This window comes from Limanda limanda, chromosome 23 (assembly GCF_963576545.1).
Source record: "Limanda limanda chromosome 23, fLimLim1.1, whole genome shotgun sequence".
Classification (NCBI taxonomy): domain Eukaryota; kingdom Metazoa; phylum Chordata; class Actinopteri; order Pleuronectiformes; family Pleuronectidae; genus Limanda; species Limanda limanda.
In genome coordinates, this window is record NC_083658.1 from 8,346,539 (window position 1) to 8,418,627 (window position 72,089).

Genomic DNA, 72,089 nt, shown 5'->3' on the forward strand with positions numbered 1-72,089 from the left:
AAAAAGGAAAACAGATGATTGATCAATGGACATATGAAACAATGGTTGACTCTGAGAATAAATGGATAGATGAACTTTTCCACATGTGGGATGTTGTTTTTTTATCAAATTAGGGATCGATGAATGGTAGACGGTCGGCTGAAATACAATTTAACAGCAAAAGGAATCAATTGAATGCAAATAGAGCTTGAAGAACGCATTGGCACAAAAGAGACGGAAGAATCGGAGGGAAAGAGAGGCATGACCTGACGGAGAAACAAAGATATGCAGCGCCTGCTGGGAGGAGGAAGTGGAAGCGCTGTCGGGGCAGCTGTTCTAAACAACAATTAGCTTCATCCACCTGGGTGCCATCTTAAAGAACTGATGCAAGTGAACATGCAGCGCTGGCTGATTAAAGTCTGTTCAACAAGCCAATAGTGACGGCTGCAGCGAGTCCCGGTCCAATTCAATCAGTCAATCTTTGAATTATATCTTGAAGTCACTGTGTCGAAATTAGTCTCAATTAAAACTGAGTTTAGTTTTCCTACAGGTCAGAATGAGGTCACACAGTGTGAGCCTCACAGAATAAATGCTCTATTGCGCAAATTTGCGGCAGTTGAGGCTATGTTGTTTAAAATTCCTCTTTGCTTAAAGGTTCAGTGTGTAGAATTTAGTCACATCTAGTGGTGAAGTTGCATGTTGCACCCGAGAGGACCCGCACCGGTGTAATTATATAGTATTTAAATATAAAGGGCCCATTCTAGGGTAAAGAGAACTACAACTTATACTATTAAGATGATCACACACTCGTGAAAAAATGACTAGGATTATTTTATATTCAATTTCTGTCAATAGATTCCTTTCACCTAATTCTTACACACTGAACCTTTAAACTACAATCTTTTTCAGAACCATGATCAGTGTTCCACAGATCCAAGTAGGGCGTTTTTTACATGGCCTCCTTCAAGTTTTAGCTCGTACATCTTATAAAAATGCACGTAGACGCAACGTTTGTAAAGTGAATGGAATGCAAAAGTGCCTGAAGCCTGTATTCTCTCAAATGAGCAACAGAGGGCGACTTTACTGGTCGCAGTTTTTACTATTTCTCACTTGATTTACATCTTTAAACCTTTTCCTATCGGCTGTATGGTGTCAATCTCTAGTTTCAAGTCTTCTTCAAGACAGCACTATGTTCATTGTCCGACACAAAACAGAATAGATGATGATATGCGTTGGGGCGTAGATAATGTGTGATTGACAGCTACTACTGTCCAATATGTGGAGGTAGTAGATGTAGGTGCGTCCTCAAAATCTCAGTCAGGCTCCTCCCCCTGGACAAAATGCCAAACAGAAAAAAACCGCAGTCCAAAAACCGATGACATCACGGTGGGTTGCCAACCAATGAGCTGAAGGCTTGACCAGTTGTGACATCACAACAATGCGGGTAATCCCTCTAAATGAATCATGCAACTTAAAATCAGGAAAAAACGCCTGATGGAAAAAGGGAGAAAGATTGAAACAGAATGTGCAACACCAACTGCTAACATTGTTAATTATATAGATCATTACAGTTGATATAATAGTAGGAATGCAAACCAATTGGCCGACAACTAAATCATACTCTAAAAACCTTATTGTTGGATATTAGATCGCAATTACTACAACCGTGATGTCTAGCCTATTTTCTTTTTTGTGATTATAGAAATTATAGTTGAAGTTGTTTTGTCGCTGCGTAAATCAACTGCTTCATCTAGGATCATCCACTAACTGCCAACATGACAGTGGAAGTGAATAAAGTAGGGATGCACCGATCCGCTTTTTTCACCTCCGATACCGATACCGATATCTGAGGTTTAGTATCGGCCGATACCGATCCGATACCGATACTAATTAAACAGTCGGATTCCCCTGGTCCGCACCAGTTCTAAGTCACCCGCGGGCGAGTTCACCAACTTTGCAGCTCCGCCGGTTCCGTTCAAACTGAGCAGGGCGGGAGATCCGGACCGGGACCCGTCCGGCACCGGCGGAGGGACCGGGAGCGGGACCGGGAGCGGGACCGGGAGCCGGACCCGGACCGGGTTCACAGACGCCCGGGGGAAGCTAGCGGCGGCGGCGTGCGGAGTGGGCAAAGTTCCGGGTCCCGGTCCGGCTCCCGGTCCGGTTCCCGGTACCGGGGCAGCAGCACCAGCAGCCGGCAGCCCGGCTCCGGGGAGCAGCGCGGCCCCGGTGGAGGCGGCTCGGCTCGCACCGGGAACCGGGGGAGAGGCGCCGGGCACTGTCGGCTCCGAACGGGGTGTTGCTTGCGTATGACGTCACTCACAGCGCACAGCATAGAATTACACTGAATAGATCAGCCGATATGGATCGGCCCATTGTCACCGATACCCGATCTAGAAATTTCTTCAATATCGGTACCGATACCGATACAAATATCGGATCGGTGCATCCCTAGAATAAAGCAGAGAAAAACTCACTCCACACACACACACACGCACACACACACACACACACCACATTCACTCTAGCAGCAGTTAACACAGAGGCGACAGTTAAAGCTATTAGAATGATGTTGTGGAGAGATTTTCTCCATAATAAACCCGCTCCCTCCTCCATAATAACGGCGGCTATTACCCAAGATGTATCACTGTCGTGCCATCTCCGCGGACAGTAAGTGTGTTTGTGTCTGCGCGAGTGCGTTTTGTGTGTGTACGACGGGCTGATTGAGAACGAAACAATCAGCAGGCCAACACAAACACAGCTGTTTTATTGTTGCGCTGCTCAGATGTGCTTTCACAGGCAGACGGCACGTGCGGGCGTGTGTGTGTGTGTGTGTGTGTGTGTGTGTGTGTCTGTGATCATATAGAGCAAAGAGTGACCCCACCTCCTGTTCAGCCCCTCCTGTTCTAATGAAAAGCTCTGGCAGTGGAAGCTAATGCACGAGATACTGCTCATCTCGGCCCGTCTGTATATCTGCGATTTATTTTTTTATATTCTTAAAGCTGAAATGTGCAACAGGTTTGTTTTTATGATGCGTCTTTATTACGTCCATCTGTGTTGGTTTAGTTCTGCATACGATTAACTACAAGATTAAGCAACACAACACCACCTTACTGTCCTCTGTAGTTTGGATTTGCTGAAAGTTAAATATTTGAGTTTTTATGTCCAATATCTAAATAAATCTGCAGACTCTGATTTCCATTTTCATTTTCAGCAGGGTTAGGTTTAGGAACCTGCCTGCAACAGCGTAGGTAACGCAGGCAATCGCCCCGAACTCTGAGGAGGCCCTTGAAAATCACTTAAGCTATTGGCTACATTACCCCCCCACCTGGTTTCCTGTGGTACTGCCCCTTTTCGTCCGTTTCATCCACATTCCATAAGCTTCCAGAAGACACGCACAAATATGGAGGAAAATGAGCAAATGTTGAGCATAAGGCCTTAAAATGTCTCAATGTGCATGTATGGGATGGTGGCAGCTGTGATTGGTTGACTCTTCCACCAACTACCGAAAAAAGTCGGCAGTGAATGTAACACCAGACCTTTATTGTCATAGAGGAATATTGTTATCATGGAAAAACAATCGGAGAAGTAGGTTGAAATCAGACGGCTAAAATCTGACTTTTAATAAGGGATAAATACTTTGTGTGTTATTCGTATTACAAGGGTAATCTCTAAAAGTTTACCTTATTGTAAATTATATATAATATACCTAGCAATAACACAATTAAAATATAACATCCTAGTATTTTGATTACTGTCCATACCTTTAAGGCCTCCCATGTCATGTATTTCATGCTTTTATTTTGTAAGGTGGTTAACTCCTTGCATCACCTTTTTCCCTTTAATCCCATCTGACTTCTCCGGAGTGGAAAATTATCTTCATAGCAACGGGATGATTACAGGAGGTGTTGCTTTACAGGGTTATAAACAGCTTTATTATGCAATTACCGCCTTTTTTTAATTATCTCTGGCAATATTTGCATTGCTACATGCAAGCGCTGCCACATCATCGACGCAATTCTATTTAAACTTGAGCACCGTTGAATTTCTCGCCATTGTTTTTTTACACACCTTGTTTTAAAGAGACAGGGGGGAGGGGGGGAGGAGAGAAAAAAAAGAGGAACATTGAGTGCTGGCAATTTGTCCCATGCTGGTGATGGTGGTTGGCATTGTGTGATGCCAGTTAGTGTTTGGCGCCAACACAGAGAGGGCACGGCGAGTGTTTGTGTGTGTTAGGGAGGTAAGTGGTGTGAGAGGAGGGTGGATGGAATAAAAGCGACGAGGAGGGAAGTGAAGAGGAGGCAGGAGTGATATCAGTGATGGAGGGCTGAGAGAGAACAGAGACGGGATAGAGGAGTGAGAAGGATGCTAGGGCAGCAAGGGCAGACGGGCCTCGTCCCTGTGCCTTTGTGTGTGTGTGAGTGCAAGTCTGTACCTATGTCTTTTTGTGTGTGTGTGTGTGTGTGTGCGTGTGTGTGTCTGTCCCTGTGTCTTTGTACTGGCTAATCTAGACGTCAGCAGCTTTTTGAGGCTTTTGTGCTGACAATAATCACACAGCGCTCCTCTTTTCAATTCATCAGCAACAACAACAAGGGATCACATGTCCCCTTTACAGAATCCAGAAAGAGAGAGAGGGAGAGAGGGAGAGAAAGGAGGGAGGGAGGGAGGGAGAGTGACGGAGGGAGGGAGGCCACGGACGGAGATAAAGTGGCCATCATGTTGCCTAGTTACTGCCTGGGTTGATTTGCTGTGTGTGGGCAGGCGCATGCAAACGGGTCAACGCCCTCTGCACCTCTGCTGAGTGCAAACACAAAGTACAGTCACACACTCCCCCCCCCCCGAAAAAACAAAAAAACATTCCTTTTTTTTCAAAGAATAATTTATTTCATGTTGCAGTGTGATGGATAAACAATGAGTAAACCACTGGTCAAATCTGTAGCAAGCATTAATCATCATCATCATCATCACCACCATCATCTTCATCATCATCATAATAACATTAATAGGAATAATTATTTCAATTATAAATAATAAAAGTATCAGGGTGACCAGAGTAATTATTACATCTATACAAGCTACAAATATCAGCATTTTGTTGTATGTCGTTTTTTTTCTTTTTTTTCTGCTGTTAAAACCTTTAAACACTTCACACACGACCCCCCCGGGCGCAGCTGCCCCTGCTGTTCGCCCAGAGCAGAGAGGAGTATCTGAAATAACAACCACGCTTCCATCCCGCGGCTTGTCGCTTTTGATGACGGGGGGAGGGGGTTAAAATATCATAATGTGGGAAATTCCAGTTTTTATTTAAAACACACCTGATTGAAGCACAGTCGGTCATCAGAGTTCAAACCTGTCTATGAAACTTTGTGGAAGAATGCGGTTTAGGTCAGGGAAGAAGATCTGGACCTGGGGGATGATCCAGGAATGTATCATCGTTTTTCCCAGGAAATAATTCTAATATTTAGAAGGCTGAAATCAATGAGATTTAAATTTGGTGCAACTTGATTAGGACTGTTGGGCCTTGGTGGAGACATGCGCTCGATCATATTCTTGTTTATCATGTGATTTTCACTCTGTGATCTGAGAACCAGTTGAAAATGGGATGACCGTTGAAATTAAGCAATCTGCCTGGCATGAATCCACATTTCTTTCAAAATGAAATTAAACAAAGATGTTAAAGATTCTGCAAAAACAAGACGCACAAATGAAATGAAATGAAAGGCAAACAATGACACCAAAATTGGTACAGCTCCAAACACGGCCTTAGTACCCCATCCTGCATTTATCCATTATCCAACAACAGAAGTAAATCTTATCATTTCGACATTTGTGTCTATGTAGCAACACAGAAATACCAAAAAAACATCAAAGTAAAGCACCGACGTATATTTCCCCAGCCCTCATCAGGCATTTCCTGTTTTCTATGTAGTATGTGACTAATGAGGGTTTAAAACGAGTGAGTCAATTCACTCGAGTGCCGAAAGTGTGTGGGAGCTGAGGTTTGTGTTTCTATATCAAAAAAAAGAAAAGAAAAAGGGTCACTTTTTAATGTCAATTCAGGAGCTTCAGTTCTGTAGTCGTGAGTAGAATCAGTCGTGTAAATGCAGAAAATGGAGATTAGGAGAACTGGTCGCTCTTTAATCTGGTTTATAAATTAGCTCACCATTAACACTACTGTCTCAGATATTTTTGACTTGGTCTTCTAAAATCGTAAAAGAAAAGTAGGATTGGTGTTGTATCAGTCATTTAATTCTTATTGAAAATGTTTGCCATTGATGCTCTGGGTACCTGAATGCAACATGAGCCAAAAGGGGCAGCCACAGGGGGGGGCCGGGGGGGGGGCACAGTCAAGACGAACACCCAGGAAGTCTCAGTACAGTAAGAAGAGGAAGAAGTAAAAAGAGGAGGGGAAATTAAGGGAAATAAACAACAACTAAGTTTGTTTTTTGGGGTTTGGAATTGCTACTGTGCTTTCCTCTGTGTGTGTGTGTGTGTATGTGAAAGAGTGTGTGCGTGTGTGTGTGTCTTTGTAAGTGACTGAGGAGGTGTAAGCTTATACAAAGGAGAAAAAAAATACAGAAACATCACTTTTGTTTTTCCAAAATGTCCATGTAACTTAAAAACATCCACAATAAAAAGATTTATATATATATATATATATATTATCATCTTCATTTTTAGTTCGCTCCCAATCCCAGGTCTGGGGGCTGAAGACCTCCTCTTCATCGGTGAGGCCGGACGAAGGGCGAGCTTGGACGAGGTGGAGGAGAAAGAGGGGATGGGGGGGTTTCAGGCCGGGAGGGGCTGTTCTGTAAGTGCAAGGATATTCAACTCTCACCGTTTTGCTTTCAAGTCATAAAAGTCTCTGCAGGATTTGTTAATCTGAGGATCGTCCGACTCACGAGTCTCGGCCCCCTGCGTTCGGTGAAGAGGGATTTTTTTCTTTTCTTTATAAAACATCTCGAGGGGGCGGGGTTTGTCTTTTTAAAAGATGGGCTGACCAAAAAACCAACCACCAACAAACGTTCCCCCGGAGCCTCCGAGAAGAAGAACTTCAAGTCTCTGCATCGTCAAACTCCTTCAAACGTATCTCACTGAAGACCTCAACCCGACGTGTGCGCCTCTAGAAACGTGTTCTCTCAGTCTTCTCACGGTCCGGGCGGGTTTGTCTCGCTTGCCGAGTTTCCTCCTCGCGACCTCCTCAGTCGTGGAGGAGCTCTTGTAGACAGTTGGGGGATTTGAAGACGTCCGGGACCTCGCCGTCCAGTTTGCAGATCACCTTGTAGATGGCCTTCTTCCAGGAGGGGTCGGCGTCCTTGCCCGCCACGATGGCGTTGAAGAACTCCCGGAGAGTCACCTGAGACACCTCCAGGAATCGCTCGGGGACCTGAGGGTGGAAGAAAAAGGAAATGATGAGTGATGTGACAGAAATCAATAAAAAGACATGTCTACATCTTTAGGAATACAAAACAAAAGAGCAAGAAAAGGAGAAAAAGTATTAATTTAATGTCGATCTCAATTATATTTGAAATGAACAAATACTTAAACTTAAAATTTAAGTCGCATTTTTTTCCTATACGATTTTTTTTGCTATATTCAAATATAAAAAAAGTTTGCTTTTGGAAAAGTAATTGTGTGACTGAACGTGATCACAGATTTGGGTTCAGAGTGTGTGTGTGTGTGTGTGTGTGTGTGTTTCAGGTGTGCACGTATTTCTATTCCTGTAGCAAGTTCTTCTTTAGTGGTGAACTTCCTCTAACCGTACTTCCCCTTTCTTAACAGACCCTGGTGAAGGTGTGTGTGTGTGTGGTCTGTGCACACACACACACACACACACACACACACACACACACACACACACACACACACACACACAATGACAGATGACACACTCAGTCCTTGACAATGGCAGGTGAACAGTTGTCTGGGATCTTTTACTGTGTGTGTGTGTGTGCGTGTGTGTGGAGAGGGCGGAGTTTAAACAGGATTGCAGGGTTCCAATTGTCCTTTACCCGTGCAGGCATAAATATACTGTCATCACAAGGCTGCATGTGTGTGTGTGTGTGTGTGTGTGTGTGTGTGTGTGTGTGTGTGTGTGTGTGTGTGTGTGTGTTTAACGCTGTGTATGTGCTCATAGCCGTGTTTGACAGCAAAACACGGACACACACATATTGTTCATTCTCTCTTCTACCCTTTCTCCCGGGGGCAAGATCGTACAAAGACACTAAACAACCTGACGACGACCCCCCCTTTTACTTCTTTGTCGCTGTTTCTTCATGCAGATACACAAAAACACACCCATACCAACACATAAGGCAGACTCCTTCAGATGAGTACACGCTCCCGAAACAAACCAACACTCGCACGTAGAGGACAGCACAGTGCTGGCTGGGTGTAACCCCGTCACGCGTGGCAGGACGCGCCAAGGTTAGCCGCCACCAGAACGGATGAATCACCCTCCACACACACACACACACTCGTAGTCAAACACACACACCCCCACCCTAAATGTTTCCCTGGACTCTCGTATACTCCGTCTCCCCTCACCTACCGTCTCTCTCTCTCATTTTAGCTGGCCCCTTGAGACCACAGTTATTTCAATGAGGCCCTCTGTCACTGTCTTTGGTATAGACACCACTGTGCAGGCACACACACACACACAGACACACACACACACGTTCACAAATTCAAGTTTAACCTTTCCAGGTGAGAACTTGTTGTGTTCATGCCAACAGGGTAGTCTCCTCACTCTTTGTACTTTGTCACAACTTAAGTCTTTGTATTGGATCCTCTGAACCGTTTTATTTGGAGGTGAAACCAAATAGGAAGTTGCGATGATACCTCACTGCTCAGGATGTGTGTGTGCGTGTGTGTGTGTGTGTCTGTGTGTGTGTGTGTGTGTGTGTGTCTGCACATTTACAACTAGTCATGAATCAAAGTTAAAGCTGGAAGTCACCCGCAAACACTTTCATTATCTTTTTTGACTCTTTCATTTCCTCCTTTCGAATGACCTGGCGGTTTAAAACCAATCAAATCATATTTAGTTTCTGTCTTGTCCTCACTTAATGAAAACGGTTGTATCATTAGAGACATGAATGAGATTTTCAACTCTGAAAATAGGAGCACGCCTGCAGTTTATGCCGTTTTGAAAGGGCTAAAAGTGTTTGTTTTACGTCTGCAAGAAAATAAAAGGAAGCCCCAAAGTCAAGCTGCTGTTTTTTAATAGCTGCAGTGAAAGTGTCCACTGGGAAAAATAAAAGTTGAAACCCGAGCTTGATCTTGAAGATGAATGTGCCTTTGAGGCGTCCTCTCCCTCTTGGATTACATCTACCCCCACCCCCCCTTCCCACCCATCTCTTAGTTGTTCAAATTTGCTCTCATCTTTAAAAAAAACCAACACATCCACAGTTTAATGTCATCCCAGGACAATTTTTCTTAAGTATTTCAAGATATTAGACCGTTTAGCTACTGTTTTGTTTTTTTCACATTCAAGGGTGTAGCTGTAAAAATCTAAGTGCTGTCTTTTCATTTGTCCATTGTTTGTGATTGATATCTCAAATTGCAGCGTGACCTTGACCTAGAAAGGTCCCCGGCCTTTTACAGGTCAAGGTCTAGGGAGGTCTTTGTGTTGCAGTGCTGCGTCCGCCTTGTTCCGCGCGTTGACTGACGTGTTTTTGTTTTTTTAAATGTTTCAGGACGGCGAGAGGACTCGAAGTGCTGAAACAAGACGACGGCGGCGGGAAGGGGGGGAAAAGAAGACTGCTGATTCACAGAGAGAGAGAGGTAGGGAAACACGAGCAGAAAGGATGAAATGATGCCGGGAGGATATTGTGTGTCCGGTTTGGGTATCAGCTCGACTGGACAACACACGCACACACTCGCGCACACAGGAAGACACACACTTGGGTCCAGATGCCCAGATTTGTCTGGCTGTCGTAAATCAGTCCAATAAAGAGATCTAAATTAGGCCATCATCAATACAGATGGGCCTGTTTCCCCTGTGTGTGTGTGTGTGTGTGTGTGTGCACGATTTACTCCTGGCTTGGATCTTGATATGATGTCTAGTTGCCAGGAGAGAGGGAGCGGGTGAGGAATGGGGGGAAAGTGGGAAAGAGAAAGAAAGATAAAGAGGAAGAAAGACACTTGGTTCCCAGTAAACAGAATTCGCATGGTTGCTCTGGTTTGGTGGGTAAATATTGGATGAAGGGAGGCTCAATTACTCTCTTCACGAACACGCGCACACACTCACACACACACTCACACACACACACACACACACGCGCAGAAGGACAAGAGCCTTTAAATCTCTAAATTGCTGCCCAACAAAGATGCCCACTGGGACAGCCTCCCCCTTTTTTCCTTATCTCCTTCCTCTCTCTCTCTCTCACTCGTCTTCCTCCTCCTCCTTGTTGGCTCCCCTGCCTCTCCTCTCCTCTCGGAAATGTATTCTTTATCTCATGACAGAGCTCGCTTAGCCATTTATCTGTCATCACACCTTTAAACCCGTGGTATATTTGGAGACGTTTGAAGTGAGCGGTGTTGACGGAAAACAGCCGCTGCCTTCAAGACGACGGGTCACCTGCATGAGGGCGACTTTAACCGCTTAGCGCTCGTCCTCAGTCATTTTCCACTCCTGTGCACGTGACTGTCCTTTGCATTTTCCTGTTTATCTGTTTTTTGTTTTGGCTTCATTTGTATCTCTGGCTGCATTTAAATGACATTTTTTAAATATCTTACGGTTATAGCAAATTTTAGACGTTTTAGAAACTTTGTATTTTCAACTTCCCAGGTAAAAAACAATAAAAAATCAACCTGGACTACTGCTCTGGTAACAACAACAGTAGAAGCTTGTTTGCAATAAACACAGGGAAAATGACATTGTTGGCGTGAGCAGTAAAAACACAAACAAGCGTCCACCTGCAGAAACTCAAACCTGAAGTGCAGCAATAAGCACCTAGCAACTGTGACGTCTATTCTGCTAATTTAGTCGTTTTCTTTCTTTCTTTCTTTTTTTACAGTGTTGCAGGCCACAAGCACAAATGAGCAGCCTTGTACTTCATAAATATATTTTTTAGAATAAAGTATGCTACTTCTTTATGGATACACTTGTCCCATTTTAACAGGTGGGGCCTTTTGAGAGTGAAGCGTATTTCTGAAAGACTTTTGAATTATTTTTCATTAACTTTGTGTTGGACTGGTGGTTGGATTCAATTATATCTCCAAGGAATCGATCAAAAATAGTTTTATTGAAACATTATTTGTTCCATCATTGAATACAATTATGAATTAAGGTTTAATAACTTAGTAAATGACTGACTAACACTGAAGCTGTTTTTTCACCTGTCTTCTCACTTCTTCTCTTTTTCTTTCACTTCCCTTTATCCTTTTCCACACTCAAACCCTTTTCTTATCTTCTATCAATCTATCCATCCTCTCCAGCTCTCGTCAGCTGATCACCATCTTCCCCTCTTTCTCAGTCTCTCTGAATTCATGCTGATTCTCTACTCGGTGTCACCAGGAGACCGATGCAGACGTCTTGCCTGGCTGCGTGTTTGCGTGACCTCAGCTGACTCGGCTCTCTCGCTCCTTTACCTTTCCATCCTCTCTCGCTGACATGCGCAAAAGAAAAACACACACACACACACCCACTGGGTTCTTAAGAAACGACTGCACAAACACCATATGCTTGATTCTCAAGGTGTACAAACTGAAATAAACTGTGTTTTTCCTTTTGTTCTACCTCAATGTGTCTTTCTAATCCCTCAACACAAGATACAATGACACTATTAACTTGTGTGTGTGCGCATGTGCATATCCGATTGGCCAATTATTGAGTGTTTCTTCATGTTCATTTGCGATATAATAATATAATAAGATGTTGCACACACACAAACCCTCCATTTTGTTGCCAATCATTCTCTCCGTGGCCTTGAGGTACACATGGTCAGTGGAGTATTTTTTTCGACCACTAACACAATACTGGAGCTCTCTCATCTGCTGCTCCTTCTGTGAACTGAGCAATGATGTGTGTGTGTGTGTGTGTGTGTGTGTGTGTGTGTGCACGTGTGTCTACATGTGTGTGTGCGTGTATGTGTGTGTGTGACTGAGTGGATGTATCATGTTTGTGCCAACACACGAGCATCTGCTTCCTTTTTCCTCCTCTTCTCGCTCACTCTCTCTCACTTTTTCCCGCTATCAGGCCTGGCTTTAGTCACACACACCCTGGCAGGAAAATACACACGCACACACACACACACACACACACACACACACACACACACACACACACACACACACACACACACACACACACACACACACACACACACACACACACACTGTGGAGTACCCTTTCACTCATCCTCTTCCCTGTGTTTTCCTTTCATCACGTCTCCTTCAGCAAATATAAATAACGAAACTTCACACGAATTAGATAATTTGTATTTGTGATTTCTGTATCTCAAATATAGATGGAACTGCGGCCTAAACATGTAAGATAAATAAATTGCATGGTGGTAGTGGAGAGAATGCTCTCTTTCACAATGAACAGAAACATTCAGAAAGGTAGGGAAATACTTATGGTTCATAAGACCCATGATTTTAGTTTTCACCTGTCTGTATCTCTATATCCTTCTCATCATTATTCTCCCAATTTTCTCCATCTATCTGAGGAGAGGAGACTGATCATGCTTTGGCTTTCTTTGCTACATCTAACTTCAGGAACACGGATGAATTCGGTCGAAGGACGCTGTGTGATTTCAAAGCATTTTGGTTTTGACCTTGAAGACATTTTGTCCTTTTTCTACCAGCAAAAGTCTGGTTCAACTTTTTTGGCAGACGACCCTGCATTTGGTTTTGTAAGAGGCTCCATTGAAATGAAAGGGGAGGGCTTCTTTTATCCAAGGGTTTGAACGAGTCTGTCTGGGTGCTGTGGACGTGGCCTTTTATAGCTTTTATTTATTGGCGTTAAAATGAATACAATTCTTGTGTCGTCGTCCAGAGTCTTGAAAGATTAAAACGCAAATAGCCTTCCCAGATTATTGCCTGGGACATTCCCTCCGGGGCTTAAGAAGACACTTGGACTTGTCTCAGTCAGTCTAAAAACAGCTCCTGTTGTTGGGTTTGATCCCTTCTTCAAGGTTCCTTGACCAGCTGTTTATTTAAGGAAGATGAGGCAATGCTCTGTTTTATTTTATGTCTGTTCCGTTCCCCTGTGTTCCCTCACGCAGCGCACACGCATAAATAGCACAGCCAGCAACCTGCGGCTAAGGTGCTCTCTGACACAGTCACCTATATTTGCACCACACAGATAGCTGCCGCTCCTGAGAGGAGAAGAAAATGGAAAGCGCTGCAAAGACCACACTTGCAAGGACAATAAGTTTTAAAAAAATCCGTGTGAAGTCGAAGGTATAAGTGGAGACTGGAGGTTCCTCCAGGACATCAGCAATATGTTTCCTTTCTCTGCTGCTCTTCTGTCAATCAGCCACTGATCTCACTGTCACCAGGACAATGGCACTAAAGTTTCTCTTTGTTCACACTGCATGTGACTGAGAGGAAGGGTCTGCGTCCTGAGATTGCGTCTGTGTGTGTGTGTGTGTCTGCTCTCACTATCTCCACGAGTGTGTGTATCTTGGTTCTGTGTACAACTGCTGCGTGTGTCTTCGTATCTCTGCATGCTGCCACTTTGTGTGTGTGTCCATTCATACACGTGCTGTTCTTCCTTGGATCGGTGTGTGTGTGTATGCGTGTGTGTGTGTGTGTGTGTGTCATCCATAGAGGACAATAGCCTGGGTCATCTGACTGAGAGGCTGCAGACCACTAGTATCACATGACAGAGGCTGAAGGCCACGTCTTTGTTACCAGGCCTATTGTTGAAGCTAAGGAGACAGCTGGGGCAAGGGAAGGGAATCACTGCATGCACAACACACACACACAGACACACACACACACACACACACACACACACACACACAGGAAGACCATACACAGGGACACGCGCGCACATATACACCCTACGCCCCCTCGTGACTCCAATCAGGCTCAGTGACAAAGATGATTCCTTCTTCTCAACTGGTATAACACACACACACACACACACACACACACACACACACACACACACTGCGGATAGCTATAATTATAGTGACAGAAACTGGCAGGTGGCATTATCTGTACCATACCACTTTCTGTCTACCAGCAGCAGAGACAAAAAGACAGTGAAGAAGACTTGGTCACTTGTACTCTGTGACATTGAGTGACAACAGTATTTTTGCAACGTAACAAGGACGCTGCTATTTTTAGAAATTATATGCCCATTTTTACCTAGAGTCTCTACTTCTAAGGTTATAGGGACAGATGGACATCTGTCAAAAAATTTAAACGATAGCGATAAAGTACCAAATGTCGCTGGAGAGGGTTGTAGTGACAACAATTTGGCTGTACGAGAAATCCCAGCGCAAATGGCAGCAACAATGCATCTTGTCACGAAATAAATATAAAAGTCCGGTTGCCAAACCTTTGTCCAGCTAAAGGCGGATCACTTTTTGATGATGTGTTTTTACTCGTTTGTATTTAACATTCCAAAACTAGCCGTAAGCAGCACTGAGTATTTTACAAGGATGTCAGTTGTGTACAAATGACTGTGTCACTTACGGAGATCATCAAATTGCAGTGAAGTGTCGTGCATGTCTGTGGACTTTGGGCGACAAGCATCATTTTACACATTAATGTATGTGAAACTGAGGACCTTGCACTGGATCCCAGATCAATTGAGGACTAGTTCCCTGTTACCGTGCATGGCCGTGACACTTTTTTCTTTTATTGCAATCTTTATCTATTTGACACTGTGGTCCTCCTTCATCAAAGACAATTAAATCTAACCTTCATCTTGTTCTTTAAACCGACATCACATGAGTCCCAGGGTGTAAGATGTCAAGCGAGAGAGAGGGAGGAGAGGAAAAGAAAGCAGGACAGGTGTAGTGTTTGAAATTCCCTGCGTCTCTAAAGGCCGGTCTGCTACTTGAGGTGTGTGTGTGTGTGTGTGCGCACGTGCCCTCTGGGTAGGTTACATATAGAAGACGAGAGGTTAGGACGTCAGAAAGCAGGAGAAGATGTTCGGAAGAATAATGATAGATTCAAGGCTGAGAGATGGAAACTTTAATATGCCAGTGTGTGCTGATCCACTGAAACATCACTGGCCACCATACAAAAAGAAAACAATAAACCCAAACTTCAGCACCAAGGCATTAAGGCTGCAGAGCGTTTTCTATGAGAAGAGAGAACAGACAGAAAGCCCACTCGGAGAATCGATTCCTGAGAGTCGAGCGGGGCCCCCGCGTTCAGCGGTCTCGTATGAAGAGGAAGTGGAAAAGATGAGTGAATAGATGAATAAGGAGAGCGAAAGGTCGACAAAGACTCGCAAACGGCAGAGAAAGACATGAGAACTTTAGCCTTTCATGAAGTGCAGAGCTTATGAAACCAGATAGCCCTGAAATGTGAGTGTGTGACCACTCTGTGGCCTCCAGGTGTGTGTGTGTGTGTGGTTCAAAGTCAAAGGGCAGATTTTGGTCGCAACCACACCCACCCTTCAAGAGAGGATATCTCTGCTCTTTGAGATGAACACAAATGAGTATCTGTGTGTGTGCGTGTGTGTGTGTGTGCATGTGTGTGTGTGTGGCGCAGCTGTGCCATCGTTTGGTGCTGACAGAGCCAGTGAGGATCCTTGAACTGGAAAGATGAGAACGTCCCTTAGAAGGCTTCATAAAAATGTCTCATTGTCCGCCCTCACCAAACACACACACACACACACACACACACACACACACACACACACACACACACACACACACACAAACCTAAATATTACAGCTTCAACCCTTTCACCACTCTGCAGGCCTCTATTCTTCTTTTCCCGTTTAGAAAGTGTGTGTGTCTGGTGGACACCAAAGTGCACAGTTGTACTTCAAATATTTCACGTATTACAAAACGTTAACAGACACACTTTAGCTGGTGTTGAGTGGCATCTCCCAGGGCGGCTGGCAAACTTAAACGACTCGTCAATCTGTTTTCAATATAAAACAATAAAAAAAGAGGAAATGTTTCTCTTCCTCTTGGCAGACACCTCAGCTGACACCTTTCCCTCAGTGTCCTGGCAGAGAAAATCTGTCTTTTTTTCTATTTTCTATTTTCCTTTTTTTGAAGATGAGACTATTCCCTGTCTCCTTTCCCCTTTCCGAGCCTCCTTCCTTTCTTTGCCTTCCTCATTAGTCGGTGGGCAGAGCTGCAATTAGGGCAAAATTGTTTCAGGGAGGAGGGGAGGAGAGGGGAGGGGAAGGAGGAAATGGGAGACAGTAAGGATGGAGTGAGCAAGTGAGAGGGAGACAGAGGTAAACAAGAAAGAAGAGTTGAAAGAATGTGGCTGAAGAGGAGGGGAGGAGGAGGAGGTAATTAATGAAGCTGCTATAATTACTGAGGCCTGTTTATGCCAACTTAGGAAGACAGCACACACACACACATACACACACGCACACACACACACACACACAGACACACACACACACACACACACACACACACACACACACACACACACTGACACACAAACTCAACAAATTACACTCACCTTTCCGCTGCAATAATCTACAATTAGTATTTAAAATGCTGGACATGTGCGTTAACTATTGATACAAGCTTTTAATAACCCGTCAAACCTAGGAAGACTTCCTTATTTCTAAGATTGACTGCAGGAAAAACAAAAAAATGCTAATTATTTAACCTTCAAGGCCAACTTTGAGCACATAATTAGACAGGGAGCAGGTTTGAATTGTAGAAGCTAAGGTGGGTGATGGGACAATAGTGCAGAAAAGGGGGAGAGGAAATCTTGGATAAGATGTGGACATGAAGGGAGCCTGGGAAAGAACGAGACAAAGGTTGGAGAGCAGAGGAAAAGTGGGCGAGACGGTGGGAAAAGAGGGGAAGGACTGGGAGAGCAATTGGACGATAGTGGAGGAGGCGCGAGGACAAAAGGGACACAAAACGGAGAGGGTAAGGAAAGGAGGTGACGTAGAGAACATATCGACAGAGGACAGATTCAGGAGGAAGGAGAGGGAGCAAGGAAAGGGAGGCAAAAGAGGAGGAGGAGGAAGGAAGGGAGGGGAGGGGTGAGTGTGATGGGGGACAAACCAAGGTGGAACTCTGATGATGCTAAATTTGGCAAAAGGAGAAGGTGTGTGTGTGTGTGTGTCGGGAGACTTGCTGAATCGGCCCTGGTTCCAGTTTCACGCCTCGGAGTTTGACAGAGGGAGAGAGAGAGAGAGCGCGATAGAGAGAGAGAGAAAGGGTCCCTAGTCAGTAATGTTCCCTCAGGGCGGACTGACGGACGGACGCGAGGTTGGAGGGAGGGAAGGAGGGAGGTGAAGAGAGAGACGGAGGGACGAAAGGGGACAAAGTAACTCCTACCTCTTCAAACGTGTTTCTGCACAGAGGACCCACATGTTCTTTACTGACATCAGCATCTTCTACCGCTAACGACAAGACAAATCTTGAAGTTCAACGACTAACGACAGAAGACGTGATATTGATCGTCTTTCTTTCCTTCACGGTACATAACGCAAATCATTTTTATACAAAAGCCTTCCAAAGTAGAGATAGAGGTCCATTTGTAGAAGTAAAACGGAGAATTTGGGAAGCGATGACATCACAGCTTGCCTCCCACATGCCCTCTGCTACTTTGCGTGATTAACATTAGCCAGAAACGACAACAACAATGGCGACTATATACCAATTTCTCTGCATTATACGAGTTTAGCATCGCTCAATCACATTGCCGATATTTACAGGCATCTGCCTCGCCCACTATTACATTAAAGCGTTCTTATCTTGTACGAATTGTTGATGTAGACTTTATCGCCACCTACTGGACTGGCAATCATTCTTTGAGCGTTTGTAGTCATTTTTGTATTCTCGCCTGGACAGGGATATTTTGTCAAATGAAGGTCGTGTACAGATTCTTTTTTAATAAAAGGGAAAATATTTTCTCACAAAAAAGTCTGAGTCCTCAAAGTATCGACTCGGATTGATTGTCTTCCCTGGTTTGTGTCCAAAAAGAGTCCAATTGAATATCGCTATCGGCTCCAATCATGTGTCCGTCTGACTTCTTCAAAACAAACACTCTTTTTGTGCAAAATGCCAGCTCCACAATAAAATTCTTACTGTTCTGAAGCAGTTTAGAAACCAGGAAGTGTTCCAGTGAGCGAACTGCCACTGAACCAATTTTTTTTTGAGGCACAAGTAGAAAAAGGAATAAATCAGGTCATTTTTTATTCATACCAAACATTTTCTCAGTTGTGCTGCTTTTTCTTATGAAATGATGTAGGAATTAGAAACTTCTTGGGTTCGGACTCTTTTAATTTAATATTAAGGTCTTTTCAAAAAGTAAAAGACTGAATTCTACCTTGAAATCAACCTGGAAAATTGTTGCCACTCGTTTAAAGTTTTATTGATGTGTCTTTAGAAGGCTGAAATATGCAAAGCCTCAATCGTGGTTCTACAACCCCTGACTCCGACATGAACCCTAACCTGCCATTCCTAAAAATAAGACCAGCCAAAATAAACACACACACACTCATAAATTATTTGCATGTGTGTGTCTTTTTCCTGCACAGCCTCTTTACATGCACACCTGTGAAAAGCTACCTGACCCTTGATATGCAAAGCATGCAAAGTACGCGCTATTCATTCTTCCAAAGGCCGACACTGTGCATGTGTGTCGTGTCTGCAAATCTTAAAACATTTAAGCTTCAGCATTTGCCTCCCGAAGCCAAAAGAGTGTGTGTGTGCGTGTGTGTGTGTGTGCTAATGGACATCTAAATGCTGCTGATGTTACGTCGGATGGTTTAAGGGCCCTCAGGTCCCCTTAGACCAATATTGGGAGGGAAAAAGCGAGGGAGGGGATGTGACTTCTGCAAATCGCTCTGACAAGGACACCCATGCCTCGAGCGGCGTCCTCTTTCGCCTCATCGAACACACACACACACACGCACACACACACGCACGTTTGGCGACTTCCACACCTCAGCACAATCGTGAGGTGACTGTTGCGCTCCGAACAGCTGACTTAGTAGAGGACGTTTGTGCGAGTGTGTGTCAGCTGAGTTGAATCCCGTTTGAATTCAGGTTTTTTAAAGACTTGATGATTGCAGGAAAACATAGAGAAAACTGATCATCTTTACGAACTCCAGCTTACCTCAAAGTCATTGGCCTTGTTGTAGTGCATGTTGAGTGCCCGGAACAGCTCGGCGTCGCGGCCCACCGTCATGTCCTCCGCGGCGGTCACGCCCTCGTTGATGGCCTGCCGCGCGAACTTCTCCATCTGGATGTAGTAGAACTCCCGGAAGTTGCTGAACCACTTGATCAGCTGGGAGGTGATGCAGCGGTTGAACTGGAACAGCGCACACAGATATAACGACACTTTAATATGCAGTGTACATTTTATTTAAATTCATTGTTTTTTTTCCCAGCATGCCAATAAACAGCCGAAACAGATGGAGCAGGAAATGGTGTTCTTGAGCTTATATAATAATTATATATAATTCAAAGCGTTTTTACAGATTGTTGTAATTTAGTAGCTTTACGAAAGATTTTAAACGTATAATAACAAGTTTTATTTTCATTTTGTGATGGAGTAGTACTGCTTCGATACTTATAAACATGCTGGTATGTGATAAAAATGTTCCTTGGCCTCTGAGGGCATTTTAAATGCAGTTAAAACTCTTCTCTCTAGGTCAGTACTTGAAAGTTTTGCGATTCTTTCACACTGAGCTTTCCACAAATCGCTGAAAGGAAGTTCACAATCACACAAGGATCTTCTGCTTATTGACAATTTCTCTTTTTGAGGCAGCGTGGTCAATGTTAAAATTTGTAGATTTGAAATCGAGCTATTGCAAAGGCTCACCCCGATTTTGCTCATGATGAATAACTAAGAGTTCAACTTTCTGATATAATTCCATTCCTGCACCTCATTAGTCACAAAAGCACCTTGGGGGTTTTAGTTGGAAAAGAGCACGGCCCCTGGAGAGCATCCTAATCAAACAGGAGTGACCCGCACGTAACATATATTTTGTTATTGTGGCATTGTGGGCTTTTTAGACTGAACTGAGCCGACTTTAAATAAACATCATCAAGCACAGTTTCTACCCTGCAGGTCTTCACCAAACATGCCTGACAAAATAGGACCATTACTTTTTGCCGTCATGAAAGTAAAGTTTTAAACTTCTACATAATAGAATATTTGAGCTCAAATGTTTAATTATAAGTCACCTGAAACATGTTATAGTCCAAACAATTTCTATTGAACATCTAAATACAACATACATTAATGGACAGTGTCAAATAACAACAAGATGAATGAAAGTAAAAATAAATTCATTAATATGTACCTAGAAAATGTCAATATATTTAAATAAACCTTTTAAAGGGTTTCATAATAGTTTTGTGTGTATGTGTATGTGTGTCTCTTTCACCCTCTTCCAAAGAAACAAAACATAGAGAGAAAAAAATGTACAGCGACGGGCGGCCCAGTGAAAGTGTGTCTGTGTGTGTGTGTGTGTGTGTGTATGTGTGTGTTCAGTGAAGGGGAAAAACGGCTTTGACACGGAGATTAAGCTCGGTATTGTTACAAGACATTGTCTCACAGGAACAAGGGATGAGCGAGAGAGATGGGGAGAAAGAGAGGGGGAGACAGAGGGAGATAGAGATGAATGGAGCGAGGCAGCATGGAAAAAGGAATGCAGCGAGAGAGAGAGAGAGAATAGCAGAGGATGACGGCGAGGGAAAGAGATATTTTTTCAGGAGCGGTCAGAGGGGTGACATAATGGAGCATAATTTGGGGTGGGTGTGTGTGTGCAGCAGAGGGAAAGAGAGTTGGTTTTTACAAAGCTCGGGGTGAAGAGGGGAAAGTGTGTGTGTGTGTGTCTGTGGTGGTGGTGGGGGGGTGCTTTGACCCACAAAAAGAGTTGCACGAAAGGATTGTGATAACTCAGCAATTAAAACACAAACACACACAGCTAGACGCACGCATAAGACGATGTCATCTGTCGATTTGCAAAAGGCCACCAGACACGCAAACAACACACGTACACAAAGTAACGAAAAACTAAATCCAATAAATAATATGTACACTAATACAATTCCGAAAAGGGGAAAGGGTGATGTAAGGCAGGATCGTTTAAAAAAAAAAAATGGTATGTTTATTTCTATCTGCATGAATCTAGTTCACGGATGAATTCCCAGAAGCGTCGCCGGCCATCAGAGCAGCATCGCTCACGTAGCTACCTAGTTTCCATTTGCATAGTGTGACCCATGACACCATTAGTGACCCTGACCTCTTTTCCTCACCCCTTAATGCTGAGATTAGACCTGATACTAGGAGCTAATTAGTCTGATAGTTAAGTGACAGAAAAATACTCATTACATAGCATGAAGAAACATGAATTTACCACTGGACAATTTTATTAAATTTGTTTAAAACTGTCTTTTCTACCAATTTATATATACAATGGGCTCTATGTCAAAGATCATGGGTCAAGTGTAACTAGAGCCAGTTAAAATCCACTTTTACTAGTTTTAGTTGCAGGAGAAAAGGAGGCTCCCTTATCTCGTCTTTCTCTGGGGCTGATTGCTGTTGTAATGGTGAATTTGCCAAGGAGTAATATAGAATGCATCTCTGGAGAGGAAACAAATCTATGAGCAGATCATCCTCGTTTTGAGACAAACCCACCCTTGGGCCCTCGGATGCTTTTTCTATTCAGACTAAAGGGTGCTCAACGGCAAACGAGAGAAGAGGTTTTAATGGGAGTCTGTGGGGAAATGTTGCAGTACTATCCCTGACCACTGGGTCAAAGTCGCTGCACGCTTGACCTTGCTTCACTCGATAGTCTGCACAGAAATTAAATCCTAGTCTGATGTCTTTTAGGTCTTTCTGTATACACTTTACTCGTAGACAGAACTGGGGAATACTCACACACATGCATACACCCAACCATCCCGCCACCTGCCCTGCCACCCGCCCGCTGTCCCATCCAGCTCATCACAATCAGCACAGCCGTCCCCGAAAAAAACACAAGAGAGGCGAGAGACAAAAGACAGACAGAGAATGGAGGTGGGTGGTGGGTGGTGGTGGTGGGGGGGCAAAACGCTGAGTTAGAGGAATGCCATTTTCTGTTTACAGCGAAAAGGGGAAAAGAGAGAGTGTCAGAGAAAGTGTCATGGTGGCCCAACTCCCCTCTCCTTCCCCTTGATGGCGGGTGTTGTCAACCCCCGCGCACCCGGCCCCCAGGCCATGTTGGAAGGGCAAACGCACACATCCTTTAAGAATCTGCCCACCACTTTAACCTGATTCGTTGTAGCTCGGCACAATTTAGAGGACAGGGGCGAAATGTGCACAATCAACACAAATCACTGGGCTCGAACTATGAAGGTTTCCCGTGGATGTGGGACGAATAGCTGCTGTGGTAACTTTTATTTGAATTATGTTTTAGGGCATTTCTGCCTCACTCGACAGTACACACTTCAGCAGAGTTGATTTTTCTGCTTGTGTGTGTGTGACAGAAAGGGAAAGAGAAATTCATCAGGCAGTGTCAGGCCTGGTGTACAAAACCACAGATTTAGCATTTAGGTTTGTGTATTTGTTTGCGTGAGGGACAGACAAATATTTGGCTTGACATGAAAATAAAATAAAATTGTAGGTTATCATATATTGTCAGTATGGCTGTGACAGAATGTATGGAGAGCTGGAAGAGAAGGAGGGGAGCACTCGAGTTTGGTTTGATTCGCGGCAGAAATGACAGAGACAGAGGGAGGAGTAAATCACTGACAGAGCTTGTAAAATCTGTAGAAATGTAAAGAACTAACTTTTGATCTCGGATGCCGAGAAGCCTCTCCACAACTTTGTCCTACCATGTATACAATAAGGTGTCAAATAAATCAATGTTTAACTGTATTTCTTGATTTGTTTGGAGTTAAATTGCAGGTAAATTTCAAACACCTAATCAAGATTACAAAAGAAAGAGAAGGTGCGCTTAATTTAAGATGCTAAACAACGGAGAAAGCCACGTTTTAATCAGTTTCCGTTTGAAGGCAGACGTTTTAATGCTTCCCGTCTCTGATCTCACATCAGTGCCCGCTGCGCCTCAGCAGCCGGCTCGACTCATGCAGGCGGAAGCATTCCTTCTTGATGGTTCTCATCTCCAGAAAACACTTAAAGGTGGTAATTACTCAAGTTCAGTTGCACTCGCATCGGCAGACTAGCTGCTGCTGCTTCCGATCCTGACGTTGCCAAATTGGCTGTGTAACTCTAATTGACAAGGCGGGCGAGAGGCGGGCAGGACGCTAATTGATTCCAGCTGAGACGGCGGCGTGGAGTCGTCCTCCCAGCCTCTCAAGGCGAGTCGTCACGGGCTCTCGCAGATAACTGTGTCACTGTTATGAGTGTGTGTGTGTTAACGAGAGTGTACAGTAACTCTCCGATGGGAGCCTGTTTGTGCGTGTGTGTGTGTGTGTGTGTGTGTGTGTGTGTGTGTGTGTGTGTGTGTGTGTGTGTGTGTGTGTGTGTGTGTGTGTGTGTGTGTGTGTGTGTGTGTGTGTGTGTGTGTGTGTGTGTGTGTGTGTGTGTGTGTGTGTGTGTGAGCCAGCGAGTGTCTAATTAATCCGAACTCCTTCAGTCTTTACGCGGTCTTAATTACTCCCACTGACTCTCTCAAGACGAGACAGCGGTGACCTCAGCGTCTCATGCTCACATATATGATTGTCTGGTCAGAAGGCAAGAGCTTTCACTGTGCAATTAGGATCCGTTGTGTGTGTGTGTGTTTGTGTGTGTGTGTGTGTGCGTGCTTGCTCATCTGTGCCTAAAACAGTTGTCAGCTCAACCCACTTCCCACACGGAGCGAGGCGGACATTGTGCGTAAGAGGCTCATCTTTAAGAACCAGTTTCCCAGAGACAAAGTCCATTCAAGTCCAATTAAGGGAAGCCATTCAGGGCCCTAATTCCCTTACAGTGAATCTGCCTGATCCTCCTAACACATGCTACTTATTGTTCCCTGGGAAGGAGGGGGGGGGAGAGGATGGAGGGAGGAGCGGGGGAAGGGGAGTAAGAGAGTAGGGTGAGAGAGAGAGAGAAAGGGAGAGGGAGAGAAGTAGAAAAAGAGACATTGACCCGGATTTTTGTAAATATGGTAATGATGAGGGTAATGAATGCAATGGGACAATGAAACAGGACACACACATACACAGACAGACAGCAACAGGGTGCTCGCTCGACACACACAATCACACACACACACACACACACACACACACACACACACACACACACACATACACACATACGCCCCCAGAGCCTTGAAAAGAACAGCATTGTTCATCACAAATGGGATTATCCGTGATTCATTTTTTTATTAAGCAAAATAATGTCTGGAAGGGTTCCTCCCACATATAAATATGATGGATTAACTGGGATTATGACTCAATTAAAAACTAAATTGGACTGTACCCCAGTATTTGCATGAGCATGAATAACAAGAAGCCATCAGTTTCTTTAAGGATAAAGCTAGATGCTAAATGCGAGACACATTGTGTTTTATGAAATTACAAAATCAAAACATAATTGCTCCCACTGACGAATGTCAAATGTGTTTTTCTCACGCATCTGGAAATATTCCAGAATAATGCAAAATGTACTCAAAAGTACTTTGGTAGGGACCAGTGGACTTGAAATGTAAACTGAGGACAGAAAAACTAACAGTTGTAGTTTTGGCTATTAAGGGTATTCATTTATTATCATAGGTCTCATACTTTTAAGTATTTTGTACTCACGACCTGTCATTACCTCGCTTTGACCACATGTACTCCTTTGTGATCAAATTTGAAATAATTAGAAAGAAAAGAAAAGAAAAAGGCAGCACATTGTACAGACGCCTTTTTATCGAATCAGATACACGCCGGCCGGATTCACAGGAAGTTGTGTCCTAACTTTTAAACTAATTATTGCCTATGCAAAGACCGCTTGCCATCAAATCAAGACCTGATTTTCTTTGTCTACAGGCTGTGATGCAATCTTTCAAACCTCAGGCAATAAATTCCAATAGAAAAGCGGTTTTCATTCCTTTAAATCCCACTTCCCGTTTCGCAGCAGCGCCGTCCATCTGCCGAGCGAAGTGTCGGACCAAAGCACCGCAAACATCTCCTAATCTAAATCCATGTTTGTGGAGATGAAGAGATTAATTGAATATCAGTTTGGATATAAAGCCACAGATTGGAGACTAGATTAATTTTAAAAGCCAATATCAATCTCCACAAGCCTACATGTATTAACTCATTAGTCCTAATTTGTCCTTTTTTTTCAAATTAAACCCGAAGCAGCAGCGTATTTGGCCACGTAAATATTAAGCATATTTACTCAGATAATAGGAACCATGATTTAGACTGGGTGTAAGCTGATTAAGGAAAATTATCAATGTCAGCACATGACAGTTTAAAACTGTTTTCCTTTTTCTTTCCCCCATACCTCAAGGTTAACTAGGCTTTTCAAAATAGAGGACGTTTTGGGATAGACAATCGTGTTAAATCTCATAATAAATCTCAGTAAATTCGGAATTCTTTTCATTTACAAACTCTTTTCTCCTTAGATTTTGAGGAGAAGTGAAGATTGTACATCCGTGAAAAAACATCTATTGTTTTTATTCAGCACATTCATTGCTGTCAAAGTGAAGTCAAAATCCTTCAGGGATAAAGAGCACCTGAAATGTCACTTTAAAAGCCTCTTCTTAGTCATTGATGTGTAGTGTGCAGATAATGTGTGTTTTATGTACGAAAAACTTACAGAAAATTGGATTTTTATATTTATTTTACTTTAGCTTTAAAAAAGAAGTTTAAAAGTTTTAAACATTTCAGAGTTTGGTTCATTTTCCACTTTCAGCGTCCCGATAAGATTAAAGATGGTATAACTGGATACTATAACACCCGTCTCATCACCTCATTCACTCTGAGTTAATGACAAATCGGACTTGCATGCACTGGGAGCAGGTAGGCTTAGCAACCTTGTGTTTGCCTAGCAACCCGGTGTCCCAGCGACCCTTGTTGCCATGGCACCCGATGAGGATGTGGCACTGCCATGAGGAAGTGATCACCACAGACATGAGCCAAAGGGCAGCTGGTGTGTGTGTGAGTGTGTGTGTGAGTGTGTGTGTGTGTGTGTGTGTGTGTGTGTGTGTGTGGGGCTGCTCATTTGAATACAGTGTCCTGAATCCGTCGAGGAGCCGTATGCTCCTTTACAAAACACATAGCAGCCTGTAAACACAAAACAATCAGCGCCTTTGTTTTAAAGCTGTTGTTCTGTTGTCATCCCTTTCATTTGTTTGTCCTCCCCTCCCCACATTCTCTCCATCATTTTCTCCAAACACCCAATCGCACGCATGCACGCACTTTGCGTCGTCGCCGGCCTCCCGTCTTACTTCCTTTACTTCCTGTATTTCTTTATCGTAATGATTTTAGTCACTTTCTTGGCTTTTTGCATTCATATTTCTTTCCTTATTATTTTGAACTTGTGCATCCTGTCATCTGTGAACACTTACAGTGAGATTATTCGTCCTTTTTCTGTGTCTAAACAGTTTTTCATCTGTTAGCGAGTGACAGTGAAAGTGTGTTTTGGGTGAAAACGAGGTAATGGTCTGTGTGTGTGTGTGTGTGTGTTGTGGTGGGGGGGTTACAGTGTGTGTGTGAGAGGGAAAGTGGGCGCTATTAACCCCCCTTTCCAACCGCAGGCCGATTAAGGCCAGAATCTCTAATTATGCCACAAAGACGTGACAGACTGGGGCACCCATCTGCGCTTTCTCTCTCTGTCTCTCACCCTCTCTCTCTCCCTTTCTCTCTCACACACACACACATGCTGAGTAACGGAATAATACACGAAAGCAAAATAACTGAATATTATCAGAAATACTCACAAACACACAAGTGTCATACAGTGGAATCATATCAAATAAAGGCCAAATCGTAACCGAACCTAGAAACCAAAGGCCTCACACAAAGACTCGCATCTGTACACAACAGTTCATCTGCACCATCTGTCACTATGTGATTTTTGAGTTTCTGATTCTTATGATGCCTTTGAATTCCCATCGGACTGACGGAGCTCGCGTGGCTTTATCGTATCGCTCCTCATGGCAGGAGTCACTTTTTCCTGCTCTGTCTTATATCCGCTTGTACACACACACACCGGGGATTTAATCTCGACAAGGCGAACTCACAATGCAATGTCTTTTTTTTATCTAATTTTTTAAGCATCTATTTCCAACATGCGTGTCTATTTAACAAAAATGTAGTAAGGTGGTTAAGTTTCATTCTTTTCACGCTTTTGCATTATAAAACCTTGTGTGTTCATACATTTCTTGCTTTTTGGTTCATTGTGAGATTGTGTGTGTCTTTGTGAGTGTGTGTGATAGCACGGCATTTATCAAGTTTAAACTGTCTTTCACTGTTTTGAACCTGCTGTTAAAAAAATTAAATAATCTCTTTATCACCAACAATCTGATGAGAAATAAACACAATCAATTCAGGGTCAAAATAAAGAGTCAGGTAGAAAAAAAGGCACAAAGGAGCGACTTGTTATGAAAAAGGGAAAATTTGTAATTAGATGGGAATTATGAGGGATAAGAGATTCATAAAGGAGAAGAAGAAAGGTGCGAGGAAGAAAAGAGGAGGGCAAGGTCTTACCTTGACGTCGGAGAAGAAAATTTTGAGCATGTTGGAGGAGGGGTAGCGGGCGTAGAAGAACATCAGCTTGGCTTTCTTCAGGTGGTTGGGAGACAAACCCTCTTGGATCTGAGAGACGTGTTAAGGAGCCAACGAGCAAGTAGCAACAAATCATCAAAAACATTGTGTGAATGAGAGAGTGGCTCCCAAAAAAAGGCCCGTAGGTACCGTTTATCCTCTGGGTGTAATAAGCATCCTGTTTTTAAATTTTTAAACTTGAATCTGTAGTATCCAGCGCAAAAAGAAGTATAAGAGATTGAAAGATGATCAGTGATGGAGTTGAATTGAGTCTTTTCTATTTAAATATTGCAAAGTTCCGAGAAAAACACGTTTGCAGCAGGTCACTGGGACCACTGACCACCTGTAATCAACAGCGCCATTCAACACAGCGATTCAGACGGACAATAGTCGGGACCAAGGTCGGGCGATCGGCGCCGTTTTACACCTCGAGCAAAACAAGCAAACACAAGCACCTGCTGGGTTTGGATCAAATCCCAACGTCACTCCTGCACCTCGCCGACTCCACGGCCCCAATGTCAATCCCATTGTCTCAACAAGGAAAATAATAATTGTGGAGGCCCTGGTTGCAGGTCCACCAAAGTGAATGTGTGTATGTGCAACGTGTGTGTGTGTGTGTGTGACAACAGCTGTGGCCCACCACGCTGCCATTTCCCCACCACATTAACAGCCCTATAATCTATCAGAGAAGATGAGGCAATCAATGGAACCCCCTGCAAGGTCAATTAGCACACAGACAATTACACACACACACACACACACACAACACACACAAACCCCAGGGGCCCTATATGGCTGGAAAAAGGGACAAGGAAAGAGGGAGAGTCGCATCATCAGCAATCGGTAAAGGAGGGAGAGAAAGAAAGTTAATAAAGTGTAAAGAAGAAGCGAGATGGAGCAGCGTCCGGACGGGAAGCAGAGGAGAGATTTTAGTTTGGCATTTTTCGTCATAATAATTGTTTTCTAACAGCCAGAAAGAGCAACTCGAGCCCTTATTGGTTGTAATCCCCAGTTACCAGTAGTGATGTTAGTTTTTTTTAAACTCAGCTACGACGCCATGAGAAGTAACCGAACGTTGGAAACGGCCGTGGCACCACCGCGCCGCACACTCGGCCTCGATGACTGAAGAGCGTCGAGCTGTGTGTGCATCATTCATCGAGCGGCGGCTACGCCAGGTCATCAGACAACAACACCATCGCCTGGTTAACATTCATACCAACCTGTGTTTTATATGGAAACGAACCCACACACACACACACACACACACACACACACATATACTGAAGCACACACACACACACACAGGACTCAGAGTCAACAGTGTGAAGCAGAATCATAATGAATAAAATACCAGTGTGTGTGTGTGTGGCAGGAGCTAACGTGACTCAGTGAATAAATGAAATGATGTTTGTCTCCCCCCCGTCCCCCCCCCTCCTCCCCTCCTAATGCTGTGTGGGTTCTTCTCGATACACATCTGTGTGTGTGTGTGTGTGTGTGTGTGTTGTGTGTTTTGTGCAGCGCTCACTGTATCAGCTGTAACTTGACCTTGCTGCCAGGTGTGTGTGTGTGTGTCTGAGAGAAGGAGACGAGAGCGAGGAGAGGGGGGGCGTAAATTAATAAATAAAAGGGGGACATCTGCTCAGCTCTGTGGTGAGGATTAAAGATACACGGACCTGAGAGACGGAGCGCGTGTGTGTTCTGTTTTTGTGGTGTTTGTGCGACTTTCAGGTGAAATACGATCGCTGCAAAACACCTTAACCGAACCGCCGGGTTCCTTGAAGCCTTGAATCGTCGGACGGTGCCATCACCATTTATTCCGACCATGTAAATCAAACAAGAATGCGCTTGTTAAACTAGAGCGCAACCGAGAACAGCAAAAGGCAGTCTATATGAAACGTTTTGGACTTTTGGAGAAGATAAATAAAACTCTGGGATGTTTTCATTTACATTTAAAACACAAGTAAACTCAGGAAATCCGAGCACTTTTAAAACATTAAATTCAAGTTCAGTCGGCAATGGGAATATTTGTATTTGTATAACTTGACATGGTTTATTTTCCACTAAACTCGGATAGTTCAGTAGGTGCTACTGGGTGATTACAAATGTTGACGTGTGCTGGTCACAAATCCAATTTTCAATCATCAATTAATCTTTTTGTCCTGTGTAAAGCAATTAATTTTTAATTAATATTTTAGCTCACGTTTTAGAAGCTGCAGCCACAAAATTCTTTTAGTATTTTCTTTCAATCTTGTGTTTTAATTTCCTGTTCATCCAATGAATTGATTAATTAAACCGATCCTCACAAGACTAAAAGAATTCTACTTCATTCAGATGTTCCCTAGAAATACAAAAAACTAAATTGGGTGAATGAACTCTTTTTGAAGCAGTGCTGGCATTAAAATGACTGTAAAAACATTTTTACCTGCAAAATAAAAAGGCAGGGTTGAAGGGTGGCCGGTACCTATTGAAATATTAATGTCCAAGTTGTTTTTTTTTTACTCCAAATGAATGGGGAAGCATTTTGGAATGAAACGGCTCAGCGGGATCAATAGACGTGTCAAATATTTATTTTTTAAATTAAAGCAACATCTAAATTGGCTTTGAAGACGACACTGTGATCAAATCCTCTGTGATCGGTGTGAGGAGTTCCTATTTGTCAAGTTCAAAGTCTTATTTTTTCTTTTCACTTTGTTCTTCAAACGTGTACGTGTGTGTCTGTGTGTGTGTGTGTACATGCGAAACACACACACACACACACCAGCGCCTGTTCGTGTGCAGAGCGTGTACGTGGGCAGTGGCCGGGAGAAGCCCTCTCCATATGAAAGGTTAGAAATGAAAAAAGATAAACAGCTACCTGCAAACACCTGTCCTCATGCATGCGCCATGAAGGGGTGTGTGTGTGTGTGTGTGTGTGTGTGTGTGTGTGTGTGTGTGTGTGTGTGTGTGTGTGTGTGTTTCCACGTGCGCGTTACGAAAGGAAGCAAACAACACGCGCACATCTGCCGAGCAACCGAGAGCGAAGGCCAGCGAATGAAAGCAAGTTTCGACAAGGGGGTGGGAGATGGCGAGCTAAAAACTGTAAAGAGGAAACCAACGTGTGCGTTTTGGATATCACACTTCTCCTTATGTGTGCCCACAAACACACACACACACACCACCACGCTGAAACACACATTTAGACGCTCCCATCAATGAGGCCCAAGCGTTCACCTGTCCGTCTGCTGCGCTCTTTGAAATATGATTAGCTTTGAGCTCCTATGTACAAGGTCCTACCCCACACCCACACGCACACACACACACCCACACACACACACACACACACACACAGACACACACACACACACACGTGCACAGACAAAGTGAAATATGATTTGCTTTGAGCATTTATGTACAAAGTCTTTGTGATGAAAGGGAACCAAACGGCACAAGTGTCCCAGACTGTGGGAACAGTGTGTGTGTGTGTGTGTGTGTGTGTGTGTGTTGAAGAGGCAGCTCATCTGCCTTTCTCAGCACCTTTAAACACCACAACCTGCTGCACAGACTTAAAAGAGCTCAAGAGAGAGAGAGCAGTGCGAGACCCGTTTAATCTTCCCCCTCTTGCAAGACCCTGCGCGTCCCTTTTCATCTTCCCCACTCGGCAAAGGGGAAACAAGAGGGTTAGACCAGGAACCAATTAATGCAGATGAATTGGTGTGTTTAAGACTCTCTGTGAGGACTGCCGCAGAAGACGTCTATGTGTGACACGTGTGTAGTAGCAAAATAGATAGAATGGTATTTTTGTCATGCTCACTGTAGTTGTCAAACGTCCGTACTTATGATTTTGTCTGCGTGAGTTTGACGGATAGTAACAGGATTAATAATTTGTGGATCTTGATGGAAAACTTTGACATTTAGGGAACTGATATCTGTGAATGGATTGAAATTTGGTGCAGCTTGATTGAATCTAAGGGCCATTCTCGTCTTTATGTTGTGCAGAGATGGACAACACATTCATTCTGAAGATTTAAAGCACTTGAAAATTCAAGAATTCCTCCCCACAGTTCTCACAGTTAAAAGGATACAGTGCTGCCGGAGTAGGGCGAGATGTCAGCGATGTCTTGCAGGTCTCCACACTCAGACTTGATGAGAGCCAGGGACAGACCCTCTGGCCCGTGCTGGTTCGGGGAATTCTGCCTGTGGTGGTGGTGGTGATGGTGGTGGTGACTGAGATGACCCCCTCCGAGCGATGCCATTTTGGTCCGGAGGCTGATCGTTTCCCGGGTCATGTCCAGGGAGTCGGGCGAGGACCGGTGGTGGTCCTTGGGCCCTGGATGGTAGCCACCGCCGCCCCCGTGCGACCCCAGGTGGCTCTGGAAGGGGTAACCCATGAGGGGAAGAGGGAACGGGTGGCGAAACGACGGCGGGCTAAAACCGAGAGAGGCCGTGAGCGGAGAGGGATGGAGAGAGGGATGGTGAGAGGGATGGTGGGGAGGAGGAGGCGGAGGAGGAAGAGAGGGGTGGAGGTGCTCTCCCCCGCCGCCTCCGCCACTCTTGCGCACAACCAGCGGCAGCGCCTCTGTTTGGTCGTGTGGCGTCGGCACGCCACTCAGTCTGCCACTCAAGCCTCCGAACGAATCCATCGGGCTCGGGACAATGACGTCGCCGAAGCAGTGCAGCCTCTGGTTGGAGGAGTGGTAGTTCGGAGTGGGACTGCCGCCGCCGTTGAGGGTGAGGGCCAGAGCGCCGCCGCTAAATCGCGAGGGAGGGGTGAGGGAAGGGAGAGGCCCGAAAGGCGGAGGACAGGAAGAGGATGAGTTTGAGGAAGAGGAGGGTGCTGCTGGGGTGCTACTGTGGCAGCCGTGGTGGTGACTGATGGCCTGCTTGGGCGAAGAGAAGCCCTTGACAACGGTGTCAACGACCTGCGACACGGCGCAGTTCAGCTCCTGCTTCAGCGTCTCTGCTAACCGCCTCCCCCCCCCTCCTGCTGCGGCCCCTCTCCTCTTCATCCCCCTTTCTTCATTCCTCTCCTCCTCCTCCCTGCCGTCCACGTCTTCCTCTATTTCTCCATCTAACATGGCCTGTTCTCGAAGGAGGGCTCGGGCCCGGTCCAGGAAGAGGCCTGGGTCCAGCTCGGACAGCTCGTCGTGTCTGTGCCGCCCCCGGTCCCTGTGCCTCTCCTCCAAGCCGTCGGAGCGTATACTGTCCTCGGACAAGTTACCGTCCTCCTCTCTTTCCCCTCCTCGGTCCGCCTCTCCACTTTCCCCATTCTCCTCCTCTTCCTCCGTCTCGGAGTCATAGATCTGGTAGAATTTCTCCTGCAGTTGCCGTAGTTGTTTCTAATGGAGAAGATAGAGAATATTACAGAGGACGTCTCCTAAAAATGAAGATAACCTGTTACCATTACAGTTAATATCAGGTGAGAATATGAAGGAGAAACGGTGCAATCGGCCTCAGACACCATTTTTGTTCTGCCGTGTTACATGTACAACACATCGAATTTACTCATTTGTCAGGAGAGGAAGTGTCCTCGGGAGAAATTGTTCTTTGCTAAAAAGACAGAGAGGAATACCCGGCTTTGAAACAAAAGCACAGATTTTCTACAGCCACTCTCTGGGTAGACATTCAATATGTATGTGGTGTATTTTTCCATTTCTGCTACTTTGAAAAGTCGGCCTTCTTCTAGACCCTGAAACAGGTATCTGCGTATTTTTCAAATGTCACATGTTGCTCACTAAAAAGCCCTGAATCTCTTGATATTTGAAAAAATTAATTAACAGACATTCTTTAAAGAGAATCTATACTGTATACCAGAATGTGCATTTTTGTTTCAAACGTCAATTCTCGATGTCCCCTGCTACCAACCTGCATGTCCTCCAGCTGCAGTTTGAGCTGCCGTCTCTCTTCCTGCCTTTGCTCCTGCCTGGAACACACCAGCTGGGTGAAGCTGTGCTGCTGCTGCGGCAGCCGCTGCTTTCTCTTATTCTCCCGGTAAACCTCACCGACACCGGCGACCACGGCGCGGGAGCCTGGAGAGCTCATGAGAGAGGGACAGTCGCTCCGGATGTGGCTGTGGTTGCTGATGTTGTGGCTGCTGCCGTCCCCTCTGTGATCATTGCTGCTGTTGCTGTTGCTGCTGCTGTTCTCATTGTGGCGGTGGCTTTCTTGGTTGTGGTCGCCGGCGCTGGGCCGGACCAGGGGCGAGTGACTCATGCCGCGGATGATGTTTTCCACGCGGGCGCGTTTGGCGCGAAGGTGCTCGTCCGACAGCCGGTCCAAGTCGAAGGAGGAGAGGGAGAGGGTCTGAGAGGGAGCGTGGGAGTTGAGGCCTGAAGGAGGCAGTGGTCGCCCGAAGGAGGAAGAGGAAGGGGGAAGAGGAGGCCCGGGAGAGAGGCAGTCAGACGGACTGTCCTGGTCGCGGGAGGAGTTGCTGCAGGCGTCTTCGGCCTGGATCTCCGAGCCACCACTGGATAGAGCACCACTCCCCTGTGAAGGACGACAGGAAGACGGATTTAGTAAATTAAATTCATTATTTAATGGATGAGGATTGCAGACAGTCAATGGCGACCTAAATTGGCGATTAATGGATTTAATGTTTCAGGACCAACTGTATGTGTGTGTCTGTACCTGGAAGCCTGAGTCACTCCCTCCATTCTTGCCCATGTTGTTCTTCAGTAGCTGAGAGATGATGGTCACACCGGGGAACGGCATTATGGCGTCTTCATACGAGTTGGTCCTCTTCAGCAACTTCCTCAAGACATTCGACTTCTCTCCATTGCCGCTTGAGCCCCCGTGGCTACGGCTGACCAGCGAGCAGTCTCCGTCCTGATCGGGCCCATGTGATTGGTTCATGCTGTCAAACAGGGTGTCCCTGGCGCGGGTGAATATGACGCTACCCACAGTCCTTTTCACCCCGATGTCGACGCGTCGGCGCTTCGTCTGTCTGCTTAGGAGGGTGGTGCTGTCATGATCAGGCATCACGCAGGGCAGCTAGCTGGACATGACCAGGGGTCCTCACAGACACATGCAGGACGAGAGGAGTTACCTGGTCAACAACGGGGAAAAATGAACGCAAACATAAATTATTTTCATTTAAATACAGTGGTAGTTTCTTTCATTTACTACAAATACAGGACAGAACCCTTCTTACAAAAGCAAAGGGAACTGAGCATGAAAATCTGAAAATCTAATCATAGCGCAGTACTTGTCCAGAAAACCATACAAAAGCCAGCACCCTCTCAAAAATAGTTCAAGGAGATCTTCCCACAGAGGAGTAACACCTGCCGGTAATAACAAAAATAATTTCCCTTTTCCTCCTAACCCCCCCGAGGGGTAACCTTGATTTCTACATCTTATAAGGAGCTGTGAAGAATCGACTTCCTTACTGTCAGAGGGCTCTCACTCCACTCTCAAGAAGAAAAGAGATTATCCCCTTGTGTTCATTTTTGTGTTTTGCTTTTTCACGTCTTTTTTAAAAAAATGGAGGTCCTTATCTTACTCTTTCTCAAAAGCAGTGAATTTTGGTAGTTTGTTTTAACAAAAAAAGTTACATTTTAATTAATTCTATTTAAGTTTTCCATGCGGTGCATCTTTTTATTTTATTACGCAGAAAACTGGATATATATTGATTCTCTGAAAGCTGCTAAAACTGTCCTGTGGGTGGGAAATCGTGTCTCCATTGAGTGAGGCATTTTCCAAAAGGATAACCAAACTAAACTATCAAAACCTAATTTCTTAAAGACTCAGAAGTCTCATGCCAAAATGGAATTTAATCCACAGATGATTTAAACCCTTTCAGCATTTAACAAAGACAAAACCCTGAACATCTAAAAAAGTGTAAACAAAAAGGAAATGGGACAATATTTGCTCACATGCACATCGGCAGCGTTTTTTCACGTTACATGTTTGCATCTGTTTTGCAAGTGATTTCAGGGTCAGGTCAATGGAAATATTTCACAAATTCAAGCTGCCTCCAACAAACAGTTTGGCCGAGCAGCGCCTGCACTCACAGGCAGCCGAGCCGCCTCCAGTCCACTGTTAACAACATGTTGTGCAACCGTAACACGACAAGCGGCTTTTGAAGGGAGACAGAAGCCGCAAACGTGCTCAAACACACGCTCAAAGGGAATCAAGGACACAAACGAGACGCTTTTGCAATCGACAAACAACAGGCGACAAAGCGGACCCTGTTGTGTTCCTGCAGGGGCCATGGCTAAAAATGAAATACTCTCCGAGCAGGGGACGAGGAGGATTAGTTTGAATGTAACTCCGAAAATGTCAGCGTTGTGTACGAGAGGTGTTCGGCACAGTGGCCGGTGGTGACCCAGATACACACTCGCATACAGTCCATGCATGCATACACACACTGTTTGCGTTATTGGTTTCTTGGCAGTACCCTGGGCAGAGGTCTGGTAGAGGGTGGGGGGGTGGGGGGGCAGGGGGGGTCCAAAGAGCTTGAAAAGTTTTCGAAATTTGTGTCTGAGGTCAAGTTGGGGGCCTGGCGGTGTGAAAACAGCAAATGTTTCCTGTGAGAGGAAGAAAAAAAGAAGTCCTCACGGTCTTTTCCCTGAGCACGGACAGTATTATCTTACACTTGCTTCGTTCTTTGTTTCAGAAGCAAATCTTCTCACGTTAATGCTCGTGTGGGCTTCTGTGAGAGGTGAGCAATGAAAGGAGATGTGAGAATGTGTGTGTCTGTGTGTGTGTGTGTGTGTGTGTGTGTGTGTGTGTGTGTGTGTGTGGTTTCTGCATCAAAACAGAAACTTTAGTTCTAATCTGAATTTTGAGGAGCAGGAAAAACTCACTCTGCAATTGAAGGGGAAATGGGAAGTGACTGATGAATAACTGTAAAAGGTACGTTTTCATTTCCAAGCAATGCAAGTTTGTGGTTGCTCCTGGGTGAATTAATTTCTCTTTGTTCCATGAACAAGACGGTTTCATCTAAAATTCCTTACACCTCATATAATTACTTCTGGCTTGAAATTATAAAAAAGGGGAAAACGGGGTCAAAGTGATTTTTGAAAGGTCATAATTTACAGACATTTTACTTTGCTGCTGAAAGGGATCTTCTTCTTTAAATAAAGCAGACCAAATAAATTGCTAGAGGAATCTCCCCCTCGTTAGTTCTCCATGTTCCTGAGTGTGAGTTAGCTCTGGACAGAGATCACCGCTGTCCACAGACTGGCGGACAACACAAGCTGTTACTTTTACGCACGGCAAATACGAAGAGATGCTGTCACCTCTCCAAACAAGAATTCTAGTCCACGGTGAGGACAACAAGCAGCAGCGGGACAAAGTCCACCTGAACTTAAACATGCTGTTAATTATTTTATTATAAAGCAAATAAAGTTTGCTTTTACTAGAAAAGAGCCAAAACAGCTGTAAGAGGAAATTAAAACCGATTACGGGCGTGTGTGACATATCTGGAGGATGTCTACTTGAGGTTTTGAAATTTTTACCTCATCAGATTTCATTATATTTATTTGAGAAACAGAACAGGAGCTGCGTGATATTAGAGCTCATCGCTGCGTTCAAGGACCAGGACATTTAAAAAGGCACAACGACATGGAGCGTCAAATCCGTGCGACTTTGAATTTGCAAAAAAATCCACAATCAAAGCGGGAGCACGGCAGCAAACAGCGAACCAAAAGCTTCCGATAATGTCAAAAAGAAACTTCTGCCGGACATCTCAGCCCACTCGGACACTTTGGACCCGCGGAGCCGCGAGAAGCCCCAAAACCCTCCGAGGCTGACGCGCAAGAAGCCAAATAAATAAAAGAAACCCTCTGGATTGCGTGGAAATAAACAGTGGAAGTTAAGTTGCACCGAAAACCCCAAAATCACACACAAACACACGCACAAGATATACACAATAAGTTCGTATACGTACTTCTCTCCCGAGGAGCTTGTTTTTCCCAAAGTCGGTCCGTCGAAGAAAACGCAGGAGACAGATCCGCACTCGGCGTTTGAGATCAATGCCGTAATGTTACCACAGCGAAGTGGAGACGTATGAAGGGCGTGCGTGCGCGCCGGCGTGAGCGTGTGTACGGGAGGTAGCGAGAGAGAGAAAGAGAGGGAGAGAGAGAGAGAGAGAGAGGTTGCTCTTGTGCGCCGCTCTCCTCCCGGGATGGGAAGTGTGTGGTATCGAGCGCACCGCGTCTCTTCGGCTCTCGCTAAGGAACGGGGGGGAGACGCGCGCTTGAAGGATACGTGAAGACGCTGCGTCACCGGCCCCGGAGTGAGGTAACGGTTCCACCTGACCAATAAGGAAGAGGAGCCGGAGACGCTGGATTTTTATTTATAAGGAGCGACCCCCCCTCCCCCCCCTGGATAACGGCAGCGCGCACAGGGAGCAGGAGGAGAGAGGAGCAGGCGGACATGTCAGGTTCAACAACTTTTCTCATTTACGGAGAAAAAACTTTGTTGTATCAATATCTTTACATATTTTGAGGACCTAACTTTCCTTTTGTCCCTCCAATGTAATCCAATGCTTTCCTCTATGCTAAAATCATCTCAGTTTTTGACACAACATATTAGATTAAAGATAGAAAAGGTGAATCCAACAAATGCACTTGTGTCATTTATATAAATTATTGAATTGTTTACTGTATGTTCATGTTGGGATGTTGACACTGCACGCAATGCTTTTAATAAACATGAGATGGAATTAATTTGATCTGTTTCTTTTTCATTCATTTTCGGGCTTTTGGTGCAGCTGTAATCGCGTGTTCGTACTTGGAAACGTTCGTTTTTACGCAGCTCCTTGTCGATCATAAAGTTGCTCATAGGATAGAATAACATATTTCTAGTGGGGGGGTGGATCTCCTCTCCCCTCCTCAGGAGGAGTCAGGTAAAACCTCTGGGGCTGTCAGTGCTTGGCTCAAGGACACTTCTGCAGGAGGATTCTCACCTCCACTAATTTTAGCAGACAACACTCAGAGGCCTATATTGGATTTTATTAAGTCTCTTAAATGTGTAAACGTGTGGTTTCACTTGCCACAATTTCCCTGGAAGACTCTGCGCTTTTTATGGGAGTTTGGCCTAATTAAATAAAATCGTAAAGATGATGGAGTCGTGTCTCCTCCGTCCATCGTGTCTGTCTGGAGTCCGCTCGTCGAAAAAGAGCCAGGGCGAGGACGCGTCAGGATGGATAGCGTAAAACAAAACAAAAATCACACACATTTAAGCGCAGAGGATCTTTCAGGGAAGTTAATCAGAATAAATCACACTCAGAGGAAAACGCAGTGGCTGTTAGATTCTGCCTCTTTTTGTAAATGAGGTGGGAAAACTCGGCAGCGACGCATAACTTCTCCAGATAAACGCAAGAAATAAAGAGAATAAATGTGAGAATTTTGGGTATTTTACGCAAAATAAAGTTGTGCGCAAAATTGTGAGTTAACGTGCCGGTATTAACTGTGTGTTTTTTAATGTAAAGGAATGTCAATACGCGCCGTGTGTCTGGAAAAAATCATCTTCATAATAAAACTGTAAAAATCTAATTTATTGAGATGAAACTATTTTTTTTTAAACATTCGGTTTTTTAAACAAGGTCGTTGAAAAAAATGAATACAGAAATTCCTCCATTATTTTCTCACAATTAAATACCCGAGCAGGCTCAGGAGCGCGCATGGCGGAAGCCACTCATGCAGCAGCTCATCCTCTTAACCCAATTACGCACGGAATTCGTGGGCGTTTTGCACGAAGTTATACAATTATTTGTTCAAAGTGCTCGTGTGGGTCGATTTACAGAAGAAGAGAGAAAACGTCGAAGCCCCAGAAATGTCCCGAGGAGACGGAGGTGTGTCTCTTGTCCAAAACAGGGCCCCGTTGGTTTAATGATCTCTTTCCAATTGTTTGGCACGGACGCAGCAGCCGAACCCTCGCCACGAACACACAGAGCCCCCCCCCCTCCATTTAACAATGTGCTGCGAAAAGCTGTGACCCCATTGGAGCCACCGTGCCGCGGGTGATGCCGTTTTGTAGTTCGGTAACTTTGACGTGAACTTGAGGAGGGAGAATACGCGCACGTTTAGAGGAAAAACAACAAAAGTCAAGTAAATGAATCTGACTCCAGAGCGACCTATAGGCGGTGGTGGAAGCCTCTTATCTCTGCAAAGAGGAGGGGGCCATGTTTGTTCATATTTGTTTGGGAAATATTAAATTATGTCAGTTTATAATGGGAAAAAAGGCTGTTAAATTTCAAATTCCCCAAAAAATCCACAAGAGTAATAACGACAAATGAAAACAAAGAAAGTGTAGATAATCTGCACTTTCACTTATTTGCAGCGGTTTTCCGAAAATAAAAAGGAGTAATGTTTAACTTGTGCAGCTCCATGTGTTTGCTTGCCCGATGTGGCGATGACCCCCCACCAGTGTTTGTGCAAGAGAGTGTGTGTGTTATTCAGGGAATGACACACTCAGTCACTCTCTCTCTCACACACACACACACACACACAAACACACATACTCTCTCCTATACACCCTCACACACACAGACACTCTCACATATACACTCACACACTTGCTCCCTCTCGCACACCCTAACACTCAAACCTTCTCTTACACACTCTCACTCTCACAGTGACTCTCTCACACACTTTCACTCTCGCACATACTCACACACTCACATACTCTCACTCACTCACTCACACACACTCTTACTCTCACACAAACACTCCCACCCACTCTCACTCTCACTCGTGTATTTGTGCTGTTGAAAAATAGGTGGAGACTGTGAGGAAAGAGAAAGTGTGGATGTGTCTCTCGGTCACGGTCACTCACCCTGAACTGTCGCTGCAGCTGACATCCCAGAATGACCACATGCCAACAGTTCTTATGTAGGATTTAACCCAAGAGCTATACTCCAGCTATACTGACTATACTGCTAAATAAGTGACAAACTGATTTATTTCTTCAGTAATCTTGACTCTTTTAAACTCTGCTGACATGTATTTGAAAATGTCCCTTTTTACTTCAAATGGAATCTCATCTGAAAACCACATTAAAAAAAATGTAAACAATAGAGAGTGACTCATTTAGAGCTTTAAACATGATGAGTAACTAAATAACACATTTGAGGGAGGTATCGTGACAGAGACTTAAGTTTGGGCAGTTCAGTGGCTTCTATCAACCTCCTTTACGCCATTTGTCAGGTAAGCCCAGGTTCATGTGAGCTCTGTGGCGACTCTCATCCTGCAAGTCGATACTGAGGGCTGTGGTGCTCTTCATCTATATCAGCAGCTGAAGTTGGCAAATGTAAATTTTTTAAATCTGGGGGAAGCTGAGGATTAGAGAGCCATGCCAACAAACCTAGCACCAAAATGACCTTCTCCTAAAAGTAACCAAACATTTTATAAATATAACTTCAAGCCTTTTGTCCGAACTTTTGTGGAAATTATGTTTTTGTGGGAAACACGAGTGGTGTTACATCTTGAGGGACGTATGTGGCATCAGCTCATGGTGCTTTTTCTTCCTAATGATTCCCTAGTCATCAAAAGTTCACTCCTTCCCTGTGGGTGGACACGTGCACGCTCACCCAGACGTGCACAACTCTCTGGATCATCATGATGCCGAAAAACAGGGAATAATGAAAAAGAGAGGCAGAGAGGGAATAATGGCAGAACTGCTGCTGATGGAGGTCTGGAGGTAAAGACTGATGGATGCAGTGGCTTCTCTCTCTGTCTCTCCCCCCCACCCCATCTCTTTCCCCTCCCCTTGTCCTCTCCTTTATTTTCTCCTTTCCTCGCCACTCTTTCTCTTTTTCATCTAGTCGCTCTCCATCAAGATGCCATTATTCAGGACATTAGCGAAGAAGAGCTAAAAGCTCTCACTGTCGAGGAGGGTCCCAGGGTCCTCTCTGAGAGCTGTGACACAAGCACACACACACACACATGCAGTGACCCACACGCATGCGCACACGCACAAACACTTTGACTACAGAAGTAGCGTGTAGCATACGGCAGGTGAAGAGGTAAGAGGTGGTGAAAAAGGTCTTATTGCAGACATTACCGGGCGGCCAGGCTCCTCTACTCTCCTCCGTGGCTCCGAAAACACACAGACATTAGCCGACATAAAGAAAAAGGAACAGCGCTTAATAAAGCAACACGCCGTGGGTCCCGCCGTCCCCGTGCATTTATTTGGTGAACTTTGATACACATCATCATCTCTATTCTCGGCTTTCCTCTCTCCACTTTCGCCCGCTCTCTTAATGCCTCGAGTAATCTGTGAAAAGATGCTCGGAATTGCTGCTTATTGTGTGAACCAATTAGAAGAAAGGGTGCTGACGCGTGTCGTGCTCTGGGTAATGTAGCCACTGGTGAGAGCTTTTCTTAACGGACACTTTACCAGCTGGGGAATGATCTGATGTATATCAATCTGCCTCTTTTAATCCGCGTCTTTATTAAATAATGTGTTTACAATTCTCTTAATTGGAACTTGGACGTGGTTTTGTGAACATACAGAAATGTGTGTCGGTTCTGTTTTTGAAGAAGAAAGTATATAAGTATATTACTGGCTGTACGTGTTCTTAAAATCTGTTATTCATGAGTGACAGAGATTCTAGTTTAATAATAATTATAATGATGTTCCCCTTAAGAACAGGTACAATACCAAGTAAGAACCAGCCCTTTAAACAATGATATGAAATTAATCTTATCTATTTAAGCAGCAAGTGGTACTTTAGTCCAGTCAGGCGTGAGATGGAAGTACTCTTAGTGGAAGTAAACTGTCACAAAAGTAAAGTACGTAGTAGTTTGTTGCAGTAACCATGTTATTTGTGGTACAGTAATTCTGTTGGATGAAGTTGTTGCAGTTGTTTTGCGTATACCGTTATCCGTATTACCTTTTAATTCCCCGGAAAAAATATCGACCTCTATCTACTTGTTGCTGATTAGTTCAACCAGGAAACTATTGTCACGACTGTACTCGGTAATACTCATCTGATGCTACTTATACAGCAACTCCAAGGCCTCTGAAAGTCCATTTCTGCCATTAACTTGAACTTTTTTTCTAATTATTCCATTTCCTCAGCTCAGGGACTTGGAGGATTTTCGTAATTCATCGTCCCCCCCCCCCCCCCTTCCCCCCTCGCTCTCTTTTTTCCTTCCCAGTACAATTACTGCAGTACAAAACCATCAAAAATTATTCATCTGTTCCCTTTTTTTCAATTTACTTTTCTTTCTTTCAGTTCCTGTAATTCATGTGTGTTTTTTCTTTCTTTTTATCAGTCCTATGGAGCCCTACACTGCTCATGTATTTATTCATGTTTGTCTGCCTCTGATGGACGACATGGACAAGGCTGAATAGAGGCAGTGTGTATGTGTGTCTGCTTGTGTGTGTGTGTTTGTGTGTGGCTTCGCTATATCCCTCTTCCATTGTGCTGCTTCTAAGAGAAGGTCTTAATCTAGCCACTGCCATTACTGCTGCTGAGACCTCCAGCCTCCGCCTCCCCTCTTGCCCTGATGTTGTGCCCAGCCACGGAGGCCCTTCAGTGGCCCGGCTGGCAAGCCCGATCAGGGTCTTGGGTCTGGGGCTTGGCCTGGATCCTTGGTCCTCATCCTCCACCACCGGCGTCCCCTGCAGCCCCACAATGAAGCCTCCGACCTGACCTGACTTGGCCCCGAAGCTGCCTTCCTGGCTCGGGGCCTGGATGGAGGGATGGAGAGGGGGAAGAAAGCCCGTTGCTGGATGTGCACTGGAGTGAGGAGAGGTGGAGAGGCTAACAATGCTATCAGAGAGCTGGCGTCCGTCTCCTAAGCACACACACACACACACACACACATGTATACTGCACTGTTTGTCTTTATTTATCGCAGCTCTTCACACATAGATGACAACAAAGGAAGACAGAGCCTGAGGAGAATAGCGAGGGGTCAGAGACAGAAGAAGAAAGGTGTAGAAAAGTGGCAGAGAAGAAGAGAAGAATGGAGCTGAAAGGCTGCTCAAAATGAGGGATTAGGAAAACTGAATTGTGGAAGGAAAAACACAAGAGGCAAGAGTTAGAGGAGTCTAAGAAGAAGTGGAGAGTTGAGGGGAGATGGAAGGACACAATGTGAATAAAAGAGGGGGAAAAGGCGGGCGGTGTTAGTCTGTTGGCCGAAGCCTCTGTGACATTGTCGGGCCTTCTGGATCCCAGCGGAAGCACGACAAAAAAAAAATCGACATGTTTGCTCCAAACGCTTTCATTAACGCTTTGCAGCCGAGCCAACAAATAGTGCGACCAGGGACCAGGAGATGCAGAATGAGAAAAAAAAAAAAAAAAAAAAATCCCACACAAATAACGCAAACAAACAAAGGATAAAAAGACCAAAAAAAACCAAAGTTGGTTAAAAGCAGTTCTGTGGGGTCCCCTCTTTTTTTCCACATCGACTCATTGACCCGTGTCGTTGAGTACACAATGTGACAGGCGGGCATCACAGCAGCACGACTTTCAGCTCCTTTTCCAGCGGCCAGTTCTTTAGGGATGAAACCGTCCTCGGTGGGATGACGTCGCCATATTTGCGCCGGGTATTATAATGATAGCCTTTGGCACATTTGAATAAGCTTCGGATGGGGAAAGTGGCTTAAACAAACAGTTTGAGTTTGCCTGACTTTTTATGTTTTTAACCTCCATTTAATAAAAATCACAAAAGATAAAAAAGGATTAATCCTCGAGCATTTTTTATCTGATGCATCTTGTTCTAATCCAATTTACAGCGACTACAACTCAAATGAAAGGTAAATATTTAAACAAAAAAAAGTGTAAAATTGTTTCCTGTTATTTACAATACAGTGGTCACCTCAAATATTAACCGAGCGCCCCCCCTACCCATTAACAAGCATTGCGTGGAAAGAAGCTAAGGAGAATCAAGCAGAGAGAAAGTAGGACATCGGTGTGTGTGTGTGTCTTTGGTCAGTCCGACTCACACACACACACATCCCTGGCATAGCGACAGTCAATTAAAGCTTCCTCTTCCCCGTTCTCCTTTAATTGAAATTGAATTACACAGATCCCCCCCCCACCCCACCCCACCCCCTTTATCTGAGCACGTAAGGAAACGCCTGAGGCCGATCTAGAGCTGATCTGTGCTCCCGTTTAACCAAGGAGTTAGTTTAAGGTAGAAAAACGGCAAGTAATAAGGCTGTTAGGGTCTTTAATAGACGCACACACCCAGGAACACGCACCCATACACACAAGAGACATGCCTGCACACGTGCACACGCACACATGAGCTAATGTAACAAGGTAATTATACGTTAAAGCCCGGTGGAGCTGAAGTAAACATGACTCGAAGGAACGCATTTAAGATGCGACTCTAACGATCACATGACTGACGGTGTCATGACGACGGAGTTTCCGTGACATTTTTTAATTTGCGGAAAGGAAAATGGAAATAATTTCTAAATTACAATTGATCATTTCTTTATTTTTTCTCTTTATAACCGTTAAAATATACATTTTGTGCAAGTGTTGGAATGCTGCATCGCAAACTCCGGGTAAACCCAGTTGCCAATTCTCTGAATTTTACCCGCAGGTCATGTCTGAAAACACCTTAACTGTGTGGAATCAGTTTAGTGCTTTGGGTGTTTTTCTTTAAAAAAGGCTGAAACTGCATGCTTCATTGCTAGTCTTGTTTCTATTTCCTGATTTCCCCACAATCTGCGATGGTTCCAGCAAGTGTTTCATTTATATCATCACAGCATTTAAAGTCGTCTCCAAAGCATTTTTCATCCTCGTTGCGGTTTCATCTCCACTTGCAGCATTTTTTGTCAAAATGAAAAGCCACACGGTGACTGTTGTAGTCAGATTTCTTTGTTTGAATCCAAATGAACTTCTCTCCTCGTCTGTCTTTCTTCTTTGTTTTCTCTTGCTCCATTTCAGCCATGTTTACGTCACCGTCTGACGTGTCCCGGTCTCACTCTGACCATATGTGTGTGTGGCTTGTCTTGAAGTGGACATCCTGCCGGTCCCAACAGGACACGGAGGCATATGTTGATGGAGAGCAGGCAAGGAGGGATGGAAGAGAGGATGGATACAGACAAAGTAGAGATTGTGTGTGTCGATTTCTTTGAGGGACGTTCTCTAGATGTAAAGTAGAAGTTGGAACAAGCCGGTTTATATGTAGGGAGCTGGTTGAGGGACGGAAAAAAGAGACACAAAGCAAGGAGGGTGTGTGTGAAATGCAAAAAGCAAAGGTACTATATGAGTTAATAATCCGAATAAAGACACAGAGGGCCAACAAATGAATTTCCCTCTCAGTTGGCTCTTGATCAGCTGGTGAACCCGACCCCTCAGGATAACAAAGCCGCCGCGTACTGCACTCGTTTATCGTCCACATTTCATCTCTCCTTGTTTTTTTTTCCACACGCCCTCCCCTGCTTTCCCTCGTTCTCTCCGGCACAGTGGGATAACCCACAGCCTCACAACCTCGCACCTCCCCTACCGATTCACACACACACGTGCGGTAGCATATTTCCAGCCAGTCATCTGCTCATTCTCCTGCAACAAATGTTTAAATTCAAGTTTTGCGAGCACCACTACACCTCCTGCACTCTTCTCCTCCTCCTGCCTGTGCACATCAGTCCACCCCCCCTCCCCAGCGCGGGTCAAGAGGCTGCATGCTGACTCTGCCACCTGCTGTCTGGTATCACACAAACAAACCAAACACTTATTTTTCCTCCGACCCTCACACTCGGTTTAGCTTCAGCACAGGTGACTGGTTGGGCACCGAGCATGTGTGTGTCTGTGTGTTTGTGTGTGTGTGTGTGGGAAAGAGATAAAGAGTTAAAGTGTTTGATGGAAGTTAAAAAGAAAGAACGATAAGAGGTAGCGAAAATAAAAGGAGATTCATTATGTGGCCAAAAGTATGTGGACACCGATTTGGGGCTGATCCGTTTAGTTCAAGTCAGGGACAATGTTAACGCAACAGCACGCAATATTGTGCGTTCACCTTTGGGGGATTACACTTATGAGTGTGTAAAATTCAGGGGACTGTTGCATTGGCCAACAAATGCACGCCGAGTGCCATTTTAGTAGATACACAGGTGTCCGCACACTTTTGTCCACACCCGCATAGAAAGATAACCCGTCGCCGCGGAGATGGCTTGACCTGCAGCTCACCCTTCATCTTGTTTGTGTACTGGATTATTTGTTGGAAACAACAACAACAGCAAAGCAGCCTCTGTAATTATTCCTTAGTGCTGCTTCACTCACTGTAATTATACACCCATACTGTGTGTGTGTGTGTCTGTGTGTTTCGTGCATGTATGAGTATGCAGCCGTAGATGTGAATGTGAATGTGGACACTTGTGTATTGGGATGTGTGTGTGTGTGAACAACAATTACACACTCATATTGGCCAGAAAGATAGAAAGAGAGGGACAAGGTAAAAGATACGGATAAAGAGAGAGAGGGGGAGTGATGAAGGGACAACAAGCTGAGGTCTTTGTTGACTAAATGACAGTGATTCACCATCAGCCCACCCATTTAGTTAAAGTGTGTGGCTCATTTGCCTGTGTGTGTGTTTGCGCGCAGATACAAAGGGAGTGTGTGAATTAAAGATGAGAGAGGCAGCAGGACAACTCGCTATGTGTGTGTGTGTGTGTGTGTGTGTGTGTGTGTGTGTGTGTGCGCGCACTCTCTCTCTTTCAGTGTCATCAAGAACTGGCAGTAAACCAAACTCTGTGTAATTTTTTGGTGTTTTTGTCTCTCTGTGTGTGTGTATCCTGAAGCATCTTTATTTCTGTGTGTATGCATCTGTACTTGCGTGCGTGTGTGTGTGTTTGTGTGTGTGTGTGTGTTACCTCGCTCTCCTCGCAGCTCCTGTCATGCGAGGATTTTCGAGTTTTTGGTTCGTCTGCTTTTCAATCTGGCGCATAACCACTCTCGCTGGGAACCTTTAAACTGCACGTGTTGCTGGTTGTCTGTAATTTCACTTGAATCCGGGGTTTACACCTCGTCCCTTCCAGGGTCGCGGTGTAAACACACGGCTCTGAAAACAACTTTTCTCACAGCTCATTTAAAATTAGGCGGTAGTGGATTCAGAACAATCATCATTTCAAGTGATTGAATCTTGTTTTGAATTTCAGAAATTGGTTCCATATTCCCATTTTGCAGTGAATGCTACAACTGTTTTTAAATAAATGTTGTGTGTATTTAATTTAAAAAAAAAATACATATATAGTTTTCCAAAATGCAAATTATGACAATAACTACCTAAGAAATATAAGAAAAGGGATTATTTCCTTTGAAGGACTCAAAGAGCTTCAACAATGTGGCAGTAAATGCTCAGATAGGCTATAAAAACAATTTGATTTGTTTTGAACCTAACCTCAGTGAATATATTCTTGTGAAGGTGATATCTCCAATATAGTTGGAATTATTTCAAAGGACCAATGAAGATTTAACTGAAATATTAATTTTAAGGTCCAAAAATGGTCTAAATCACGAAAATACAACGGTGGAGGAAGTTCTCAAACATTTAACTTAAGTAAAAATACAAATAAAAGCACCACATTAACTTTTATACTTGATCAAAAGTCACTTTGCCTTTAAATATAATAATATAATATAATACATACTTGGAAGTATTAAAATGTCCCCTCTCAATATTTATAACTTTAAAAAAATGTAGTGGAGTAGAAAGTACTGATATTTGCTGATGTGTGTAGTGGAGTACGAGTGAAAAGTACTGAAGCAAGTTAGTGACAATAAGTTGATACAAGTACTTCCTTGTGTGTCTTCTCGTCTCAGGTAAATTCTGCTGAGTGTTCCCTCGCCCCCTCCAGCTGAGTCGGATCCATTATTAATGTCTGAACATGGTCTCTAAGGAGCTGTCGTCCATTATTCATGCCTTACGATTCCTCTCCTTCTCTCCCAGGATCTCCTTCTGTCTCCACCTCGTCCTCGTCGTTGTCCCTCTTTTGATCCGTCTGTCCCGGCGTCCATCCGAGCTCCCGTCTGGAGAAAAGCTAATAACAGGTGTGTCTTCCTCCCTCATCATTCCTCCTCCTCCTCTTCCTCCTCCTGTCCTCCCATCTTCAATCTGTCTGTGATTTCTTCTGGGTCACTTTTTAAAAAAAAGGCGTTTAAAGATGCCAAGAAGTGTGTGTGTGAGTGTGTGCGCCACCTGTGTAAGGTGACACTTTGGCAACCTGCTAAATGTGTGTATGTGTGTTTGTATTAATGATGTATGAAGGCTCGTCCAACTACTTGAGACAATTAACTTCCATGCACACGCACGCACGCACACACACACACACACACACACACACGGCCCACTGTGCTGTTTTTAGTTCACAACTGTCCAACATACATAACAGACTCATTTAAAACAATAGTTAGTGTGTCGGATTGGTCTCATTTTTTATTTTGTCATAGATATATATTAACCTTTGTTTAAGACTGATGTTTACTGATTTAAATATACAGTAAATTGCCGTAAATGCAGTAAAATAGATATGGTTTCGCAAAAGTACTTGAATGGCCATACTATGCTGGGAAAAACCTGGTTTGGAGCTTGTGTGACTCAACTGTGACGGGTCACTTGTTTCTCGATGGAGAATAATTTCAGACATGACTACGCATTACTACGAATAATAATATGCGAAAGACCAAATTAGATGATGAGTTAAAAAAGGGGCAGGTCCAAGGGGAGGAGTTTAATGGTTTTTTTTGGGCATTTAAGCTCAGATACAAAATCAGAGCAGAAAAGGAACAAGAGCAGAGAGGCTGTATTGTGTGTGTGTGTGTGTGTGTGTGTGTGTGTGTGTGTGTGTGTGTGTGTGTGTGTGTGTGTGTGTGTGTGTGTGTGTGTGTGTGTGTGTGTGCGTGTGCGTGTCTCTCAATCTCACAATTCTTAACCTTTATATTGTAAGTGAACTTTCTAATTACTTATTTTGCAAGGTTTAAGTTGCAAATTCTGCTGTGCATAAATGAATAAATAGGCAAATGTCCAAATACGTCATGCAATAATAATTCACAATCTCCTTCTCTTGTTCCTCGAAACACTTCTCGCTTCTTGACGGATTCTTGTAATAAAAAAAGTTGCGGGGACTTTAATTAGTCCTCCCTCTGCTTCTGTATCCCCGTGAACTTTATAAATGCCACATATCCAACAAATAACAATTAGACTTAATTGAGATGATTAAAAACTCCCGTCTAATCCGTCAACACACCGTGTTTGTATCTTGCGCGGTGCGAGTGTGTATGTGGCCCTCTCCCCTTCAAGCTTGACGAATCAAGAAGATCACTGTATAATGACTGCATAACGAGTGCGTCCTCAAGATACACAGACGCGCACCCCCACACACACACACGCATTCGTATTCACAAACAAACATGTCCTTAAGACAGACAAAGCTTATCAATAGCTGTTAATTAAATTCTTGCGCGTATTAATGAAAGACTTGGAAATCGCTGTTTACTGCTCTGTAAGTTTGCTCAGGTTCTCTGCTTGTTTGTTTGCTCTAATGAAAAGACTTCACCTTGCAGTGGGTTTTGGTTGTCGAGGAGTGTTTGTGTGCGCAAAGGTGTGTGTACTTGGTGTATATACTAGTATTTTGTTTGTGTACCCGCTCAAGGTAAGTGACAAGCGATGGCGATCGACAAGAGGAAGAAAGTGTGGAAGCTTCACAGTCACGACACTTTGGTGCAAATGTTGTCTCGGTGTCACTGATAAGATTTTAGTGTTTAAAGGTCAAAGGAGAATATCAAGCTGACGTCCTGTTCCCGTGAGTGTGACATATTAGGAACACCCGTATCAGGTTTGATTCCATCTGGCACAAACATTCACTTGGACTCAAGGACTAGCCGAGTGAACATGTTATCTTAAGTACCTCTCCAGATTCAAATTTAGCACAAATTGACGTTCAGACTCACAGACTCACTGATAAGATTTGGTAGGGGGGTCAAAGGTCAAGGTCATAGTCATATCTCAAGACATTTTAATGACGATGAATTTTAATAGCTTTGTTGATGACTTGATGACCCCTTGACCTTCTGCCCTGGCCTCTAATTTATTAGAAAAAAGAGAGCTTTGCTTTTAAATCCACATCCTTAACGACTTCGAAAGGGCTTCACAACTGACACAACACTAAAAACAAGTTGCTCCCGATGTCCATCACATTCTTACCCTTCCGTCTTTTCCCATCTCCTCTGCTGTCCTGTCTTCCCCTCCAGACTAACACCCTCCTCCTTCCTCCTCTAACATGCCCTGCCTTCCCCTCCATTTCCCATCCACCCTGCTCCCTCTCCCGGGCATATGTCAGGAGAAGGCAAGCATCTGCTCCTTGAGAGGCATTCTGTGTCCGCCACGCTGCCGTCCCGTGCCAGGAGTCCGTCAGTGGCGCGGCGGCAGTATGGCCACGCTCGGCCTGGCGAGGAAGTGGGACATGGACCCGGGAGGGGAGCTCCGCTTGATTTCACTCGGTGTGTCTGTGTCTTGGTGTGAGTTTCTGAGTCGATTGCTGTGCGGCAGGGGCTCGGTACGAGAGGACGACAGGGCTGCACCTGCTGGTGAAAGGAATCGCTACCCAGGATGGTGAAGGACAAGAAGTGAAAAACGAAATGAGGAATAAAGGCAGGGGGAACAAAAGAGACGAGCTCGAGTGTGTGTTGGCAGAATGGATGAATTTCGTAAACCGGCATATGAAAGTGAACTCTTCAAGCAGTTAGGGAGACTTGAAACATTTAGGAGGAGCTGGTGGATGTCTCTGCACGCAGAGCAGAATGAAGGAATAATCCATTGACATCTCATTATGTTTTTTTCATGAGTGTGTGTCTGGAATAACTCACAAATGCATGGACAGATGAACTTTGTGGGAATGTAATATGATAAATTATGTCATGAAGAAGTCAGACAATGATATAAAATGCATATTTTTAGGGACTTAATCTGAAGCTTGTATAGATCGTCATGACAGTGTATTTATATCATAAGTCCTTCTTGTCTTTTGAAGGGGCTTAAGGCCTCGACAGTGACCCTCCATCCGGGCCTCTGCTGGGCATCTTAAGGCATGTGTTCTGGTCCGAGGACATGCCTGTGTTTTGGCGGGCGTCTAATCTTCAGCACCAAACTCTGGCTCTTCTTGTAAAGTTCTTCAATTGAGAACTTTTAGGGCCAGAAGATGTGGCAGTGTTTCATTTTGGAAAGGCCTCCATCTTGTTCATGTCACCTTCTCCTACGGGCCTGGAGTCCGAGCCATAAAGGAGAACAGGTTTCGTCTTGCAAATGCTGCGCGTGCTTCAGCTACTTTTGATGTGGACGCTTTTCATTATTGTTGCATCTCTTCTTCTACTCCAGTGTTCTGGTCGTGTTATTAGCGATAAAGATTTGTTGAAACCCCATTAATTCTTGTAAATTTTTATCTACCAGTGAATGTCTTGAGCTGGACTTCCACTTCATGCGCACTATTCAAAAAGAGCGTGCAGTACGATGTCTTCCACTCCTACTTCACGTTCATGTTCTTAGCCATTCAACCCCCGCTGAATCAGCGAGGGTCACATTGTAAACAAATGTGTTTAGATCCATTTTATAAATACAACATATCTCCTTCCAGCCGTAGCCCTGGTCAAGACAAAAACAGTTTTGAGCGACTGACCCGAAGAAGGTTGCGTGTTTTGTTTTCCCTTCGCTGTCTCGATGCATCTTTCTCCTGTGGCGCGTATTCTCGAGTGGGACGAAGGTCTTTGTGTGCAGACGTCAGTTGTGCCGATGCAAGGAGCACAGAGGTTGCCGTAACTTGTAATTATTTCATTTGCTTCTTCCCATTGTGCGCGAATCTCATCAACATTCAGTAAAATGGACGGCGTGCGTGGAGAATTCTCCATATTCCTCCTGCTTGTATTGGTTCTACCTCTCGTTTAACTAAACCCGCACAGTCGGGTTTATCAACAGCCCAAATGACCCCCCAGACCTCTTTCACCTTCTAATTTGTTTTTTCCAGCTCACCGTTGTTACGCTTTAACCATTTTCACAAAAAAATATCAAATTTTACCAAATTGGTTTTAAGTAATTTTGACCTGAAGCCCGTCTCTGCGTGTTTCCTGCTGCACTTTGCACATGTGCTTGTTAGTATTCTTAATAATAGCGAAAAATAAAAATGTTAGAAAATGCAAATGAGCTTCTGATAATGCACAACGGTCCCTAAGTTAGTAAAAACAAAAGAAGGTCAAACTGCAGTGTCTTGACGACAAATATATCTGATTTGACCTTTACCTGCTTTTTATGAAGTCTTTTTGTATTCAACATACACACTGATAAATGTATAGTTTAAATAAACCAATGAGCTCTAAGTATATTCAAATTACCCGAGCCGCCACGCACATGCACTCTTTGCTCTTCAATTTACTCCAAGAATGAACGACGGCAAGGGGGAAAGAAAAGAGTCTGGTGTCATTAATAAAAAAAGAAAGACGAGCTAATTGCGTTGCATGCTCTGGAAAAATCAAAAATCCATTAGAGGGGGGGGAAAGGACAGTGAACATGGCTTTTTTTGAAAATCGGATGATGCCTCACAAAAGAAGAGAACCAAGAGCGCTTTTACCTTTAATTTGCTCCTATATCCTCCATTTAAGACGGACTCCTTGTGTACGTCCGTTTGTGTTTGTGTGTGTGTGTGTGTGTGTGTTGTCGTCGTACGTGCTTAATGCATGCCAATGAGTGACGCAAGAGGCAACTTTGTCTAATCTCCATAAATGGCCATACAGTTCAGGAAGGTCACGCACACAAACACAGACACGCATGTCCCCCGTGAGAGGGAGCATAAGGAGACGGTAATTGAGCGAAATTAGAAGAAATGAGGGAAGGGAGTGGGTGAAGTTAAGAGGAACGAGGGAGAGAGAATGGACTCTGGAGTGAAACCATTAGCTCAGTCATTTAATATTTGCTCTTCTTTACCTGCTCAGGGAGGTCAGCGCGCGGCTGCACAGGAGCGGTAATTTTCCTACGGTGTCTGCCGAGGGACAACATAAATATCAGGGGCCGATATTTAACTTGTTACTCTGCTGGAGAACTACACTACCGTCATTAAATGCTTTTTGTCATTATTAAGACTTCCGTGTCTTGATGATCAGTCGACTAGGCAGCTGGAGACCACGGACCCAGTGGCTTTCAGCTACTCCTTTTGCCCTCAAACCCACACAACAGTACCAACCGCTGTGCCACCGTGCCATCCCTGAACTTACAGCTCGGAGCGACTTAATACATCATAATCGTTTGCTAAATGACACCCTAGCAGTTTAATAAGACATCGCGTGATGGACTGTACAGAGTCAGGTACAGATAAAATAGTTTAGTTAAACATGAAACAGAAAACAAATACAATCAAGAGTGCATTTTCCTCCACCTTGACAATGCAATGCATAAACCTTTCAGTAAATATTAACGACAACTGCACCCTGGGAATAGATTTACAGTAACTCACTTCTTCCACACTAAGGGTTAATTGTCATTTTCCTAGCAGTAGGTGCAGTGTGTGTGTGTGTGTGCGTGTGTGTGTGTGCGAGAACATGAATGTACAGCAGCTCTTGACATCACTTTGATGTTGTCACAAACATTTTTCCTTTTATTGTAATGGGGGTAAATGTGTCTCTCTCGCTCTGACAAGCCTTCACCACCGTCCGTTTTCCACTGTGCCGTCTTTTTCATACTTTGTTTTTGATCCCAGCACGAAACCTGCTTAGAAAGGTCTCAGGGGTGGGTCATTACTTTACATGTGTGTGTGTGTGTGTGTGTGTGTGTGTGTGTGTGTGTGTGTGTGTGTGTGTGTGTGTGTGTGTGTGTGTGTGTGATGTTGGCAATACCTGCCATCTCTTTGAGGCCATCTGGATTTGGCACATGTGGGAAAACCCTGTGTTCGCTCTGACTGTGTGTGTGGGTGTGTGGGTGTGTCTTTGACATGTCAACACATTTGTCACAGATAACATCACAGTTGATGTTGAATTCTCAGAGCGTTTGTGTGTCTCTGTGTGTGTGTGTGTGTGTGTGTGTGTGCACCTGCAGAAAACTGTTAGCTATCTGTTGATGTTTGAGCTGACGGCCTCAACAGGCTGACTCGCCTCTTAACTGTGGCTTTACCTACTTACTCTCTGGGTGTGTTCACTTTCTACATCCTGGTGTTTTGGGTTTTAAAAATTGTTGTTATAGTTGGTATGACGACTCTCAGCCTTGACAAATAGATGTAGGTGGCAGAACTACACGGATATTGAGATTTTGCTTTGACCATCTATTCACACAGTGTGCATTTATAAAAAAAGAAACTTGCATTGGTGCTTTTATCAGTATTTAGTATTTAAATAAATAATAGAAATACAGCTTTAACACTTTACATATGTATTCTAACACAAGTGCACATTTGTGTTGCCAGAAACAGTCTAGGCCTTCATGATCACGTTTTTGAGTCAGTTAATCCTCATTTAAATTTAAACATAAAATTCCTCACCGCTGTGAGTTTAAAAGTACGTTGCAAAATTGCAGATGTCTTTTTCAGATTTCTTACAACCAGAATATGTCTCATATTTGGGCCGATACAGAATATTTAATTGTAAAACACATCATTCTTCATCTGCCGAGAACAGATTTCATCCCGTTTTGGATTATTTTCCTCTCTTTTCTCTCCTGTGCGTCCACCAGTTTCCCCTGCGTATCTCCAACACTGTCGTAAAACCTTCAAAAATAAATCATTAATCTGTCGAGTGAGAAGAAAGGGATCATGCTGTAGGTAGGGGAGAGAGAGAGAGAGAAATTAACTCATAAAAGAGTGGTGTGGCTAAAATGAGGAGAACATGATAAAGGGCGAGAGAGACAACATGGTTGGAGGTTTATTTAGGTGCTAACCTGTCTGCCAAATGGACTGAATAATAGATGTGAGGGAACGGAGGATAAAAAGAGGAGAGCAGGAGGAAGGGAGGGATGGATGGATGAGACAGATTAAAAACAAGCGTCCTCTGTTATCTTTCAGCACCCCCCCCCCCCCCAACCCAACCCCATCTCTTTTTATCAAATTTTCCTTGTGATTTAGGATGTTCAGAGACGAGCTGGATTCATTTGGTGAAATAAACATTAAGTTGGTGAGAACTTTTTGAATTTGCATATCAAAACTATGAAGAATTTGAAAAACAAAGTGTTTATTGTACAGATTATAACATTTGATGTACAGTATATAAGGCTCCTATAAAGCGTCTACATGTCACAAAGGAGCTACGTCCTTTTTATCGTAACCACATGGGAACTTTTGTGTTTTTATCCCGAGCTTTATTTACACCCATGTGACAACAAGAAGAATATTTGATCTGCCCGTCCTCAACCCCCTCCCAGTCCTGTCGTTGTAGATTATTTGTATCCTGATTATCTTGAATACCTAAAGAGACGCTTTCAAAAGCAGGTTGCGCTCGTTACATTTCCCCGATTTGACCCCCGACCCGGGACTCTGTCATCTCAGGACGTCCCTAAATGGAGACTCGGCCCCAAACCATCAAGGCTCAGACACAGATCTGCACTGACGCAGACGAGCATATATTCAGGACACAAAGAGGAGGTATAAAGACCCAGAACACACACTTAGAAACACACAACCTTCTGACTGTGATCAAGCGAACAATGTTCCGCTCCGCACAGCGATCGGTCTCCCTCTTTCACCTTTTCTCTCCCCGTCTTTTATCTTTCTCTTTCATCCCTCGCTCAGTCCCGTCGGGGCCCAGGACCGGAGCAGCTGAGCCCTGCTTCCACCGACTCCACACACACACACACACACACTAATTTGCATTCATACTTGCACACACGCGCACGCGGCCACACACACGCGCACCCTCAACACTTCATACGGTGCATCCGATTAATTTTCTTGTCTCATTTGTTGAGTCAAGACCCTTTAGAGTGCATACAAGCGCTGACCTTCAGTCGCAGGAGATTAGACACTTGAACTCCCGACTGAAGAGAGATGCATCCTCCGAGTGGGGAACCTTGTGGAGAGGCGACAACATACTTTTCTAAGAGACGGGAGGCAGGCACTTGAGGGAAAATTAAATCTCTCCAAGGATGCTGTCGGTGCATTGAGGAAAGATTGGCGTTTTGTGTCTAAATACATGTACACTGAACTAGCTCGGGTCCACTCATCCTCGATTTTTAAATGTTTGTGTTTACGGCGGATTCATCTATGCAGCTTGAAAGTGCCGCTTCCAAAGGTGCAGCAAACTTGCATCGGGGGAGGCTGAGCACGAGATTTTTTGTCTACATGTGAGAAAAGTTTCACCTGCGATTGTTTTTATTATTTTCCCGCTGAATGAAGCGATGAAGAGGTTTCTCAATGAAACGTGGGAAATGAGAGAAGCGGATAATTGAAATCACTTCAGCACCGAGTCAGAAGAAAGTCCAGAGAAATCAGTGGCACCGAGCTCGCGGCAGTTCTTCTTCTTCTCTCTTCTCTTTCCCCCCCCCACGTATTCTCCCATTGCGACTGTCTAGGTCATTACCTTGTCTTTTATGTCTTTCTGAAATTATGTTTTCGGATCCCGTGACCTCTTTTTCATGCAGCCGTGAATTGTGCACTGGCTCGTTGTTCTCTCAAATTGATTTGATCCTGTAAAGAAAGTGTATGACCAATTCAGACCCAGAGTTTCAAGCGGTTCATTTGTGCCTGCTCACAAATACTACGACGACGGCGGCTGTGAGTTTAAGGTTTAACTGGATCCGTCTCCATCAACCAGTCTGAAGAAACGAGCGCGGTTTTGCATTTATAAGGGGAATTGTTGTAAATACACCGCAAACCCCAACCTGGAGTTTTGAAAACCAACACCAGTCACATAGAAACTTCCCTAGACGAGCTCATCTGCCCTGTGGTGACATCTCTGCCACTGGAGAATGGAACTCAAATATAGTCTATAGGGTAAAGAGAGTTTTGAAGTATTTCCTTTTTTTTGCATTAAAAGGAAGAAAAGGTATTCTGCCGCTGCCCTACTTACATCTTATTGTACCTTTGAATGAGGTTTCAATTAAAGGTTTACTGTATCTGCAAAGGGACTTCTTTGAATGCTCGGATTGGAAAATAAAAAAGAATTCTGCTCTCCTTGGCTTTTATTGTCGCCTCCTTTCCTATTACTCCTCTTCCATGAAGGAAGGGCACGGTGGCACTGACCCAAGTGCTCCTGACTAAAATGGAGTTTATTTCATCACCATGGTCATCATGTTTGTTACAGTGTTATAGCTGGCAGTGCTTGTATTGTATGTGAAGCATTAGTGCTGCTCTCCAGTTCTAATTGCTGGGTCTTTACCCTGTTACTTCTTCCATTTTGATGTTTAATAACTTCTAACGTTGGTTCGACTTTTTTGTTCAGCGCTGAATTGTGAGGAGGAACTTTTTTATTCCTGAAAGAGAAGCAGGCTGAGTGACTCGTGCACACACACACACAAACACACACACACACACACACACACACACACACACACACACACACACACACACACACGTGCACTAGTGTAAAAAAAAAAATCAATCACCTATAACTTTTGCCAGAACCACGGGTTGTGTTGCAGAGGAAAAAACAGAGGGATGAAAGAAGAGGAGAAGTGAGAATGAAAGAGAGCGGTAGAACAGCAGGGTGACTGAGTGGCAGGGTAGATCGCTTGCCAAACCACTGTCACTGCCACTAAAGGGGACAGACACACACACACACACACACACACACACACAGACACACAAACACACACACACACACACCATATAGTCTAACCTATTCTGTATGCAGGTTGTCAAATATTACAGACAAAAGCAGAAATGTATTTTTCGAAATTTACACACATTCAAACCAACTATTGAAAGGTACACTAACACACACACACACACACACACACACACACACACACACACACACACACACACACACACACACACACACACACACACACACACACACACACACACACACACACACACACACACACACACACACACACACCAAACTCAGATTAACTAATGACATGTTCTCAAAAGTTTCCTCCCCATCCCTCGACTGTGTTTCTCTGGTTACCATGATGCCCAGGGCCTGTCACTCAGACAACTGTGCAAAGATGAGCAGAGAACACACACACACACACACAGAGACACTCACACACATTTACAAAGACACACACACACACCCACCTAAACGGACACACACTTTGCAAAGCACGGCGGGCGACAGTGTGGAAGTGACTGCGGGTGCCCACATCAGAATGCAGGTTGGAGGTTTGACATTCCTGGAGGCTCTGTCCGTCTAGCCAGTTAGGGGGAGGACAGCCAATAACACACACGCACACACTCACACACACACACACACACACACACACGTGCACAAAGCACTGGCCTGACTATCTGATGAGCCTAATGCTGATCCAAGTCAATAGTGAGAAAAAAAAACAACAAAGATGGCTTTTAAATGTTCCACCTCTTAGCAGGTCTGTGTGTGTGTATTTGTGTTTGTGCGTTTCCTTGATGCTTGTCTCTGCGTACCTGTGTGTGTGTGTGTGTGTGAGTGTGTGTGTGAGTGTGTGTGTCTGTGTCCTATAACAGTAATGAAGGCATTCTGAGAGATAATCACAGTTGGGCGCCTGCAGACCTCAAGGTTAAAGGAGCACAGAGGCGCAGCAGAAACAATGTGTTGTGTATGTATGTAATTGTGTGCATGGCTTTTTATATGTGGACATGAGGCCATACAGTATATATATATAAAAAACAGCAAGCACTGGTCCTGTTCAGCTCCGAAACAGTGGCGACACAAAGAGATGATGATGTATGGACTTAATTATGACGACAAGAGAGGTCAAGATATTCAGCTGACGAGGGTTAATGAGCTAAAGAAATATTTTAACATTAATGAATGACATTCTTCACATATTCAAGGGACTTCAGATTGGGCACACACTTTTGTTTTGTTCTTTAAGAGTGAGGTAAAAAATAATGATAACATCCTCAGGTCTGTGCACTAAGTGCAGAGATGGAGTAGAGAGTTATAGAAATGAGATTTGAGATTAATAAACATTTTATTGGGATGTTATTCCAGCTCCCTTATTGAGATCTGCATTAATCCAGTGTTTCCTGTTTCCTTAAGAACACCATTTCACAAGCTATAGTTGTGTACTTTGAGAATTGCACATTATACCTTTAAGTGTATTTTAGGTAGACGGATTCAATTTGACGTATCTTTATTCTGCCATTAAATTAAAAAAATTGAAATCAGAGGGGTGAATTCTTTTAGATTGTAGTTCTGATCTCAATAGACTTGTGTTACATCATTCAGAGTCCAAAGGTATGAAACTGAGACTTACTCCATTCAGATTCCCTGGAGCTAGTGGGAGAAGGACACTCTTTACGGCCCTCCAGGAGCTCTAAGTGTTTCCTTTGGAGTTTACGACTGTTTAGCCAACCTTGCCAAATGGCCTCTGAAGTTTTTAATGTCGCTCATTCAATTAAAGTTCGGGGGAGAGCTGAACCTGGGGGGGGCAATAAGTCACATATTGGTATTATCCTGCCCCGCTAATTACCGAAGCAATGAACTTTAATTAATATCGGAGCTTGGCGTCTGCTTGTGTGTGTTAAAGCATGCAAATGTGCACATGCGGAGGGGGTGTTTGTGCGCTTCTTCTGTGCACTTGTGGCCGACTCTCCTTTATCTGGAGCCATCGCTCTTCAACACAGAGACTGACATTTCGCCGAGCGTCTCGGTTCACACGAGGAACGCTGACACCGTGAACCGGTGGAGGCCGGCGGCGCCGTCGGCATTAGCATAATAATCTCAATCATCAGAGGCGTCGGCGACCAGGTCCAACAACAGAAATGACAACCACGACGACAACGTACACAAGTCAGTGGATTTCCTCCTGTGGGTTTTGAGCCTGAGGGAAATAAAGCATGTTTGGTCCCTTTTTATTTAGATTCAAAGGCCATTTTGGTGGATGCTCAAAAACCTTCTTCTGAGTTTTGTCTCAGGGCTGTTTCACAACTCAAAGACTGGATCAAGCATCATGTCTTTGTTTCATTATTTACATTTGGTTAGTTTGGTTTTCTTACTGTAATTTAGAGAGCAAATAGAGTCTTTAAGCCTATGGGCTGAGTCTACCTATGCTTGACACTGATTGGTTTGCAGACGGGCGTGAGTCTGACACCTCATCAATTCTACTATCTAGTATCGCTTAATTTTTAGAATATAGTTCATAAAAAAAGTAGTCCTTCTGTTTAAATTGAGAAATTGATGGTTCCCTTTGTTCAGCAACATGTGAACCACCTCGCCTTTCATTTTCTTCTTTTCTTCTATTTTTCAATGCTGTCTCTACCTCTGGAAGTTGGTCCAAAAGTCAAAACTATCATGTAAATCAATTCACGCTCGACCTAAACACATTTTCTCCATCAGCTGTTGGGTTTTAAAGAAGATTTAGGTAAATGGGCACAATTTGACGTTGACAAATGGTCATTTCTGTGTCTTTATATTTTTCATTGCCGTTTATAATGGCATCTATGTATTTATGTTCCGTGTCTATAATTTCTTTTAATTATTTGTTATATCCGTCTGTCCATCCAACCTTTCCATGTCAAAGAAACCTCCACTCCTCTGCCTTGTTCTGCATCCAGACAAAGGAGCATTTAAGATACTAAAGCATCTGCTCAATAAAACATGTGCAACTGAAAATTAAAGTGCAAAAAAGGTAGCGCTGCAGTCGACTGACACCTGTGAGTGTGTGTGTGTGTGCGCGTGTGTGTGTTTGTGTATCCGTATTGTGTGAGCCCTGCTACCTGCTGGGCTTTGCCTTGAGCTACCAGTGCCCTTCACTTCCCTTTGCCCAGAGCTTTGCTGCGGCCGCGACCGCTGCGAGGCAGAAAGAGAAACTCTCACAAAACAACTGTCCTGATGAGAACAGTGGCTTCTTGGTTGGATAGGAGCACTTTGATTTTCACCTGTCCTCGCTCGACTGTGGCGAACGCTTTAGAAAGAGTTTGGCTGCGCCGCTTGAACTCCTTGCGACACAGAGGACATCTTGGCGAGACGGAGAGGACGTCTGTGTGTGTGATATTCTTTGGTCTGAGAAGCTGTTTGATATGCCATGTAGACATTTTTCAAAATGGTGCTCCCCCATAATCCTGAGGAAAGTCAAGTTTTTGTCACACACTTTGGCAATTCAACAAAGACTCTCGGCAATTCTTAAAGAAACCAACCTTTTTGCTAAACTACAGACGAAGAGAGACAGGTGACCGCTTACATTTGGTTCAAACCAAATTTATTCTCACTTCTTTGTACAAAATAACAAACAGCCGTGACCCATCACCTAATTCGGTGCTTTACAAACATAGTTACCATCCCTTCCTTCATCCCACCCTTCACTTTCATCCTTTCATCCTGCTGTTAGCCTCCCTTCCCCACATCCTCTCCCTCCCACCTCAGACTCTCTCCCTCCCTCCATCTTTTTTTTTTTTTTTTTGTCCCTCTCTATGATTGTTTCATGTGCGCTGATCCCACCTTGTGTGTTTGAAGCCCAAAGAGCAGCGGCAGGCGATTCTGGATGACACTACTGAAGAGCCCCAACACATCTGAGAGAGCGGAATGGGGCAGGAGCTAAATAAGGATAGATAGACAGATAAATAGGGATAGATAGATAAACAGTGATAGATAATTAAGGATAGATAGATGAAGAAATGTGACACAGGTACGGTCGACTGTGTCTTTCATGTTTCGTCTTTAATGCCACTCATCTACAGATGTCTCCAGTTGTTTCTGCCAGACACACACGCACAGACACAGACACACACACTCATTCACACTCTCTCTCTCTCTCTCACACACACACACATGCTGCTCTCTCAATCACCTTGCCACAGGCTCTGTCCTCTTGCTTCAAGCCGGCACCGTCTGCACGCGTATTGAGTTGGTCCAATCAATGTGTGTGTGTGCGTGTGTGTGTGTGTGTGTGTGTGTGTGTGTGTGTGTGTGGTAAGCACAGACACTAATGTGTAACCCCCCCCCAGTGACTTATATGACAATATGCACATATTAAAGTAGATGAACTCAGTCAGGAACAAGCACAGCACAAAGAAAATGACTTCATGGAGCAGCCGCGTCTCCTCATAACAAACATCAGGTAGCACCAACCTGCCAGGTCCCTCAGGCCTGCATCCGACGTGTCTTTGTCCTGATGTCAGTGAAGAAACCTTAGATTGAAAAAGTGCGAGGTTTTAAAAAACATACACACGGACGGATTTCGCCACATCCTGACGGATGCAGCTGCAGTTGGATCCTACACCTGCCCCCAATCTTTGACCTAGGAAGCAAAAGACATTTCACCTCTAGTCTGACCCCGAACAGGAAGCAGTGCAGGATGAATATTGTGAAACCTTTCTTATTTGAGATTAAAAAACAAGACTTTGACTTGCTGCTACATGGTTCTCAGTTTCTAAGAGTGGGAGGCTACAGGTGGTGAACGAAAAACATGAGCTGTTATCCTAACTGTTTCCTGAACATCATCTGAACAATACCATTATGAAAACACTGCCCTTTATTGCCCACGGGACTCGCCATGACAGCGTGTGTATTTCCTGTGCTGAAATGACGAGGCTTAATTTGTACCCCGCCAGCGTACTTGCCTTTGTAGGTTGTAGATTTGTGTGCATTCATGCGAGTCCTCTAGGTGTGGTGTGCTTTCTTATACTTTTGTCCGACATCAGGAAGAGTAAATCTGTCAGCGCCCATTATGCAAAGGAGGAAATCACCAGGCCAGCGTGTCCATAGCTCCAATCGGGCTTTTTAACAGTGTGGAAAGTTTTTAAATAGATGCGACAACACAGTAAAGTGAAGGATCCAATAAAAAATAGAATTATGAAGCTATTGCCCAATGTACACCTCAGGCTTTTGGACAAAAATGCCACAAACCAAAAGGTTTTTCTCTCAGATTTTCTTTTTCTGACAATGGGCCAAAAGATGGAGTTTAGAGTTCAGCTCTTCTGACCAGACTTGCTGACAGCTCTCCACCAGTTTCCTGTGTCATTAAGAACTGACGCACATCATCTTCCTCGCATTATAAATGGAAATTAGGAACACGCCTCATTTTTGAGCCGTGGCCAGTGTGACAGTGTGGAACACTTTGACTTCGCTGCTGTTCCACAGCAAAGTGGAAGCTTAAGATGAAATAAGTGGCAGCACAGCTCAGTCTGTTGTAAATTAAGGTAAAGGAGAGTTTCACAAAATGTTGTGAGGATATGAAACCGCTACATGTTTGTTTCAGACGAGAACAATCCGTTTTTATAGCATTTAACCTATTTGCACAAAAAATTTAAATCTTTACTTCTTGTTGAAAAATGAAAAAAAGTATTTTTTGGACTTCAGGGAATGTAGCTGCATCAAGTTATTTAGTGAGAAATAAAAGATGTACACATATGTAGAGCTGAGTGTCGTCTGCATACAGCTCCATTGCTCAGAAGGGTTTGTGTCGAAGATTTGTGAACGTTGAACCTTTGAGGTTATCAAAAGTACCACTTTCATAGCGTATATATCATTCATTTACATATATATCAGATATCTAGAAAAAATAATGGATTCAAAAACGATTTGTTTTTTGCCGCTGAAAAGTTGTGTTTTGATTTCTCATTTGTCTTCTCTGAGTTCAGAGCTCAATAGGACAAAATGCATCATAGGAGTCTGATTTTCTATACGTATTAACCCAGAGTAAATTTGTATAAATCAGGCCTGAACTGCCGGTGTGGTGTCTGTATGCCCCCCAAATACTAAATCACAGTGCACATATGGCTTTGTTCCATTTCCTGTGGAAACCGCCTTCATCTCGCTTCAGACTGCAGGTCCGAAAGGTGAGACGAGTGTCATGTGACGTTGTTTGTCATTAGAGGTGCAAAGAGCCGTGCAGGAAGAGAGGTTGGAAAGTCTGCTGGTTGTTTTAGTGGCGGTGGAAAGAAGAGTGTCGTCAGTGATGTTTTAATTATGTTGCAGAACGGAAGGGTGGCGTGAATCTAGGCGAAACCAGAGGGCAGGACACTAATGCAGCGGCTCTATTATTTTAATGAACAGTATATGAACTCTTTTTCTGTCCCATTTCTCTGGACTGAAGCTGTTTTGATTTTCACATGTCTCTGAGCTGTCCTTAAAGAGGACAAGATATGGGAAACCTGAAAAAACCTATTAAGACAATCTCAGAAAAACTTTATCCTCAAAAGAAAATTCTAGCGATAGTGTATATTTATGTCCGTGGAGGAAGTTCCTACTCGTTTGTTTTATTATTATGAATAATATCAAACTGTAAAAAGGAAGGTTGAGGTAATTTCTGAGATTTTCTTCTTTGTAAATTCCTCTATATTATATAATTCAAATAGCTAGTTATGTGCTTTTTTATGTACATTTACAATGCTTTCCACTAATTTATCAATAAAATTAATTAGCAGCACTTCTCTTATTCTATTTGGACAACCCAAGCTGATGTTGTTAAGCAGTTCACACATTTTTCTCACCATATTTATTTGGTCGCCCCCCTCGCTCCCTTGCTCTCTGCCCTCCTCCTGCTCTCCTCTTCCTCCTCTTTCTCTCTCCAACATCCCATCATCTCTCGCCGTCCCCTCTCCTCACTGCTCTAAATCCCCTCTCACTCCCCGTGCAATAGAGAGCGAGCAGCTGGTCCCGTCTCCTTTTTAAACCTCGTTCTCCCCTTGCAAGAATGCGTGAGCGTCAGTTTTTTTTCTTGTGCTCGCCTGTCTGCCTAAGGCGTTGAGGCAAATGGCGTAGTCCAGCGGCACAGGCTACATGCCAACAAGCCCAGTAACAAGGACTCAAACAATTCACCGTTATAGCAGAACATAATGATAAACAGCACTTTCTGAGATCAAATCTGATTAAATCATGGAAAATATAACCGTGAGAACTGTAAAGACCACGCTGTAGCCATCAGCTCCTCGTACGACTTTGCTCTTTCCCTCCTTGGCACCTGCGTGTGGCGGCGAAGCAGCGGCTGCGGCTGATGGAGCAGAAAAACACCAAGCTTTTCTTCTGCTTGTCTAATCAGCGGGGTGGCACTGAGACACCTGGAAGGACTCCAAAGGAAACACGCGTACCGCACTCGCTCCCGCTCAGCATCCACCAGGATGAGTGGCCAATGTGTAATGAAGAAGAAAAAGACACATCTGCACAGAGCCGCCGCATTCTTGGAGCGGGGGGGAGAGAGAGACGAGAAGAGGGGATGATGAATATGTGCAGTGCGCTTCAGCTGTCGGAGGCAAACCGGTGAATAGTAGTGATCTGCCTCCTCTGCAGGCCAGCGAGAAGGGACGGATTCTTTTGTTGAGTTAAATCTTTAAGTAGCAGGAAGGAAGTTGTGTTTTGTGCCAGTCTGTTTGTTGGTTTGTAAGCAAATTACACAAACATTACTGCACAGATTACCACGAAACTTTTAGGAAGAATGCAGTATGCAATGGGAGAGGAACCAATCAAAGCTTGTTGGGTTCCTACTCCAAGATTATGTGGAAACCACTATCTTTAACTTATTCTGTTGAATGGGACACAGGCCAAGAAAGAATCCATTAGATTTTTGCATGGACAAAGGGTAACTTTCCCGAATTTCAGGCATATTTAGGGAACTGATATCAATGAGTGTGTGAAATTTGGTGCAGATTGGTGCAGATACTAATTGTACTACTTGTAGTTATTGTTCTAATTTAGTTTTTGCATATTTCTCCTCTGTTCTGATGGTCGGGGGTTTTGAGTCACTGATAAATTAACCTCCATCCTGGTAAAACATTTAATAGGAAAATAGTTGTCATAAAGGTGTACCCTGTTTCACTGAACTTTCTTCATACTTACACTGTGTAAAGCAACAGTTTGCATTGTAATTCAAAAAAGAACTAAAAGACCAATATTGCTTTAAGAACATGCAGATATGATTTTTTTCTCAGGTTGCACATTAGATGAACATGCAGTCTTTTCTTTAGGTCATGAACACTGAGGAATTATGAAACGGTCAAAAGACAAACACCAAAACAAATCCATAAAAGCCCCAAAAAAATGTGAGATTATGCATTTGCCCTTTCAGGAGCTCAGATAATAAAAGTCATAAGATTATGAAGAACAGCTTTAGAAGATTTGGGCGGAAGATGTGAAGAGACAGGGGATAAAAAGAGAAAGAGGGGATAATAAAGAAAGACATCTGTAGCAGTTGTAAGGACATGGATTTACTGTCTTAATACAGTTACATCTCTCCCAAGGGGACCGGAGGATTAGATATGGTCATTTCATCAGTCAGAAGGGAGCAGACGGGTGGAGGATTAAGGAAAGACTGAAAGAGGAGAGGAAAAAATAGACAATAAGAAACAGAAATGGACGAGGGGATTGAGGGATAGACCGGAGGAGGAGACTCAAAATTATTTGGGCTCTATGCTTTTATGGAATTGGGCTAAATCTTTACAGTCAGGGAATATTTAAAAGTTGATTTATAAATGACAGAGTCCCTGAAATGCATCGTCGCCCTGGAAAACCTTCGAGGACCTGAACGGCCCCGGGAATTGTGGGAAGGGAGGCATGGAAAAGCGCGAGGCTTCCTTCCAGCCGGGGTCAGTGCCACACCAGCTGTCTCCACACAGGGGACTGGGACACACACAAACACACACAGTTAAAAACGACCCACTAGATCAACAGAAATACAAATACATTCACCTGCATGTATAATTAAGTTATAGGTGATTGCCTTTTAACATTAGAACAGACGAGCCGAGAGCTCCAGTGAAGCATTACAAAAAAAATTGATATGATATCTCCAGTGGTAATGAAAGCCAATTAAACTTGTAGCAGTGTATTAATGCTTTCTGATGCATTTTTATTCAATATGCCACTATTATCCGGCTCTAAGAAAATCCGGTGTGTAAAGGGTTGGCAGTTTTTTCCACCTTAACCTTGCTAGAGACATAAATAAAGGAAACGAAGTAGAGGGGAAGGAAAAACGGAGAGCAAGGTGTGCAATATATATTTATTTGTGTGTGTGTGTTCGTGTGTATGTGTGTGTGTAGGTGTATGTGTATGAAAAGGAATGAAGAGGAAGCTGAGAGGCTGAGGGCCAAACAGTTGAGAAGGAGGAGAGAGGCCAAGGCTCAGCACCCTCAGACATATGGCTGTCTCTTTCTTGATTACACTTCAGCTGGCTGGAAGATTACCAGCTCTGTGTGTGTGAGTGTGTATGAGTGTGAGTGTGTGTCTGTGTGTGTGTCCCTCTGCATATGCTTGAGTGTCTGTGTCCAAGAGCTCCCACTGAACCCTGCTGAAGATTATTCAATACCATTTAACTTCGCTGTGTGTTTGAGAAACTTAGTTTAGATTACAAGGCTCTGTTGGAGTGTGTGTGTGTGTGTGTGTGTCTGTGTGTGTCTGTCTGTGTGTGTTGGCACTGATCAGCATGTATGTGTGAGTATGTGTGTATTGTGATGCTTAGGCTGCTTTAAGAAATCAGCGAGTTCACAGCAGGCCAGATTATTAGACGTTTATAGGTTTGCTTGTGTGCGTGATTAAGTGTGCGCTTGTGTGTTTCAGTGTGTGCTCACACTTCTTCAGCCGGTCTTCAGTGGATTACCGGCATATTGAGCGCAGTGTGTGTGCATGTATGTGTGTCTTAACACCAAGATTACTCGAAGTCAAGTAGATTGAGCCCCTCGGTCACAGCGAGGATGAGACGAGAGATCAGATAGCTTCTGGGTTTTCTTTAATCTCACACACTTCCACTGCCAGTATGTGAGTGTTTGTGTTTTTAGCAGTGTGTAGTGTTACTCAAGGCACTCTGTGTGTGTGTGGGTGTGTGTATATGCTTCTGCATGTGTGGTCTCATCTGGCTGGGGTTTTCTTGGAAGGTAACACGTCCATATGCTGCAAGGAGGCTGCCTGTGACCTCACACCAGGACCCCGCTGTAGTCTGTGTGCGAGGAGGGTGAGAGACATAGACCGACAGAAAGAGGAAGAGAGAGAAATAAAGCTGGGTGGTGGGAGGAACAGGGAGTGAAGGCGCAAGAGATCACAAGACAGAGGGAGATGAGAAGAGGTAGAAAACATACATTCATAAATATCTCAAAGCTGCATAAGTCACAATTGAAAGAGCCCCAAGTCATGCAACATGCTGAAAGTCAACTGATACAGAAATACCAAAAGATAACATTTTTAAGGAGGATGGATTTCTTTTTCTTTCTCAAATTTTTTTAGTAAATGTAAATGTATGGCCCGTATTCACAAATTCCAATTTGCCTTTTATAGGGTTTAACAATCTGTACAAGGTACGACATTCTTGGTTCTCATGGAAAAAAACGCAGAGTCACAAGTGCGGGATCCCTCTGAACAGAGCACATTAACACAATACAAATATTTCTAACATCAACAGAGGGGTGCATGGAGTGTTTATGCTGTTTAATCCAGAAAGTGTAGTTTGAGTGAACAGATCTGTGAATCCAGAGGTCGAAGTCTGGTACAGAGGGACATGGTGCTTTTCATGCTGGCCTCCTGTCCGTGTGAACGCACCCTACTTTATTGATCACAGTATTTCCATAACCAGTCTAAATTATGTCCAAAACAATGGAAGTGAGATGAAAATTATTATTTGGGATTCAACAATGCGACTAGCGCTGTCCAGGGTGCTGATCTGCACCGACAGCATTCCCCAGAGAACCTGCCAACATTTGTTTGGCAGTTTTTCTGCTCCTTCTTGCTAAAGAACCTTTGCTACCGATTCCCTTTTGTGTTTTTGCACATGTGTCAGTGTCTGTTGTCCTTACCCATGTTCAGAGACCGATGTCAGCACACGTCCGTCTGCAAGTAAGTTCGCGTGCGGAGCTTGAGCCTTGAGAGAAGGGAACTCGCAGAGCAGGAGACAGATGTGTTTAATCCAGACGGACACTAATGGGTCAAGGTTTGTTGTTTTTGTGTTCCTAACGTGCGTAAACATCATTCAAAGCCATTATAGCTGACGTCTAAGGAAACGCTGTCTCGCAGAAGACACAGATAGCCCGAGGGCGACGGAAGGAGAATAATAAGCAAAAAATTAGTGTGTTGTGTGTGTGTCTGCTTTCCCATGACAAATCATTCCGCTGCAATCAAAAGGCATCTTCATTATCCACTTATTTATAAATGCTCTATATGCCGATACATATGTATTTGTGTGTGTGTGTGTGTGTGTGTGTGTATGTGTGTGTGTGAATCCATACAATTACTCCATGTTGCCAGTGGCAGTGTTGTGACTGAGGAAAGCAGTGCTGTATGTCGTGTCGTATTCATTTTACATAGGCTGAGGTTGTTTTTTTTATATACTGAATGAATCAAGTACTAAACGTGAAATATGTCCTTTTATGAGCATCACTGAAATATTCGGGCAAATTTTTAAACAAACTAAAATCTTTCTCAAACATAGCAAGAAAGGGCCGGAGAGCAATGCACCCTCCAAGTTCCATTCTAGTTTTCTTAATCTTTTAATGAAAGGTCCAAAACCAACCTGTGCTCTCAGAGTTTCCCAATCAATCTTTAAACCATTTTCTGAAATGACAAGGCCTAACCCCAATCTCCATGTTTTTGGACTGTGGGAGGAAGCCAGAGTACCTGTATGTTGCAGACTTTTACAAATATAAATACTATACAAATACATTTTGATAGATTTATTCAATGTTGCTTGTTTTCAATCATCCGAACTTCTGTCAATCACAAAACTTTTCAATCAGTGACGATAATCCCCCTTCAGTTAAAGCAGGGGAACAACATCAGAGTTACAGGCCCCCTGACAACAGCACTGGATAGAGTTAGCGGCCCACTTTTCCTGCCCTCCCTCTCCTCCCTGAAACGTTTAACCCCTCCGCCCGCCAGCACTGTGTTGAAGGGCAGCGTGTGTAACTATTCACACCCTCCGACCATCCAACCCCAGGCCACCGCTCTGGCTAAGGACCTGAAATCACCTCCACAAACGGGAGCTTGAAATATCCTGTGGATTTTTTAAGGACTTTGGCCTGGATGCTGCATGTGTGAGTGTGAGTGTGTGTGTGTGTGTGTGTGTGTGTGTGTGTGTGTGTGTGTGTCCGTCAGGGCCACAGAGGAAAAAAAGCTCAAGCACGAGTGTGGTCTGCGCGTGTGTTGCCATGAAATCTTTAGTAAAATATTTGCACAGCGGCCACCATGGATGAGCGAGATAACCTCAGAGCTTGAACTCGATCTCCCTCTCGCTGAAAACAACAGCTCGGCTCTCTCTCTCTCTCTCTCGCTTGTTCTGACACCTCCGAATCTGTCCCTCGTTCCCACTCGAATATATTGGTTTTTATATACTACTAGAGTGTGCTTTTCCCAGTTCACTGCTCGTGATGACCTCTTCATGTCTTGCTCGATTTGCTTTATTAAAAGGGGAGATAGAGGGACAATGATAGATAGAACGAAAGAAGGGTGTAAATTCAGGGAGAGAGAGAGAAAAAGGAGGAAAATGTGGATAAATAAGATGAAGAGCAAAAGAGGAAGATAAACACAGGGATTCCCGGGTAATGAGTGGCAAGGTAAAGAGCAAGGTATCGCCAGAGGAGGGGAAGCGAGGACTGGATGGAGGGATTGGGCGGAGGGAGAGGACACTTGGCAGAGCGCGGCGATAATCCGTCGCCTGTGTGAACGATTAGCATATATGCTAAGCACTTCAATTCTATCAGCTAACACTGAGAGGCCGAGATAACTAGCGCAGGACGTGCTCCTCCCCTCCACCTCTGTCTCAGTCACTCTCCCACCTCCTGTCATTCTCTCTCTCTTATGTGCTGTGTTTTCTCCTTTTTCCCATATCAAAGAACTTTTCCCCATTTTTCTTTTTACTGTTTTTCGGTTCTTTTGCCCAACTTTGTTTTTTAATTTATCCGTTCTTCACCTCCGACTTATAAAGTCGAGACAGTCAGCGGAATATCACAATCGAACTGCAAACTTGTAAATTGAGAACAATGAAACATATGGATGTAATTACCAAATAACATGTTTGGTCAAGTTACTTAAAAATATATGAGAGTGGCATCTAATTATCTTTATGATATTGGTTATAAAGCCAAAAAGCATCAAAGCTGCAAATGTTGTTCTGCTGACAGTCGTCCAGTTTTCACCTTCACAACCTAAATTAAAAGGAATAACTCTGGCAGTGGACTATATTTTTCAAAGCCTGATATAGTTTACAACAACGGCTCCCGCTGTGTGTGTTGTCATTTTTCCGCGAGCTGCTCCGGCTGCCATTGGCTGAACGGAGGCCGATGAAGGATTTGTTTTGGAGAGGATGCCGGTGCGGTAGAGCGACATCTAGTGGCTGCCATTTTTATGTGTATTACCTGTAAGGAAGAGTTCCCGTGTGCGC

The 72,089-nt window shown here is 44.1% G+C and overlaps 1 protein-coding gene across 1 annotated transcript; it reads right to left on the reverse strand.

Moving 5' to 3' along the window:
- Positions 1–4,837: 4,837 nt before the first annotated feature.
- Positions 4,838–37,887, reverse strand: LOC132996503 (prospero homeobox protein 1-like). Its single transcript, XM_061066792.1, has 7 exons — positions 37,664–37,887; positions 34,402–34,819; positions 33,640–34,260; positions 31,860–33,113; positions 27,742–27,849; positions 19,220–19,414; positions 4,838–7,363 (listed from the first exon to the last, which is right to left on the reverse strand). Exons 2-7 carry the CDS (start codon positions 34,750–34,752, stop codon positions 7,178–7,180), a joined length of 2,715 nt encoding a protein of 904 aa, XP_060922775.1. The 5' UTR covers positions 34,753–34,819; positions 37,664–37,887; the 3' UTR covers positions 4,838–7,177.
- Positions 37,888–72,089: the final 34,202 nt, after the last annotated feature.

Coding starts and splice junctions, on each gene's coding strand:
- LOC132996503 (XM_061066792.1), bottom strand. CDS start 34,752: ATGCCTGATCATGACAGCACCACCCTCCTAAGCAGACAGACGAAGCGC. Junction 27,850..31,859: donor CGCCCTACTCCGGCAGCACT/GTATCCTTTTAA, acceptor CACGTCTCTCAG/ATCCAAGAGGGTTTGTCTCC. Junction 19,415..27,741: donor TTTTCTTCTCCGACGTCAAG/GTAAGACCTTGC, acceptor GCGCTGTTCCAG/TTCAACCGCTGCATCACCTC.